This window comes from Aquila chrysaetos, chromosome 15 (genome assembly GCF_900496995.4).
Source record: "Aquila chrysaetos chrysaetos chromosome 15, bAquChr1.4, whole genome shotgun sequence".
NCBI classification, from domain to species: domain Eukaryota; kingdom Metazoa; phylum Chordata; class Aves; order Accipitriformes; family Accipitridae; genus Aquila; species Aquila chrysaetos.
The window spans coordinates 23,191,191-23,263,279 of NC_044018.1; positions in this window are offsets into that span (position 1 = coordinate 23,191,191).

The following is a 72,089-nucleotide window of genomic DNA, read 5'->3' on the forward strand; positions in this document are numbered from 1 at the left end:
AGTTTTGAGCAAAATTTGAATTACTTTTCATTTGTTCTTGACATCTAACACTTGGTTAGTTTAGGATTATGCACAGAAGTGAGATAAACCTCAGTTCTTTGCCCAGATAAATTCCTACAGAGTAGAATACAGATACCAACAACATCCAGGTACAGATATTAACTCCACAGACCAAACAAGGCTGTCAGTCTTCCTCTAAGAACGCTTTACCATCACAAAATATTCACATAAACAAACCTGTAGTCATCTCTCCAGTCCTTCAGCAACACCAGATTTGGGTACAGATATAGCAAGACTGGGATGAATGCAGAAGAAGTAATCTGAGGCAGGCTGTTTATTTGGGAAAAGGCATGGGCAGAGAAATGGTGGATCTGGAGACAAGAAGCATGGGAAAACAGAGAGAAAGTGGAATAAAAGGAGCCAGTCACATCTAACCAGGTAGCTGGTAAGTTCACTAGACATTTTTCTGTTTGAGTGTGCTCCATGTGTGTGTGTGCATTTGTGTATGAGAAGCTTACAAACTTCAAGGCAGGCAAACTGGCAAGTAGTTCAAGCAGTCTGGGAGATACTGGGGAGACCACAGGTTTATGGGCCAGTTACTGGAGAGATCTATGTGTGCCTGTGAGACAGTAGCAAATGTCAGGCTAGACTAGCCAGTAAGTATGATGTGAGACCTGGCGGCTGGCTACTGGGAAGTCTAGGCCAGCTACAGAGTCCCTGTGTAAGTATATGTGTGCGGAGGGTGTGAGATCGGCTAGCAATCTTTAAGTCTGGTTAGGTGGCAAATAAGAACAAGATGGGGCCATTTGATCCTCTTCCATTTAGTTCTGATCCTGATCAGGCTAGTTCAGATTTCTGAGTGCTGTGTGTGGTGTCAGCTCTAAAGGCACTATTTTCATGTTGGGGTTGATCTGTTGCTGTTTGGCTGGTTTTGTACAGTGTGTATATTGTGTACAGAGAGTGTGTGTGCTCAGTCTCACTGCAGGCTGGACCTGGACACCAGGAATCGTAGCGCCTTCACAGCTAGCAGACCAGGAGAGAGGAATCGCTTTGTGTCTTGAAGTCTGGTAAATTTGTTTGAGTGGACTAAGAGAAGAAATCATGCTGGTCTCACTAGGTGCATCCTGTTAGTGCACTGGGTTGGCCACTGTTTAGCATCCTACACAATCTAATTAAGAAGAAAATTCAGCTGGAAAAGAGGTAGCATGGAGAGTGTCAATGAAAATGTCATTCATTCTCCTGTAGATATTCCACTGTTAAAAAATAAAAAAATAAAGGTACTCCCCAGGTCATATGTAGCACTCATCATTTATGAAGAGGGTGATGAAAGCTTTAGAAACAGCTTTAAAGCATTTTGGTGTGGTAGGAAAATTTGTTTCCTATATTTCAGGTAAGGGACTGAGATTTAATTGTCAGACAGGAAATGTATTGTGGAAAAAGAACTGACCTAGTCTTTTAAGAAACTCATTCAGAAAAACTGATTCAAAAGAACTGATCTCCTGAACTGCAGTCTAACCTCTTAGGTGCAAAGCTATCTGTTTTCCTTCTGCCATTCTTTGTTACATTGACAAAGAGGTGTTGAATACCGTTATGGTAAATACACTGTTGCAACATCTCCATCCTCTTTAAACGTTCAGAGTCAAACATACCACTGTGTATATCATCAAAAGCTGATTTACACAGCTGAGTTTCTATCTCCTAAGGAGAAAAACAGTAGGAAGAATGTTCTAATTAGCATTCAAAAGCTGATCAAAATAGCAAATATGTTACTGGAACAGCGGATTTAAATAACTTTTATTTGAAGACACCTATTTCCAGAGCTTGAGGGGTTGTAATAAAAGCGAGAACAAATGAAAGAAAAAGGAAACAAAACAAGCCTTACCTAGGCAACTAACTGTTCAGGTTCAGAATATCGGTAAATTGTTCCTTCTTCTACACTGTCATTTATTGCTATCTTCCTGGAAAAGTCACTTTTCAGAAGGGATTTTTTACAGCAGTCACCTGCATAGAGTGAAGGTGATAAGGTAAGAGCTTACATTTTGCTCTTACACTGGTCTGATATGCAAGATTTCCTTCTCTCCTCTCTCCTCTTCCTTCTATTCGATGCTTTGACCATTTGCTGAGTATTTAACAGTCCTTAATCACAGGTTCTGGGGCTGTGTTTTTCCAAGCAAGACTCATTGCATGGAGAGTGAGAAAGCCTTGGAGCGGGTAAAATTGTCTGATAGTCCTCTTTTGCTTTTACTGTTTAATTCCTTCAACAGACTCTAAGTGTGGTGAAATAGTCTCCTCACTTTCCTGAGCAAGCAAGTCATATGAAGACTCACCTGGGTAGATTAGGGACATACATTTCAAATTCTAGGTATTTCAACTGTTAAAGTGGATTTCCACATACATGCTGCAACAGGAAATTGGAACTTTTTGTTATTCTATGTGGGGACAGAATAAGAACTGACCTGAACCTTCACTCCAGACTTGAAGATGGTGTAGGATGAGCATCACAGAAGGATTATCATGAATATTTGTTTTACTATGTGTGCCTCTTTTTAATGATGTCTTTCAAATGAACATTCAGGGCAGGATGCTTTTCTAGCATGAATCCACAAAGAGAGGCAATCTGAGACTTATTCGCAAAGAACAGAGGGACAATAATCTTACATTTACGTCAATGAACAAAAAGTAGGAAACATGGGAGATTGTGACAGCAGAGGGCAAGGTCCAGTTTCTCCTTGTAATACACTGGGTACAGAGGAAATTGAGCCAGACAAAGATCTAACATGTATGCTAGGACTTGTGCATATATGTGAGCTGCAAGTAAACTGATACAGTTCTACTGAAGTAATTTGCATGGGCTTACACTAAGGTCTGCAACTTCTACTCTGCAGCTGGCTGCTATATACTGTGGTAGCAAATTTATTTTAGGGATGATAACTTAAACAGTATTTACAGGATCCAAACCTAATATCTTAAACACATTTAAAATACTGCCTTTCTGCTAAGCCTCCCAGAGATAGTCAAACTCCAACTCTCTTCTCTAACTATCCTTTTAAGAACCGTTACGCTGAGAAAATAAACAATGTATATTTGTAATGTAAATAATACCATGATACGTAAGTGCATAATACAAAAGGAGACTTCATTAATCACATAATTTGTTTACTATGAATTATTAATTTAGACACCATTTAAATTAAGATTTTATATGTGAGAAAAATTAGACAGTCTCTCTCTGCTTTCTTTTTTCTTTTCGTTTCAGAATGTCTCTATTGCCTCAGAAGGATGCAGGAAATATTTGTAAAACCAACCTAAAAGGAATAGCCATAAACCAGAAGTTTAAGGAAAGTTTCACAGGGAAACTTCTTATGAAATGTCTTGTTGAGCTTGTAGGCCAAGTAGCTTTAGAAATACGTGCTTCAAATAGGCATCCAGGTGTTACAGTGCTGATGAGAAAAGAAGAGATTATTCATTTCTTTTGCTGGTGACAATTCACTGTGGTCACACATCTCTTTGAATCTGTTGTTCTCATTGAACATAGCACACACATTTTGCTGTCACCTCTTTTATATCCCACCATTGCCACTGAAGACTTTACAAAGGAAAACTCTGGAACTGGAACCGTGCTCAGGCACTGCTTGGAAAACTGACAATTGCCTGGCCCAGAGCTGTGCGAGGAACTCTTCTGGCAATCTAACCCAATACATAATAGAGTGCTGTGCCTGGGAACATTCCCTAGCACTCTCTAATCTACTAGCAAAGATACAACTAAGGGAGCCTGTAGAAAAGACTAACAACTGCTGCCTTCCTTGTGACCTGTAAAATCCCCCCAAGAATTTCAGATACGCAAAAGAACAGAGGTGTGATAGACTCAAATATACATCAGCAAGTGAAGAATGTGAAGGGTGGGACAACAGACAAGTGAGGCTTCTGTGACCTGAGATGTCAGGCAACAGCCATGGTTTTTTTAATTATAATCAGTCTGAGATCCTTGTGATGACCTGGGCAGAACCAATGCTCCATTGCTGCTAAACTCTATATGTTCAAAGAAATCAATACATGCCTAATCTGGAAGAGTTTATAACCTAAACAGGCAGAGTTGAATAAAAGGGAGTAGAAAGAAATTACTTTCTGCGTTTTACAGGTGGAGAACTTAAGTCACAATGAAGTTCAGATTTAGACTCAGTCTAAATGAAAATCAAAAACCTAACAACAACATCCTACATTCTACTCCAGGAACTTAATCAGACGATCACATTTTTCTTGAATAAGCAGAGGAAAATCTTGCTACATTCATTGAATAAATTCATTGCTATAAAATGAATTACAGCTATAACACAGTAATAAAGCCACAAATCTTTTAACAGGACATGTACACCCCCCCCCCCCCCCTTCTGATGCAAATCATACAAACCCTGATGTGTCGCCCATAATGTTAGAATTTATTGAAAGCTGTCTTCCTGATCAAGCCTACCAACAGCATTCAAGAGCATTTCACAAGTAGGACTCAGATTAGGCTGCAGTTTTGGTAATATGAAAAACAGTATTTCTCAGGAACCTGCACACATCCTCAGAGAAACGGCCAGCATATTAACACACCTAGCTAGCAGCCCATCATGTTTTCCACATAAAGCAATTTCTTTGTTATTTATATTATAGGAAAGCTCATAGCACTTCTCAAGTCTGGCTCCCAAGGATAAGCTCATGAAGGGCAGAGTATATTTTATCTGTCTCGATTTAAGCCAGGTATTTTCTTAGGTCTTGCTATTGTAATGTAGTATGGCATGTAAATAAATATAACCTATATTAGATGTGGCTTTTCAGTACCACTTAGCAGTAAAGTGAAGGACTGTATCAGATTTGCTTTCTCTGTTCAGCTCGAGGTCAGTGACCGTGACAATGTTTAAATTCCACTGCACTGTTTTCTCTAGAGGTTTGTAATTAGACCTTTGAAAGAAGAAATGCCTTTTTTTTAGTAGTGGTACAGAAATAGATTCAGAAGCAGAAAAATATGCAGTAGAATATCATTACGTCTTCATAGAAATGAACATAAAAAAGGTTTTGATTCATATCTATGCAGGCTTTTGTCAATCAACAATATTCATGTATTTGTAAGGAGAGCACAGGGCAGAATATTTCAGGGAACAATGAAAGCATTACTGCCTATTTAAGGAATGTGGTTTCTGAAAAGCTATCTTTTCCTCTCTGCTTGTTTATGGATAACCATTTTTATCAGATTTTGCATTTGTTATTTTGAAGTAAATATTAAGAAAGGGAACATGACAATGATATTAATTTTTAAATTAAACCATACATTAGAAAACATTTATGTCAGGAACAGCTTTAAAAAAGAACAGATGCTAATTTATTTTAATTATGCCTGGGAATTTTCTTTCAATACATTCGTCTGCACACAGGTGTTAGTTCCATTTGCTGTTCCTCCACAAATCCATCTCTCAGCCTTTTTCAAAGCTCTCCAGTAATATTGGAATACCCCTCTTTAGCCAAAGTCCCCAAACATTTTCTTCTCTTTTTAAGATGTCTTCCTCTAAGAATGCCTCAAAGAAATGAGGCAGCTAATCAAAGCAGATCTGGGGGGGGGGTCAATGGATTATAAATATGGCTGTTTACCAAATCAAAAAGAAGTTAATTCCAAGAAGTATATACACATGCTGCTGCACATCAGCATTCTGCGGCTGAATGTCAGACTCGAGGAATATAAATTGAACAAAGTTAAGGACATCTCTCCTTTACCTTATATTTATAGACTCTCTCCTTAAATTACAGGCTGAGTCAGGGACTACGTGGGGATGAAGAACGCCGATTTTAGCAGTGTGAAAAGTAGTATCAATGATAAGACCGACAAAACACGTACGTGGGTGTGTACATCTATGACTGTACATTTGCAAATGAAGAAGAGAACCCGAAAGCTCCCTGATGGAAAGCCTGTGAGACCACTAGGTGTCAATCTTGTTCCATGTTTCCCGTTGGCCGTATTTCAACCAGCTAGTCAATAGGGACTTTCTGCAAAATTTAAGTTTTTATACCCCTAACATTTTATGTCTGGTAGTTTTATTATGTGCACTACTGTCCACTAGGGATCATACTGCAATACGCATTTTCTTTCAGCCCACAGGTTATTGTTGTTCTGAGTTCTGCGGTCAAAAGTCACCACCTTGCTTGGCATTGTTGCTTTCATGAGTTCCCTAAAACCAAAAATGTGATAATAAACAGTCGTCATGCCTTGCCTGCGGCATTAGTGTTATGATTTGTGCATGAAATGTTAACTGCCTGTGGGTTTAACATTTTATTTTTAAAAAAGAACAGTTAACATGATTTACTTCAAGATAGTGTTTGGGTAATTTGATAAAAAATAATTAATCGGTATTTCAAGAGGTTTAATCAGATCTTCTACATGTTATTTGCTAAGTAAATAGTTACAGATTTTTTAGAGATTTTAGCATGTTATACCATAATATTTAAACCTTTATCAAGGTATTTTAAAAACAAGGTTTTGCCCCTTCATTTTCTTTAATTTTAGGATTTTCTGCTCTTCCATTCAGCTTATTTTAAACCAGTCTCTAGGTATTTAAGGGTTTCACTACTGCTTTAATTTCCATTACCTTTGCTTGGTTTACATCAAAGGTTCAGTAACATCCCCTGTTTAAGCAAGGACAGAATAATAGACTGGATTACTAATGGCTGCAGTGGAATTAGACAAATATGATGGGGCACTAAAATAGCATTACAAGTATAACAAACATATTCTGGATTATATTGATAAAAGCTGCACACTGTTTAGGGTGGCCTCTCTCCCTATATATCCAAGCACAGCTGACAAAAAGACTTAAGATGCATTTTAGGCCTTTAGAAGTTTTGGTTTTGTTTTTTTTTAATGTATTTCTGACACATCAATGACTTTTTTCTAAGCAAAATCACATCAATATTTTACCTGGGTGAAACAATCCACTTACATATGTTCTGTTTACAGACTGTCATGACATCCTTTGAGGTTTAAATTATCTACCTGACATTCTTAAATAATAGCATAAACATACATTTCATAACATCCAGCAAATTGAAGATCATACAGTTTAGCTCAATAGTTCCCTCATAATTTTTGGAGCTTTGGATGTGTGAAGGATAAGTTATTACAAGTATTCACACTGCAATATGTTTTTGTGTATACTCTGTGCTCTTCACGACTCCAGAAAAGGAAAGCTATTAGCCCTGGAATATCAAGAAGTAGCTTTAGCAGGGAGCAGAGAAAGGTAAGAGAGTAGGCAAAGCTCAAAACCTGCTCCTTCAAAGTTATTATTGTCATTTAGAGCTACTGTCTGTTTTTCAGCTGCAGTAATATGAAGTTAGTTGGAAAACAAAATGCTGTATAATACGAGAAGGTGAAGGTATTAGGCAGCCTGGATTGCAATTCTATTGGTTTATTAGAAATAATTACCACAGAGAAAGAAATTAAGTTTTCTTTTGTTATTATTAGGAAAATGAACGATGTCATTAGAGTAAGCAAGAAAAGAATGAGTTCTACGCTACCACTGGCCTTTGTTATCAGGATTAAAGCAATTCATTAGTACAGTGAAGGGAAATTCAAACTGCGGTCACTTAGCTTTGCCTATTCTCTGTCATGTTTATGTTATTGTTAGTTTATTTTTATTGCAATCTACACAACTCCACAAGAAAACAAACCCATTTATATTCTAAGTGAATTTTGACATGCATTTTAAAGCACTGTTTTAAAGTGTGTTATAAAAGGGGTCCAGAATAGAGCTTTGGTCCCTCCTTATGAACAGCTATCAGGTCATGAGATTTCCTCATGAACAAAATAGTTCCCTTTAGAGAACCATTGACAGGGTTCCATTTTGTGAGTGTACTTTTACATACATGGTGTACTTCAGACATAAAAGATACAATTTTAATAATTTGCTATCCTTTCTTAATAACAGAGACATCATTTCAAAACAAGCAACCCAAAACTGAAACACAGGCCCTTTTTGATTGTGCCACACATGTATGCACACTTGACACAGATCATACATCCATGATGGTATCTTATTTGTACCTCTTCTTACTTGGGTCATGTTACATTGTCATTTGCCTTCAGGGCACCCATATCAAGTAAAGGCTTTTTGTGGGAGGGATATACTTCATAAGTATGGGTGGCCTTCTGCTTGATGCAAATGTTTCTAGAGCTGCAACTCTACGCCTGTCATATGTTCTAACACAAGATACACCAACCTTCCTGTTCACCCCACTAAGTTTAGAGCAGATTTTATTTACTCATGGTGATGCAATGTGCTTCCAAGAAAGCAATGCATGACAAAGCGAGTGCCATGTTTTTGTTGATTTCTCTTGCCACTTGGCTGTAGTATTTTAAGTTGGAGCATGAAGCACCGCATGAAGTAATCTACTTGCTTTTTGTACCTATGAAGTGTCCTGATTCTATATACCTCCATGTTCTCCCATTGTGGGTGAGGAACCTGCAATGCAGATCTCTAAATATGTGCTAAAATCTTTGCAAGCACAAGCATTATATGCTCATTAATTTATAAAACTGGATTACTGTAAGATCATTTTTACAGAATTAGTCAAGGGAAGCAGGGATCCAGGTATCATCTCATGTCTGAGCTGGTGGAGAAAGTTACCTCAACTACTGAACTGTCTGAATCAGTCTGGGATTTTTATGTAACGGCTACATTAAACTTGTTGGTTTGTGATGGTATGTTTAAAGGTATGCAGTCAGCTCACATTTGCTCTTTTAAAGACATATATATTCAGAACCTTTTCCCAGAGGTACTTATCTGTATAAACCACATTCCTCTCTGATACTTGAAATGTTCTCGGCATTAAATAATTAAAGATATTTTTGTGCTACATTTAGTCTGGCCAAGCACAGCATATTGTGGGCAGCTGTTTGGCTGAAATGTTTGCTTCATACTGTCCAAGATAGTTACCTATAACTTGCAAACAAGTGGAAGGTAGTGAACTTGCTATTTGCTGTACACATTTAATTTTGACTCCAAAAGGAATTAAGTTAAAATTAAATTTTAATAAGATACGGACCTATTGTCTGTCTTAAATAGGTTGGACAGACTTGAGTGTAAATCTGCATGTATAAGCTGTGTAACATTAGCAAAAATTAATTATTGGCACTTTTTGTGAACCTTTTTGGTGAGCCAGAATGTTATGTGTGTTTAGAAGAGATTTCTTGGAGACAGGTGTAGAAAAGATAACAAAAGTTACAGAAGTGTTGATGGTATGCCATGGATGGAGACAGAAGGCAATTGTCCGTTAGGAAGAGACTCAAGCTTGTCTAATTGTGTCTTTACAGCACTCCTAAAAGTTGAAACATTGCTGGAAACCAGACCGCTCTGGATACATATCCTTATATTGACTACATTTCACATTAGATAATGAAGGAATACTTTATATGCTCCAAACTTTATGTACTCTAAACACTACATGTTGTCATCTACAGGGCAATATATAAACTTAGGAGTAAAAGAAAGGAGCCACCTGATAAATTTCAGATGTTTGTGTCCTTTAAGTAACATAAAGTAATAGTTTAATAACATTTGGTAATATCCCTAGAAAATAGATTTTCATATGTGAAGATGCAAAAAGGAATGCTTTGTTTCTGATATTTAGAGATGTAACTGATAAATGTATGCTCTCCTAAATTTTCTCTTTTTTTACCTTCCTCTTGCAGCTTTTGTTTGACTTCAAGCTCCATCTCTTCAAATTCCTCTGTCGACTCCCTGCCTTCGCTGTGTCTAGAATTTAATTGCTGTAGTCTGGTCTCCATTTCTCATTCAGAGTGAGATGGTAGTTGAGAAAGGCCAACTACTGGCAATCCCTGCCAGAGTTTTTCTGCCTCCAGTTGCTCTTGCTATATGGCTTTGCATTAGGCTGTGGATAGCAGTTCAGCAACTGTCATATCAGTGCAATCATGTTCAATTCCCTGGATCTGCAGCAAAGTAGAAAGAGCTGTGGGAAAATGTAGACTGCTTGTATGATCTCTGCCTAAACGAAAATGCATTTTACGTCGTAGTACTTGCATGAAGCCAGAGGTGGAAAAGAGGAAAAATATCCAGTTCACTTCTGTTTTGAATGCAAAAAAGTAGTAGCTCGTTGGGGTTGTATGAGGAAATGTAATGCAAAATAAAGGAAAAACATAAACAGCATACAATTTCTGTTAATAGTGAAGATATCTACATTAGTCCTATAGTCTTTAATTAGCAAACACTGTACTGACACACAAAATAATCAATTAAAAACGTTTAGCTATTGAGCTACTTGCATTGAATTCTCAACTGCTAGCAGAAACTATAACACAGTCTCAAAAGAAGTCCTTACCTTTGATCTCCATTGAAATGAGAGTGAGAAACTGTGGGCTGCTGAAGCACATATTAAGTAAGGCAATAAAGCCTAAATTACTGAACTAGCTGCTGCCAACCCCTGTCAAGACTAGTAATGTGGTCATTGATGTAATAGACTTATACAACACCTTCCATAATCACACCAGAACTTGAATGACTAGGTCTTTAGTCCAGGGGCAGCTTTAGTCCAGTCTTGGGTCTGATGTATCTCTCCTATGAGGACAAGCTGATAGACCTGGGACTGTTCAGCCTAGGGAAGAGAAGGCTCAGTGAGATCTTATCAACATATATAAACACTTAAAGGGACGATGCTAATAAAATGAAGCCAGGCTGTTTTCAGTGGTGCCCAGTGTCAGGACAAGAGGCCATGGGCACAAACAGAAACACAGGAGGGTCCATCTGAACATCAGGAAATACTTTTTCACTGTGAGGGTGACCAAGCACTGGCACAGGTTGCCCAGAGAGATTGTGGACTCTCCCTCCTTGGAGATATTCAAAAGCCATCTGGACATGGTCTTGGGCAACTGGCTCTAGGTGGCCCTGCTTGAGCAGGGGGGTTGGACCAGATGACCTCCAGAGGTCTCTTCCAACTTCAGCCATTCTGTGATTCTCTAGTTTACCCGTCAAATTATACCTCATCGATAATTTCTTGTAGTGGTGGAACAGAAACAAAGGGGAGTTTAAGACGAAAGCTTAAAAAACCCACCTCACTGATTATGATACAATTTTAGAGATATTCATATTGACATGCAAGAGTGATCAATTCTAGTTTGAGTTTTGATGAGTGACCTGTCTGGCTAAGTGGCCAACTTTATTCTTATTTGAAAGCTCTGTCTTGCTTTATGCAAAATATAAGTGTTGGCTAGTTACAAAGTGATCAGCCCTGTCCTGTCTCTAATCTGCTCCTACACTTTCTAAAAACCACTGTCTCTGTGGGTAGTGAAAATATTGCTGTCAGGGCCAGCAGGTGCACTACAAGTGATGTGGTGATGAAAACAGCTTTGTTTCCTTTATAAAGAATTGGTTTTCTTTGGGTTGAGGCATGGCCAGAATGCTGGCCACACTCTGTATAGCCTATGAATAGATGGACCATGAAGGGCAACTCACTACCTTCTGTGTGCATTACGTTATTGGCAAATATATACTTATTTGTATATCAAAAATTACCAGACAAATTATGGCCTACTTGTCACGTTAAAGAAAATGCGTATCCAGAAAGTATAGTTACCTGCAATTTAGAAGACATGCTAAGTTTGTGGTTTATTATGTTTATAATTAATGGATGGAGATGAAGTAAGACAGAAATACTGCTTTCTTTCACCCTACTGATGGAAACTACTGCACTGGCTCATTCTTAGATACATAAGTTACTTAAGCTGAATTGTAGCATAACTCGCACCACTGGGTATGCAGTAGTTAATTCTAAGAAAGAACAAAATCCATGAGGAAGAGACATCTTCCGGCATAACTGACAAGTTTCTCCTGTAGCAACTCCATGCTCTAGACCTTGTGTTTACTGCCTGTTTTAACCACATGAATCATTCAAATTTGTTTGATTCAAGGAAAATTAGAAGAAAAATTTAGTTCCTCCTGTATATTTATATTTTATACAGCTTTTTCATTGCCTTGGAAATATTTTTTGCTATTGTGTTAGAACTGAAGGCTAATAATGAAAAATTTACAGTTTCGCCAGCAAGTCACTGCTGCAGAAAATTCTGGATCACTGTACTGTATGATGGCAGCATCTCTCCATTGCTCATTTTGGATGAGTAAAAGACATTTTGGAATCTTAGCTAATTAACATGTCTACACAATTCAGTATACTTAATCTAATAGTTACTGCATTTAGCTGAATGCTCATGAAAAATTTACAATTTAATCCTTTCTTTCCCTCTTTAAAGAAACACTGGTGTTGAGATGGTACATAATTTTGACCATCTTTATTATGTATATTCTGCAAAACTTCTAACAAACAAAAATATTCATGAGATGGATTTTTACAGGCTTTATAACATATTTGAGGCTCACTTTTCTTGTCAGCCTGGACAAAAATAATCTTTTCTTTTACAACATTTCAGTCATATTTTGAAAAACCTGAAAAATAAAAGCTACTCAGGTGTGATTTTATGTTAACATATTCTCTTATACAGCATATCTCTAGGCCACATTTAGCAGGCACGAAAACCTGGCAAGAAAATAAAGAATGACAATATATTTTAAATACCAAAAGGCTTTGTGGTAAAGTGGGAAACACAGTAAGCCTGTAATTTTAACTGACTACTCCACACAGATCCTAAACAAGTCCAATGACACAGACCCTATGTGGTGGTGCATTTTCCCCCCGTGACACCCTAAAAGTGTGCAATTGTAGGCACTGAATAGTTTCAGCATTTAGTGTTACTAAGTTACTGGTTGCTTAATTCTCTCAAACTACAGAATCACAGAATGTTTGAGGTTGGAAGGGACCTCTGGAGATCATCTAGTCCAATGTCCCTGCTCAAAACAGAGCAGGTTGCTCAGGGCTGTGTCCCATCAGGTTTTTAATATCTCCAAGAATGGAGATTCCAAAACCTCTCTGGGCAACCTGTTCTTGTGTTCAACCACTCTCACATTAAAAAAAGTGTTCTCTTATGTTCAGACGACATCTCCTGTGTTTCTGTTTATGCCCACTGCCCACCTCCGCCACCCCCATCATCAGGTATTTATCTTGATAAGATCTCTCTGATCCTTCTCTTCTCCAGGCTGAACAGTCCCAGCTCTGTCAGCCTCTCCTTGTATGTAAGATACTCCAAAACCTTTATTATCCTAGTGGTCCTTCGCTGGACTTGCTCCAATATGTCCATGTTTCTTTTATACTGGGGAACCCTGCGATAAGCACAGCACTCCAGGATGTTAAGTACAAGTCACAAAATTGATTAATATCATGTACTTCTACATTGTAACTGCACAAGGCCTTTTTAATCAACTTTCCTATAAATAACCTTTTGTTGCTGTTTGGAAAAAACATAGGAAAAGAAGTGCCAAAGAACTCCTGAACTCTTGTTGGTCCAAAGTATCCTGAGGGGTTTTTTTTTGTTTGGTTTGGTTTGGTGGTGTGGTTTTTTTTTTTTTTTTTTTTTTTTTTCAAAATTTCAGAGGAAACAAATGTATGACCCAATAGGAACTATTTAGCATTGGATTTCCCAGCACATCATGAATCACATATATGGCATAAAAATAAAGCAAGGAGACTTACTGGCAAGCAATTTCTTAGCAAAGTGTCAGCTAGGAGCAATCTATCATCCCCCATGGAGCACTGAGGTTACGTCTCCATGACTCCAATGAATAAGTATGGATGTGCAGAGCAAAACAACTGGTGGGCTTGGGCACCACATTTTCAGGGTTTTTCCACTTTGAGTCAGTTCTAGGCTGGCCCTCATTAACTGAATGATGATTTGCTTCAGGAAAGCACTAAGCTTGTTACTGAAGTGCATTTCAAGTTTAATTTCCTCCAAAAAGAATCCATTTCATGTGTCCCAAGACAGTTTGCAATGTGAACCAAAGCAAAGTAAGTGGAGATGACTGGAATACTCACTTCAAAGTTGGACTCTGATCCAATCTAAAACACTTAATATGAACACACTCCAAGGCCCATACTTAATTCAATTGCAAAGGCCCAAGGAAAAGAAGACTAGGTCTCTTAATGATCTCTTCTTTTGAAATCTAGCTTGTAACACAGTCTGAGAGGAAATTAATTTCTGATGCATCATCCACTGTTTGTTGGACCAATGATAATGGTAAGATGGCTTAGTGGGAAATGCAGAACTTCTATTTTGCTGGTATTCATTCTTTCTGGCATAATGTTGAATGATTGGTGTTTCAGACAGAAAGTTTATTTGAAATAAATGAACAACCACATCAACTGCCATTAGCAGCTAACTGACCAGAAATTCACATAAAAGAAGTGCATATTCAGTGACTTTTCCAAGCCAGTAATGTAACTTCTATTCTCTAAGTATTTTTTTCAAATCTGTGTCCTTATTGAAAACACACTTGAGTAATGGGTGACTCTCTACTAACTTCAGTACAGTTTGCATCAAACTTAACTTTCCACTCTTGTTCTGCAGATGCATTATACAAGAGCAGAAATATAGCAAATATCAATAAGAATTTATAGATGCAGGGAATAAGTGAGGTTGCAGAACTACATATAAATCAGCACAATAAAGTAGACTTTTTTTTGTTTTTAAACTTGTGAATAGTTTGGTATGCTAGGACACACAGCTACATACTAAGAGCAGTAATAAAGTCAGGACTGTACATAGCAGAACTGGTATTTATTTACTGCCTTGCTCTTGATACCATGAGACTCACTTCTAAAAAAAGGCGTTAACTTTATTAGTTAGCTTTTTAGTTAGAAGATTTTCAGTAAGCTGTACTTCTATAGTCAATGTGCAGCAGCAGTATTATAATAAAAGGATTGGTCTTCAGTGATGAAGTGCCATATAAATCTGCCATTTATATTTCCATTTAATCTGGGAACTCTGGATTATGAGATAAGTCAGGATACAATTTTTTTTTTAAAATGCAGATATTCAGATATTTAGTATTTTAAGCCTAACGTAAATTCTCAGTCAATTTCTGTCATTGAATATTATTTGAAATTTGATACCTTTAATACTTGACTTCAATAGTTACTTTATAGTATCTATATTTAGCATTTTATTCAGCAATTCCTCACAGACCACAGTCTGGAAAGGATGAGCTCACTGTTAGAGGTAAAAGTGAATGGCCACAGGAAAGGCAGGTCATTGTTCAGGTTGTTATGGTATTACTTAAAGTCATATAATTATATAGCATTTCAATATCTCGTAAAAATATATAACACAAAGAACAAAATGGAGAGAAAAGCAGAAAGGTAACAAAGAACATGCCTGTGATCAGCCAACACAACCTCTACGTGAATGTGAATTTTGGAAGGTCATATGTCCTTCCTGCTATATTATTCTTAGGGCCTGACCAGAATGGGACAACTATGAATGTAAACAATACTGCAGATAAAACATAAACAATACTGCAGATAAAATCCCCTCTGCCTATAGAAACTGCTGAAATAGTTCCCATCTCTCAAGGAAATTGAGTTTTTTCAGGAGGATGATTTTATAGATGTATGTGCATTAACACACCTATCTGGAGTCATGTTGCATTTTATTAACATATCAACACATGCACTATAAACATCAAAGCCTGAAATTCTTTTTCTTGTCACTTCATGAAGCCAATTGAGCTCCTGTGCTTATCTACCGTGTGAAAGAGATTTCTCAAAATTTTTTCTTCTCCAACTCTCATGACTCCTGGCATCAACATCAGATACTAATTTTGACTTTATCAAAGAATGTTTTCTTCTTTTCTTTCTTTTAAGTCAGTTCTGTCCTGCATTCAGCTGGGATGGAGTTAATTTCCACAAGAACCTGGGAGGGGACACAGCCAGGACAGCTGACCTGAACTAGCCAAGAAGATATTTGATACCATATGACATCACGGTCAGTATATAACTGGGGGAATCAGCTGGGGGGAGGAGGAATCACGGCTCAGGAATGGGCTGAGCGTTGGGTTCCAGGTGGTGAGCAGTTGCATTGTGTATCACTCACCTTATATATTCTTGTACTAGTGTTATTGTTATTATTGTTTCTTCTCTCCTTGTGTTGTCCTATTAAACTGTCCTTATCTCAGCCCACGAAGTTCTACCTTTTTCTTCTGATTGTCCTCCCCATCCCTCTGAGGGGGAGGAGCGAGGGAGCGGCTGCGTGATGCTTTGCTGCCGGCTGGGCTTAGAGTGCCTCTTGGTTTCTAGTAGCTGGGTTGGAGGCTGTTGAATCTATAACTCCCCGACCTTGTTGGCAACAATAAATTACATTTTTTTTCTGCCTCCCTTCAAGCCTTTTGCTTCCTATCCCACCCCTCTGACACTTCTTGTACAGAATTTTCTGTGAGAGTGAGTTAACTGACCCTTCAACTCATCTCAATTTCTGCGTCTGGAAAATGTTGCTGATATCACCAACCTGTTGCATAATGATACTGTGAGAATTAAAGTACTATAAAAATGAAAAATATATTCTTATTACCTTCTATTTTCATTTAGTTTTGGAATAGTGGTTTAATTCTGGATATACCAGTTTTAAAATCACAACTTTAAAAAACATACACCGGTTCTTTCACAGCACTAACTTTTACTAGAATACCTAGACTTGAAATGTGCTTACCTATGAAGGCAGTTATTTTATATGTTTACTCTTTTATTACGAAGGCTTAATTGGAAGTTTGCTCATCAGGCTATGGAGAGTTTAATTAAACTCAATGAAGAAAACACCGAGAGAAAAAAAAAAAGCAAGCTCTTAAATGTGCTATTTTTGTTCTGATTTTACAATGACATTTTTCTCCCTGATTATCCTATCTCATATTAATAAACAAAACAATAAAAACCCACCTCTGGATTCTGCTAATTTAAATATTGGCAGCTTTCAGGCTTATTTTGTATTCTCAGCCCGGCTTGAGTTTTTTAACATCTCCAAGAGAGCCTGGAGGGGCTTTTTTCATTGGAGTTCATATCTCAGGCACAAGAAAAATATCATTTATTTGCTGCTTTTATTTTGTGACTGGGGAGGGGGACTGCTTGCTCACTGCAGCATTTGGATCTCCTTCAAAGTTAATGGGAACATGCTTGTGCATCAACACGAAGACAGGGGAATGTGGCCACCTTTTTAAGGAGAAGATATGAGAAGAGACATTCTAAGATGATGTTACACTTATTAACTAGAATGCTGTCTTACAAATGGAATCTGGAAATGAAAGAAATAAGCTAATGGTGCAAGACGTAGGCACTTACCTGGTGGCACTCTGCCCTGTGTAAGCCCTCTCCTCTTCAGGAGTGTTTCTCCACTCAGTGAGTTAATCTTCCACTCACAGAAGGTACATGCAGAGCTTGGATGCTGAAATTTTGCTTCATCACCATGCTGAGAGAACTGTTTAACCTTTTCTAGTGTTAATAACATTTCTGTATCAGTGCTTTTCCACCAATAGTAACAACGGCTTAACCACACACTTTCTCCATCTTTTAACTTGGGGTGCACTTTACCACTTCTGTGGCATCCATAGACATCTCCCTTGCAAAAATACTTGGACCAGGGTTAGGCATACAAAGTATCTTTTCAATCTATGGATTGAATGGAGAGGATTTTCTTTTCCAAGTAGAGGATTTCTCCCATTATTTTTCTGGAATACAGAATTTTTTCTTTGTCAGTTGAATACTTAAATCTAGCCTAAAAACCAAAGTGACTGTAGAATACCCATGCTAAGAAGAAATAATGGAAAAGATTCTGATCTCAGTTTAGGCCAGTAATAGAGTTGGATTTACACTGTCATGAGACTAGAACTTGAGTCATCATTTACAAAAAAAAGAGGACACTATCCTAAATTTTCTGTTAGCAGACTACAGATAATTCTCAGACAGCTACAGCCTGCAGACTATATGCTCCCACCTCCCCTTGCCTTGCAGCAGCATGTAAAAACCTGGAGAGAAGTTAGGGATTAATTTAAAAGCCTGAGCTGCAGGGAGGATGGCACGCACCATGGGATAGATAAAAACTATGTCACACTGGTTCTTTAAGCCTGGCTGTCTAGAAGGTAAAGAATAAACCCTCCTGAGAAGTGGAGAAATCAAAAGGAGAAAAAACTAGAATAGAAATGGCTTCAGAACACAGGGATCCATCAGCAGAGAATGAAAAAAACAAGGAGCTGATTGTTCAGAAAACGGTATATATACATTAATTTTGCCATTCATTCTCTTAACATTTGACTACATTGAAGCAGTAGAAAATACAGTGAACAGTAGAGACTCTAGAGGTGAAATTTTACTTTATTTATACTTGTGTAAATTGATTTCAGTGAAAAAAATTGAGTTTTATGATGATGTAATAAGAGAACTGTCAGTCATATTTTTCAAAAATATATATCTCTTATCTAACATTTTCAAAGAGGTAATTTTTTATACAAGCAGAAAGCAAGAAAATGCTGCTGTCACATCCAGTATGAGACGTAGCAAAGACTTCCAAAGTGTGAGAAGCAGCGCAGGAAAAAAATGACATACTAAAAAGGTGCCAGAATTTGCAAGAACCTTCCAGTGAGAATCATGAGGAAGAAAAACAGTGAATGTTTAAAAAAGACAAAAAGATTTTATAAGCTGACTTTAGCATGGAACTGGATCTGAGTATCCTTTAGTCTTTGGAACTGGAAAAAGAAGGTAAAAAAGGAAAAGGTCCCTGGAGAAGTCATGGGAATATGTGAGGGAGGAACTGGGAGGCCAAGGGTGCTCACTCTGGACACACGGTTTGCTTACAAAAAGGTACTGCAGATCTCTGTGCCACACTGGGGACTGGAGACCATATGTTTGCCAAAAAGGCCAAAAAAAGCTTGAAAGGAATTTGCTTCACTTATTTTCAGTCTATCTTGCTGACGAGTTCAAGATCAAGAAGAAATGGAAATGCAGCTTCTCAGATCAGCATAGATCTTTGTTCCAAAGAAAAATAAAATAAATTTTAAAAGCTTTTAGTTACCTCAGTGTTTCTTGAACTTCCATGGTTTGATCATTCAAAGTAGCCAAGAAACACATGTATAGGAGAAAACCAACTTAGTCTGGACTGCAAAACTCTCTGTTTTGTAAGTAGGGGCAAGAAACGTGAAGAAGTTACAGGCTTTCCTACAGTGTCTAAGCAGAGAAACGCTCACGTTAGTCCTGCTTTGGGTTCAGAGGAGAGATAAATACACTCCTGTGTCGAGAGTCTAAGAGAAACATTTTTTCAATGGCACCCAAATTAAATTTAAAGCAGCTTTCTAATGGTGGCATCATAGTGCCACACAGGATCATAAATTAATCTAAGCCTTGAAGTCAATCTCCCTAAGCATTCTCCCCCTGGTGCACTCTCCATAAGACCACAAGAGGTTTTACACTCAAAAAAGGCATCTTTTAGTAAAATGTAAATGAGAGGAATTCCCTTTTCACAAAAACAAAAAAACCAACCAACCAACCAAAAAAACCCAAAAACAAACAAAAAGAAAGAGTGGGTAAGACAGAATAGACATGACACAGATTTACACAAAAATCTGGTTTTGACCACTGTGTTCCTGCAAGGAAGGTCCTCATTTTAGTACTTTCAGTGACTTCCAGGAATCTCTGCTCTTATCCCTAGGAAATATTTCTTTCTGTCACCATGAAGGCCTGGCCCCATCTGTCTGTCCTCTGCTCCTCTCACTGAACTTTCCCAAACTGTCAGCTTTGCTGACCTCTTTCTTGCTCCTTTCTTCTGTGTTGCACCTTGCAGTCTCAAAGCGTCTCTGGCCTTGGGCAGAGCAATTACACTGCAGCAGCGATGTGATTGGGAAAGAAAAAGCTTCTGTTTTCTTCATGGATATTGGTGGGCAACCCCTCATCTCTTCCCAGTGACTTTAATTTTAAAAGGAACATACCAAAAAACCTGAGAACAAACTAATAAAAAAAAATTCAATCTGGCATAGCGATATTCTAGATTCTTTCCTCTGGATGTGAAATGCAGAGTAGCCACTGTCTTGATAGTTCATCAGAACTGTAAATTACTGCCAACAGTTTTGTTGTAGTGCTTCCTAAGAGCGTCAGTCATCCATCAGGACCCATTGCCCTCTGTTGTGTGAAGAATGAGCTCAGAGCTGGTCCCTGTCTCAAAGAATTTAAAACCTATGCTTAAGAAAAGTGCTGTCAGTGGAGACAGACAAACAGGTGAAAAAATCCCCCCAAAAGTAGCAAAACCAACCAGTAGATTAGGTAGTTATTTCAGCTCACAAAATATTGTCAGGTATGGAAAAGTCTCTTCTTGTGGAAGATTTTGTCTGTCTTATTCTTCTATTTTTCACACTTCCAATAAAGAGATTTATTTTACAATCCTGCAATCTGGATCAATCAAATAAATGTGAGGTAATGTAGTTCTCACACAGCTGAGAAAGCTGTATATAATGCTATTAAACAGTTGCAAAAATAGTCACATAATTGCCTTATTTAAAGTCATCACGTACATGGTATAAAGACGCATTTATGTACACAAAAAAGCAGCTGATCAGCAAAGGGGAACACGAGTTTCCATAGCTAGAAAAAGAAACTAAAAGAGGGCACCTCTTAAGCCACGATAACTGTTTCTGCTTTCACCTCTGCTTATGGATTTGTTGTTGGGAGCACAGGGTCAGGAGAAGGAACGTGCAGGAGACTCAGGATTCATGCGGTCAGCACGTTGCAGTCGGAAAACAAAAACTCAAAGCAGGAGTAATTGCCCATAAGGCAACCGAGATCTGATTTAACTAACACCTGGAGAGTGTCAGTGACCAGCAGTGCTAGCAAGCAGGGTATGCAAGCAGGGCCTTGGCGCTTACCACAGCAGTTGGCATGCAAGGCTTTCAGTGCAATGAGCATGGTGATGCAGTACAGGACCTAGTCCTCAGCACCGCCTGGAACAACTGGCTCTGTCATGTCAGAGGCCTTGACCCAAAAAGGAGGGAGAACAAAGCTGTCCATGTTTTAGGCTTTAGGAAATGCTGAGTGTTCCTCTCTAACGCTTGGGGGAGATACCTTGGGAAGGTATGCTCTAGCCGAGTTGCTGAACTACCAGGATAAGGGATTGGAGAAGGATGTAAGCAAGTCATATGGCATCAGGGATGTCAACTGAGAGATGGAAAAGCTCTTATGGACATGCTTTTATCCCTCTGGTTATCTCCTTGAGGAACAAGGCCTTCTGGGAAGGAGCAGGAATCAGATGACAAAGTAGACCGAGAGCACATATGCCAACAGCTTTGCTAATCTGGCAAGTAGGACCTTAAACTAGTCTTTTGGGGGATTGGACATCAAAGCAAAAAGAGAAAGGGAGAAACAGGGAACTGCAGCTTGAACAGGAGTCAGCAATGTAGCCTTGCAGCAGTGAAGGCTAACTGCATACTGGGCCATATTAGCAAAGTGCAGCCATTTGGTCAAAGGAAATTATTATCCCTATCTAGTTGGCTTTTCTGAGACTGCATGTGGAGAACTGTGTCCAGTTTTGTATTTCCCTGTACAAGGAAGTCCTTCAGCAGAGGAACACCAGTATGTGAGAGGAGGCCAAGGAAGTTGACTTTGTTCAACTAGAAGAAGAGAAGGCTAAGGGATGATCTCATGCTCTATTCAACTACCTAAGAGGTGGTGAAGGAAAGGACGGAGCCAATTTCTTCTTGAACATTGAGAAAGAACAGGTGGTCATGGACATTGCAGCAAGGTAAATTCCAGGTAGTTATATGGAAAACTTTTTCACCACAAAGGTGATCAAACACTGGAACAGGTTGCCTGGAAAAGTTGCCAAACTACCCTTGGTGGTATCTGAAGTCTGGTCTGAATTCAAAGTCAGTCCTGTTTTGAGCACACATTTCACCCCCAGTGTCTGTTCCAGCATTTTATTTTGCATTAAGCCATCATTGAATTAAAATCAGAAAGGCTGTTGTGTGAAAGAAGAGAATTTCCTTCTTTCTACTCTGTGCATCATACCTGTTTGCAATTTTCTGTTGCCTGATGCTCAAACTTGAAATAAATTATTTTGAAAATGGAACAGCGTCATTCAATCCTAATTAAAAGTACCGTGGAGGGGAGAAGGGAACAGGAAAAAGGTAGAAGGTGAAGTAGTATCCTGATGCTTTTGTGCTTTCATACTTGAACAGAGATAAAACTGTCCTCAAAGTAGCTTTAATTCATTATGAATTTCATGGTAGACTTTTGAAATAATCTGTATCTATTTCCTTCTAGGCTACAGCAATGAAGGACCTGATTTCATAGTTGCCATGACCACACCTCATATTAAATAGAGATAGTCATGATACTTTTTTAAATATGCTCATAACACCACATCACTTTAAGTCTTCCTTTTATTATTTTCCATATTACTTTCCTCATCCAGGGTTCATTCTAAGTTCTTCTAAGTTCTTGCTGGATATTTTATATCTTTGATAGGCTATTTTCCTGCTTCAATTATTTTTAGACTTCCTTCTACATCCCTACTGACCTTTTTTATTCTTTCAGTATTTATTGCTACATGACGTGCATAACCTTTGGATATACGTTAATTTAGCTTTAAATACTTTCAGTCCCTTCCCTGCCTTTTCATCGTGTTATTATTCCTCTCAACTTGCCCTGAGAATTTCAGCTTTTTTGGGGTGGGAATTCAGTTACATACTTCATGCAAATTCTTCAGATTCAGTGTGCTATACTTAACCTAATTCTGCTCATTTCACTAATGCTTAGAAACATATATATTCAAATAATCAGTCTTTTTAAAAAAAACCATTTTTTAAACTGTAGGCAAGGGTTGCTCCTTTAGTTTTCGTAGATGTTAATCCACTTGAACATGAAACAAGCTTTTACACTGTAAGGTACAAATGATGGTGTCCCTATCTCAGCTGCAAGCCAAAGTTCTATCATAAGACAATTAATTGTATCAATAATACTTGTTATATTTTTTGACTTATAATCATGTAGCCCTGCAATACAGTATTGCCATTGTTAGTAAGAGGCCATAATTTTTGTACTGCATTTGCAGGGTTTCAGGACTGAGACAACTGGTCTGTCTCAACTTTTCCTGACTTACCCGCAGCTTTGTTTCACTTTGTTGAGCAGTGACAGCGATTTCTCTAAAAGAGCGGGTGTAGTGATCCTGACAGGAAGACCATCATACATTGAGGAGTTAGTGATCCACATAACAGTTAACCTGACCGGGCACAGGCGTGTGCTGTGCTATCATGCATGTTGCTGTGCTGCATGTCTCCCCTGGCCGCAGGATGAACGTAGCCGGCTAATTGTAACAGAGGAGCATGTGGGCAGCTCCCACTCTGCTAATACACCACCTGGGTGTCCTTGCCTTTATCTAGAAGGGCAGCAAGAAGTTCTCATGTGAACATCCTTTTTATCTGACAGTAAAAATAGCTAATAGAATTGCTTTCCTTTAAGAAAGTCCTATAAGAGTTCAAATGACCAAAACGAGGTAACATTTCTATGGACAGGACCTTAACATCATGCTGTGCCTTGGTTGGAGTCTGTTTGATACCACACAACTTGGAGTTCCCAGCATCTGAAGGGATGTAGAATTATCTATACTATCCTCTTTTTCTTTATACTGTTAGCTCTGGTAAAGAGTATTTTAAGAGATACTTTGAAAATTTTGAGTGTCTTTCTTATTCGGATCAAATGAAACAACACCCCCTTGAGGCAACACATCAGAAGCCTATGGCTAATTTATTTTTCTTTTGTTTATCTTTGTGTATTACAACCACAGTTTTATATAGATAGCTGTAACAAGCAGTTTCTCAATGTAGAATGAGGTATTTATGTCTTTAACGTAATGACATAAAGCAGAGAAATACAGACCTGGTACAACTGCAGAGGCCTTTGGAAGAGGAGACACAGGATGCAGAATAGGGAAGTACATGCTTGGGCTGATGAGAGATAAGGCACAAGCTTGGCACTGGAAGCCTCATGGGTATAAACAACTTACCCATGGTCAGTAAAAGAAACGGAGATTTGGAGCTGGTAAAAAGTGTTTTTAGGGGTAACAGAGAGAACAAAGAAGTAATACCTAACATACATAAAAGACATCATATACAGTGAGTTTGGATATAACATGGAGGTGCAAACCAATGAAGAAAGAGAAAGGTGTAAAAGTGCATTACCAAAGGTACAAAACTGTCCCCAAGTGGATCCTAGACTTAGGAAGAAGCCCTCGAGATCATACTCCTGGCAAAGTACTCCACATGGTGGACAAATCCCATAAAACTCCAGCCAAGATGAAACCACCAATCTTAGGAGTCCAAAGAGCAGGGGAAGGGAGAGCAACTGAGAATCGTTCTACACACACTGAATTGTTATTCCTTCTTTTTCTGTAACAATTAGATCTGGGCTAATAATGATTAGACTCATAAGATTTCAATTATACTAACAATTAATTCTTGACTTTACTTACATATGAGGTATACGTCCTCTTTGTCTGTGAACAAGATTTTGAGTGTAACAGATGTATGCATTTTACCTGTCTGACTTTCAGTATAGCTTGTTTTCCAAAACTGGCTATGCATCAGTAAATGTGCACACCTTTTCATCGTAGGCACATGTTTTAGGCAGCACCCCTAATGTTTAAGCTGTGTGTAATATAAGTCAACAGGCAACCTTTCAGGCTTTGCTGTTGTTGTTGTTGTGCTTTATCTTAAGTATGTACTTAAGTGCTTCTGCTGCCACTGAGCTATATCACCTCCCCTCTCTCTAGGCATGCAAACAGTATCAAAACATACTTCCAAAACTGCAACAGTCTATTTAAAAAAAAAAACAAACCCAAACCAACCTGCAACAGTCTAGTACAAAAACCTGCAACATTCTAGTACAGAGAGTAGTTACGCAGCACCAGTGTTAAGTTACACTTGTAAAAAGGGAGTGAATAATATGTGAAATAAGAAAAATCTATTCAAATGTATTTACCTTTCAGATGTACACAAAATATTTTAAAAAAATTCCTCTAACGCTGTAGGTCACATCCTGGACTGGTGTAGCAGAATGTTACATACATTTCTAATGGTGCAAAACTGCCTCTCAGCGTAACTGGCCACTGGATGTAAAGAAAGGCTCACAGCCCAACAGACAGCGTTCCTTTCCTGCTCCCCTCTCTACGGCCAACAAATAAAGTATTTTGACAATATCCTCAGTGACTGCCCTTGCAGTCCTTGGCCACCAGGACACAGAGAAACCCATAGCTACTCTGACTGATGAGAGGAGATACAGCAACATAGACTGACAAGTGGTCAATAGACTTAAGTTCATATTTTGTTTTCCCAGGCCCCTATGGCTGAGCAATACTTGGCATGCAGCTTTGGCTCCAGTCCTACTTGTTCTTCTCAAACTTTTTTGATTTTTATTATATACTGAAAGGTTTGGTCCTCTGCATCAACCTTGTGTTATCACTTAGCTTGTTTTCAGAGAATAAGTATGAAATTATTTCCCTTGCCTTCATTACCCATTTGGGTATATATAAAGTGCAAACATGGCATATGTGTGTTCAAATGTATGTTTGTACATATAAGTATATACTTAGATATAGTAAAAGCAGGGAAGAAATAGTCACAAGTTAAATGTATATAAACATATATGTATTTAGAATGTATATGTGTGTATTTATATATAAAAATATATGCAAGTGTCCATATACAAACAAATGTTCACATATTAAAATCCAGTGCCACAGAATAACATTTTTTAATTTAACATGCAGTGCAAAAATTAGGAAATCTTATGTTTGTGATATGACCTTATGAACAGCCAATACTTACAACATAAATTCTCAGCCAGTTACTCTGTTTCCAAATATCTCCCAGCCTCCCACAGTCTCATGTGCTCCTTTTTATATGCTACCCATATATCTACTAACTCATTCAACTTCAATTAAATCAATTACAAATCCCCACAGCGCCCTAATTAGTGAAATATACTTAACCAAATCTATCAATAATTATTTTGAACATCTCATAATATCACAGCTAGAAAAACACTCAAGTGAAAACTAATTAATTGCTATCAACAAAATAAAGAGATCCTTACATCTCAAATACCATCACACACACATAATTAGCTAATACATTTTAAATGGGTAAATTACATGGTGGGAAAAAAAAATCTCAAGAAAAAGCTAAGTGTTAAATCTCTTTCTCCTATAGTTAAATAAAGAACCATTATGACAAAGCACGTAGTAATATAGAAAAAACAATAGACATAACAATAGTAGCCGCAATTGGTGCAATTGTGCAGGCATTGCGTGTGATGTCTTTGCAGCAAAGATTTGGGCATGTGAGCCAGAAGTTCTCTGTCACTGGCAATGTGAGAGAGGGTTTGGCCACTAGGAAGACTTGTCACTTGTGATTTTTGTCACAGATAGTGTGAAAGCAACTGATTGTATCAGTTGAGGACACTGAAGAGGTTGAAATATGTCCTGGTCTTATGTGAAGTAGAGTTTTATGGTGATTATGATGCAAACAAAGGCTAGCAAATTAAATTGCATATTTTTGTAGGATTGTGATTGATGAGAAATAGAATTTATCGCTATTAGAAACATTCACCATAAGAATAGGTAGGTTAACAAACTTTCAGGTTTCTTCGTGAGAGTCAGAGGCATTTCACTCAAGTGAATACAGTTCTTAACAGATTTGAACACTATTAAACCAGAATGTTCCTGAAATTATTAGTTTTGTGTCCACATCTCTTAAAATTCCTTACTAGTCTTCCTGGTTCCATTCCTATTACCCACTGAAGGTGTAAAAATCTTTTGCCCAAAGATAAATCATGGGTCAATACTCTCTGGCCCCAGTGATTTAACTGGGAAGGAAAGGGGAGGGAGCAGGGAGACAACATTTCTTTCAGAAACAGAATGAAGCAACCTTCATTTAAAGAAATGTTTCTATTGCAAATCCAGGAAAATTCCAGTGCCTTCCAGTTCCAGTGTATCCTTCCTTGTCTACTGCCACATCTGCCTGATGGAAAATCCCTTTTTCCATCAAGCCTATTTCCACCAAGAGATAACAGGCTACAGCCAGATTGTGTTAATGCAGATGCTGTATATTTCAGGGAGATTCTGAAATATTGGTCAAAGGAAACTGTAGTCCAATAACGACATTGTCTAGCTTAACTCAAACTTCTCCTCCTCCACCCTTATATCCTGTTTTTCTAATTTAATTTTGCTAATTACTATTCTTTTTTAAACTCAATTAAACTTGCAACCTTTTCTCACCTGAACACCTAGCAGATGAAATATGCCATTGAACACCAACTTAGTTACTTATCTGGGAATGAATTCTGTCACTGAGTTGTGCAAAAGAACCATACAATGTGACATTTGTATGCAAATTTAATAAAAAATTGACCATAACTCACTCAGGAGCAGGGTACTTGGACAGTGATAATTGCCTAATTAACAAGACTGGTGGAGGAAGATAACATTAAAGATGTACAGTATTGTATATGAAAATAGACTGATTGGTCCTAGGCTCAGACATATTTCAGATTTCTTTTAATAGCTTCCTGTTTGTCAGTAGTATTTATCCAATCTGGCATTAACATTAGAACTAAATATAAGAGCACAAAGTTGAGTCTGAATATGTTGCTCATTAGAACTTTTCACCCTTAATTTGAAGGACTGTGTGATAATTTGATTTTATATTTGACAATCCGTGACAACTGAGTTGTCTGATTATTTTAAAATGAGAATACATAGTAGAGCTGATTTTGTTTCTACTTGCAATAATTTTGCACTGGAGTGATACAGCAGATGATAAACATTGTATAGAATGTCATTTGCTCTTTACAGTTTACAACACTGTCCTCATCCATCTTCAGATGAATGAAATAACACCATGTCATAGACTTGGTCTTATCAGAAACAATGAAATAAAATTATGATCATGAGATATACATTTAATTGATAAAACCCAATTTACAATTTTCATAGTTTAAGCAAATCCCAGAAAAAGTGGCAGTTTTCCTTTCAAACTTTCTTTGAGCACTGACAGGCTGAGGCAAAACTCGAGATGAAATGTGAAACAGAGACAACAGCTCACTAAAAGGAAATCAGATGAGACAAGAAACACATTTGATGAGATAAGCGTTGATTCACCATGAATTTTTTACACAGGGAAACCATTAAACAAAAGAAAAAAAAAAGAAAAAAGAAAAAGGAAAATAAAAATAAAAGGAAAAGAAAAAGTAAAAGGAAAAAGAAGAAAGAAAAAATGAAAAGAAAAATCAGTTGGTACTTCAGAAAATCTCTGGTGAAAAAAGTCATTAAAGGCACTAGAATATACACACAAAAAAGTATCTGTAAGTAGCAGAATGTATATAAGTCTAGGATGAAGGTTAATTGACACAGATTTACTCCTGGTAAAGTTGTGCTATTCTCATTGACTTGATCACCAACAGGAATCAGGAATTCATAGCATGGCTGTTTCAAGTTGACTATGAAATTATGGATAATAGAGAAAACAGTAGAAATACTGACTTTGCTTTTTAAAAGGAAATAATTTGATAAAAAAGGGAAAGGCTACTAAAGAAACTAAGGAGGCATGGGAAAGAGTTGTAACATCACTGAGAAAAAAAAAGTAATTGATTTCTCCAGTTAAGCAGCATAAAAACTTGTTTATGAATATAATCAATAAGGGGTTGTATAAAACCTGGAGTAAGGAAGAAAAATTTGTAAATGTCACAATTTTTAAGAAAATCAAGACCTAAAAGGAGTGTGAGGAATTCTAAGGAACTGTAAAAAAGGGGAAGAAAAGATATAAACATGATGTCAACATATGTAGGATGCACGACGATGTGAAAAATCTGAACTACTCATGCAGATTATGTAAGAACACTTTTAGATTAAAGAGAGGGGCAAATGGTTCTCAAGTAATTAAAATATTTTTTTTGTTCTTAAACAGTTTGAATTCTGGTTGTTTCTAAAAGATCAAACACAGAGTGAATTTTTGTGGAGAACAGAGAGAAATCAAAAAGATGTAGCAAGCAGGCATTAACCATACACATTGTCAAGGCTAACATTACAAAAAAAAAAAAATAATCAAAGCAAACAAATAGCAAAGTCACGATTAAACTGTCCGGCTGAGTTAAAGGCAATATTATTTTAAATAAGTAATAGGTCAGATAATAAACTCCAACCAAGTAAACAGAGCACAGAATCAAAAGTCTGAAAATTTCAATATTTCACCCAGTCCACCCCTCTGTTCAAGGCCAGATTAACTATATCTTGTGTCACTCCTGATAGATGTTTTGTTAAACTGTTCGTAAAGGCATCCAGTACTGGAAATGCCAGGCAATCCATCCCAGTGCTTCACTATACTTCTTACTATAATATTTTCCTTCATATCTAACCTAAATCTTTCTTGCTGCAATATGCACCCATTAGTTTTTGTCCTATTCATCATGGTCATGAAGAAGAGATTATTCTTTCCTCTCTGCAGTAATCTTTTTTGTTTGTTTTTACATGCTTGAAATCTATTGCCTTATTTCCCATCCTCTTCCCTTCTTGATGCTAAACAACAGAAATTCATTCTGTTTTCTCTCATAGATCACATTTTCAAGACCTCTTGATTATTGTCATTGCTCACCACTGCAAGAAATCTACATCTTTCCTGGAATACTGTTTTTTCTTTGCCTTAGCAGTAGTAGTATTGCCTTGCATCATGTGCTTCATAGGCCAGACTTCTAGGCCATACAGCTAGAATGGTATTGAGGAAATTGTCCACTTTCTGTGCTTTTTTGCATAATGTGTGTAGTTCACAGCTAGGTTGTCATCCACTAGACCTAGAAATAATTTCCTGCAGAAGTCCTGCCAGTTCCTCTTTGTGTATTTGTTTAACTCAGTATTTCCGGCTAGGTTCATTGCATGTAACCCTACTGAATAGCACCATGGTTTTACACAGACCATCTTTCTAATTTGTTACAATGACATTGAATTCAGTGCATGTTTTCTAAATCATGTGTAGTCCACCATTACTGATATCATCAATAAATTAAATAAGGTGTGTCTCTACTACACTGTATATATGACTAGTCCCAAAACCAGAGGAGATCTTGTTAGCATCTCACACAGTAGATCTTACATGGTACAGTTCTCCAAACAGTTTGTATCCACCTTCTAATGCTTTCACTTAGTTATCGATAAGAATGTAATCTGAAAGAGTGTCAGAAAGCTTTCTGGTATTCAAGACATAACTTGTCTACTTTTCCCTTTATCCATAAGGCCTGGAAGCCTGTCACAGGAGGACATCTGACTGGGTTGACATATTTGGTTCATAACAAATCCCCATTGGCCATTACTCACCTCCTAAGTCTGTCCTAAGTATTTTGAAACAGTTTGATTGCTTTGCTCTCCTGCTGATATATAAAGAATCAGATTATTTAAGTGTACCAGGAAATTGAGAGAAGCATCTGGTTTACTTTAACACTACTGCTACCTAAAAATATCTCAGTCAAGACAGACAATGTCATCTGTGCAGCATCTTGGTTTTAGATCCTAACCAAAACATCTGGCTTGTTTTGTATTGCTCAGCTTTAAGGAAATTATTTGTTTTCTCTCATGGTTAAAACTGAACATCATTAAATCTCGCTTTTATTATTTTTTTTCTTCCTTTAATCTCTCTCATGCATAAGGCAAAACCATGCAAAATTATTTCATAGCAAAAGTAGTGACATCATGGTTACACATTATATGGTAGCAATCCTATTTTATTCTTTTCCTGAATTAAGAAAATGCTTAGAATTGCACCAGAGCTGTGTTAGATTTCAGGGTTACTTAATCAACTGCAGCCGTTTTCCAACAACAGACACTTGCATTCAGTCCTGACATTCACTCTCAAAGGGGCTTAGGAAAAATGAAAACATGGAGCGCCTCAACATGATACAGAAAAGGAAAGTTTGAAATACAGTTTAAAGTCTACCTGTTTCAGAGTCTGCTGTGGTCCTTCTCGTGGATTTCAGAGCTATGACCCTAATGGCTGGGCTTTTGTTGTGGAGCGGCTTGTCATAACTTGTGTCCAAGTAAGGTCTTCAGCACCAGATCTGCGTATCTATTGCCTTGAAAGGACTGAGATGAGGATAATTTGCCTCATACTTATCCATAGAAGTCCATCCATTTTGTATCACATTTATCCCATTCATTTATGGATCACACCTTTCCAGCTCTACTTGATTTTGTTCTGATATTAGTTTTGAAATATTTATAAATGCATGCTATACTGAAGAGATAGCTGCAAGGATTTGTTTGGGGTTTTTTATTTTAATTTACTGAAATCCTGTGTAAAAGGTCATCAGCCCTTTAGGAAGTCAGTATTTGCATGTATTTATTTCAGTAATACACCTTCACAAATCCATCAGTCACAGGCCAGACAGAATATACTCCTGCAAATGTTCAGTGCAGCCAGAAAGCTGCTGTTTAAAAAAAGCAATAGTATACAGTGAAAGTTGGTCTGAGTAAGTGGTCAGTTATAACATGTAGTTCAATGGGAGATTGCCAGGTTGTCTGCAATAAAAATTTATTTTCTAGTTGTAGGCCATTAGTTAGCAACCCCAAGATTAACATGACCCAGAATATGAATTTTGTTCCAGCAATCTACAAAATGCTAATGTCGCTGAAGTGTTATATTAAAGGATTTCTTGACCTTCACTTCTAAATTCTTTCCCTGTGATTCACAGTGTACATAATTCCATAAGCCATCAACAGAAGAAAACACTATATCTGTTAAATCTGTCACCACCACCTCATTGTGATTTTCTTGATTTTCCTATTTTTTTTCCTATTCATTGCCTAACAATTTTGAGAGAAAAAAATCAAGTAGATGATCAACTAACCTGGGTCCCAAGACAGCTCTGCTAAATTTTTGAACTAGTATAAACTCCCCAAAGTTTTTTCTATATGTAACTCCCACTTTGGAGTTTACTTCAGAATGGAGACAATGTTCCGATTTGCAACTGTGGTCTGAGGTTAAATACGTTAGAGATTATGAAGCACTTCACTACTGTAATAATGGAGAAACTGATACATCATATGAATGTGATGGACAAACAATATATAGAAAAACTTAAATTATTTGTACCTTTTAACTAGTTGGGAGTAAAGCAGAAAAATGAGAAATACAGCTCTTAAGATTGAGGATGAATCTCAGTCTTGCAAGTAGTATAGTATGTATCTTGATACTTTGGGGGAGGAGTGAACCACATTTGCAGGCAATTTCCAAATATATCCATTACAGCAATGTAGTGCAAACTGTGATTTGGCGCCGGGCTTTTAAGGCCACATGACCATAGTGTCAACTTGCAGCTCTGTTAAGATGGCTCGCGCAGTTAAAGTCATTCATGTCCACTCTGCTCTAGCTGCTCTTCAGTGCAGCAACATGCCACCTACGATTTAAACTGGCATTTTCATGGACCTAGTTTAATACAGATAGAAATGAACAATAAAAGAACAGTCATGTCAAACCTATCCCCAGGTATTGGGTACTGGTGCCCTTCTTCCTTTAAGGTTGAATCTACTGTCATTCATGCCGATCCTTTGTTTCTGGGTAGGTTAATCAGCACTTGGCCTATCATCTGCATCGTCAGGGTCAGTTCTAACATTTCCCTTCCAGGACAGCAAAAACCATGTCTGGCTAATTTTTCCAAATTACTGTGCAAACCTATACAAATACGCAGGGTATATAGCTTTGTAATGTTATTTTAAGGTCACGTATTTAATGCAGGGCAGGCCCATGTTTTTAAAATGTAGAGAACTGAAATTAGAAGAGGTTACTAATAGTCCTCTCTGTAATGTAAACTTGAAGTAACTGGGGCCACTTCAGAGCCCTTCCATGAGTGTTTTTCTCCCCATGTAATGTATTAATAATTACAGAGGATTCCAAAGTGCTTTGCAAGTTCCACCAAGAAGGACAACTGATTCATTGCTTAACGGAAGAAGTTATGATTTTTAAGGACAAGGCAAGGATGTCTTCCTACCCCAAAACAACTACCCAGGTCCATACCTATAATCCACACCTCCTTCCACGTGTCACTCTTTTAAACAAGGTAGGTCGGCTGCCGTTGTGCGGTACGTAACTGTTGGCTGCTGTGCCCCTCGCTCCCCTTGCCCTCACCCAGCTTCTTCTACAGGTTGCCACCCCTTTCCCTGAAGCAGCTCTAGCAGCCATCCCAACACGGACACTTTTTCACTAGGTTAGTGAACCGAAAAGCAGGATTCAGCAGGCACAGATGACAGTGCAGTGAATAGCCATTAGGTTGGCTGTATAGGACTTCAGCCTCAGATAAACTCCAAATCATTTCCCTGTTAACGAGAGTCTTCCATTCCAGCTGGTTTCCCTCTGCAACAAATAGCTGTTAAAAAAGACAGCAGATGGACTCAATAGTGATAATTTTGATTTTCTCCCAGGAAGGAGCTATCGTGGCCCAGTTTGGGTTAGGAAAGAGCTCTGCTTCAGCAGCACAGCACAGAAAGAAATGCTGTTGTTTCACACTCAAAGTTAGAAATAGGGGATGTGAGAGGAAATGATCTAATGTGCTGCACCATGCTAAGGTATCCTCTGTTTCACTGACATTTTCATGAGCTCCCTCTCACATACAAATTGGTCCATTAAATGTTCAAGCCACCATCATGCCATTCACAATTTGTTAAATGATGATTAATCCCCAAGACCAACTATGACTGTAATTCTCTAATTATTAAAATGGTAAAATACCACCTTTTCTATTATAGAGTGTAAGTTTATCTCTTATTATAAAAAACAGCATGTAAAAAATCTATTTTACTATAGCTAAGAAAAGTATAAGATACTCAGTAACACTCAAGAAGACACTAATCAGAATCAGTCACAAATTTGTAATTGATCACTAGAGTCTGAAGCTTGGCTAGTCAGGCATTACAAGTTAAATAACCTTTCTCCTTTGCTTTTAATTGATGCTGCTCACTTTCTTTACAGTTAATTAGATAATACACATGAAAATAAATTTTTGTTAAGGGTAAAAAGATTACAATACTTAGTATGTACTAATGAAGAGATCCTGACATGCATGATGAAATACTCTGCAGCAAAGACAACATAGTTTATGGCATAAATCTACACACACAGTGGTGGTGTAAAAACTGTAAAAGGAATTTAAGTTGTCTCAGCGTCTCTTTGTTTTGTCCTCTTCCCCTGAGGTAGGCTGTTAATGAGACGATTATAATTTCAGAGTCTGCAGTTGTGGCAGAGTATGTGAGCCATACAAGTGGTAGGGACAAAGACGCCTCTATCATTTGGACTTGCCACAAGGCATCCAATAGCAATCAGGCTGGGGCACATAGGAGAGGTTGTGACGTCTGGGTTTGCTCAGTCTTGAGAAAAAAAGATCTTACTATTGCCTGGAACTACCTAATGGGGGGAGGGATATAGTGAAGACAGAGACAACTCTTCTCAGTGTTGCATAGTGACAGGATGAGAAGCCCCAAATAAAGCTTAGACAATTAGAGGCTAGGAAAGGCTTTTTCATCATGAGGTTGGCCAAACCCTTTCACAGGTTGCCTGGAGAGGCTGTGGATTCTCCATCCTTGCAGATATTCAAAATGGGGCTGGATGTGGCCCTGAGCTGAGCAACCCGATCTCACTTGGCTGTGCTATGAGCAGGTGGTTGGGCTACAGACCTCCAGAGATCCCGTCCAACATACCTATTTGTTCCGTTCAAGGAAAAGATGAGCCTGAGCGCAAAGCTGAAGGTAGCGTGATTTTACCCATTGTGACAGCTGAATTCTCCTGGTGCCTATGTCTGTACAAGCAAAAGGTAAGGTAATGCTCTGCCTTAAGCTCTTGCTGGGTGCTTCAGGAAAGGGAGCAGGTACCAGCAGCCTATGGGGAAGTCCAGGAGTCCCGCAGCAAAGCACGACCTTTAGCAGCTATTGAGTTGCCCTAGTAGAACAGCATTTCTGCGCTTCTACTAAGCTGATGCTTTTCTTTGAACACTGTACTGCAGAGACACCTGCTCAATTAATCGTGCAGAGAGGAGATGGGTTTTCTAATTCCTTTAATCTATAGCAGTAGCTCTCACCCCAGGCAAATATGCTATTTATCCTGCTCTCTTTTCCCTTCTAATTTAGGACTTTAAATAATGCCACACTTGCAGAGATTTTTTTTAAAGCCTTGACAGACAATGAACTATGACTAGTATTGGGCAAAAAAATACATACATACAACTGAATTCAGTTTCTTTTCCTTGTAGTGGTAGTAGAAAATAAGACTCTACAATAAGGAAGAACTTAATTCATTGCCTATCATATAGTCTGATGAGAAGTGTAAATTTGAAGGGTGAAGTCAGGAAGGGAGGACTGAAATTGTAGGAATTCACATATTGACATTGTTTATTTGTATGAATGCGTGTATATTATTTACAGGGATAAAAATGTTTCCCCTCTAGAAACTGCACTTCGAAAAGGTAGATATAGAAGAAAATGTAGATGCATAATAATGAAAGGCAAAGCAGGGTGGGTAAAGAAGGGAAAACATGAAAACTAAAAAGACTGTTACAAACAACAATGACAAGCCCTAATTCCCAATTTAATATAGTTTCCTTTATCTGTTTCTTCTACAAAAAAAAAAAAAACCCAACCCAAAACTATGTAAGAATTTTTGTAAGGCTAAGTTACTGGCTAAAATTAATGAGATGATAATCAGATTTTAAATTAGAAACTGTCCTCTCAAGAGGAGAGGAGAATCTTGTTTGCAATGAATTTAGACGGTAAGTGGGGAAAAAATTATCTTACTAGTGTTTGTGCCCAGTCCTCAGAGGGCCCAGGAGCCTCAATTTTGATTTGATTTAATGGCAGTGGGAGATGTTAAGTGCTTTGCAGGACTGGATTCTTACAGTATGATATGTATAAAACAGAGCAGCTTTGATATAAACAAATTAATTCTCAACCACCTAAATAATGAGAAAGTCCTAATACACTTAAAGAAACCTGACAATATCTTATGTTAAGTGATAATACCTAGGGTTACACACAGCACTGATGTATAGTAATTTATTTAGGCTCTGGATAGGCAGTGGCTTTTTGCCAGAAGAATAGCTTACAAAATTCTTTGAGTCATTGACTTCTGAGAACGATGCTTGGTTCTAGTTAATTATGTACCCTGAGGGTTAAGTTTATCAAACAACTTCTCTCCACCCTGTGGTAGTTATTTCCCATTTAGTAATGTCTCCTCTAATGCTAAGAATTTAGAACAGAATTAATTGCTTTGGGACACCATTGATATAAACACTTTAAAATTGGGAGGATTTTTTTTGCTTTTATAAATATATATATACACAATCTTTTTTTCTACTACAAGTTTAAGGGTTCAAAGTCTGGCCTCATAATTTCTATGCATTTTAGTTTTAAGAGATTCTTTAAGTAGGATGAGCTGGAGAATGTCTCCTATAATCTTTGAGGAGAAGATAGTACCAGAAATCACTATCAAGAGTTCTATCTATCTATTCATGTCCCCATGTATACAAATAGTGTCATGGAAAGGGAACAACTGAGTCAATTAACTATCACCCAGACTGCTCCACCTGCCCTGCTTCCTCCAGTTTAGATAAGAGTAGCTCCTGCTCCTTCTAATGCTCATGTAGCAACACTGCTCCCTGTGTGTGTCTCCGGGCCTTGAATTTGGTCTCAAAACTAATTATTTCTACCAGGTTCTGTAGTTCATGCTGTCTTTCCTCTGGGCATATTTCTATTATCAAGGAGGAGAAAGATGCCACACTAATAAAAAACTAATGTAAGGTTTTTCTGTGTGCTCCCTGATTTTATTGTATTTATCTAGATGTGTTCTAGCTAGCCAAGGCTTCATAAGGGGAGATGAATTCAGAATTTGGCTGTCTTCTCTTTGCAAAGCTTTACCCAGTCTGGAGATTGCACAAGCTTTCATAGCAATGCTGTTACACAGGCAATGGTGACAGTGGTATCCACACAGTCAGTAACTATAGGGATGATATTCAGAAAGATCAAAACCTTGATGTTGAAATGCCACAGCGATACTGCTCAAAGGTATTGCAGAAGATGTGTTCTTTAATTGTCCCAAACACGGCACTACCACAGGAACTATTATAAAAACTGACTAAAATGAGGTACTTAGAACAGTCTAAGAAATCATGCCATAGGATACTGTAGTATGAGGAGAGGAGAACGTGTTTTATTAGCAGTGAGATGATTATCAACACCTCATTGTATGCTCTTAAATTGTGCTAGAGTGATGCTTGAGAAGAAACGTAGGAGTAACAGTGTTTGAAAAATGCATTAAGGAGTATTATGTACATACAAACAGCAACTTTAGATCTATAAGGAATTTAAGAACTGTGAATACTGTAGCTCCATTACTGCTGTTCTCTCCACTGGTAGTCCATCACAAAGTTGAATCTTGTTTCAGAACATGATGGAATAACTTTTACAAAAAATTAAAAAAAAAACCAAACCAAAACAAAAAGGCTTTCATAAGTAGGAAAAAGGTTGATGTTGATTGTGCACTTCAGACAGGAGCTGAACATGAATAATTAAATACAGGTACTTTGTCATCAGCATCTACTTATGAAACCTGGGGACATTTTAAATAAGTCCATGTTTTTAGAAAGATTGAATAGAATTAATGTTTTAAGTTATATCCTTTCTTTAAAATTTGATAAGACAGTAAAGAATCCTACAACAAGATAAAACTCACCACTGAATACTCTGAGTTTTATCCTGATGAAAACCAGCAGTCCACATCTGTGCCACAGTATTGACTTACATTAGCTAAAGCAATAACTGCATGAATGTATTCCAGTGCCTTTAAAAGAAGTCAATTCATATAAATCAGGCAAGTTTTGACTCTCTAAGACTCTATATCTAAGCCTCTAAAAGGCTCTTCAAGGGGGATGCAACCTACATTTATAAACAAGCATTTATAAAACGTAACAAACATTTATAAAAGGATATGTTAAACTAAATCACTTGAGGGTTGACAGTGATAATGCTTTTTCTTTGTTTGCCTGTGCTGCAGGGCCATATAGAGATGAACAACACATTGGTATAAATTTATTCCCATGGAATTTGTAAGTGTCATGATTGAAATATTTCTACTATGCAGGCACTTTCACTGTTTCTCTACTTTTGAGAACTATATTGAACATAGCACACAGTGACCTGCAGAGAAACAGGGTTTGTAGCGAGATTACTGTTCGAAGAACCTGGTCCTTGTGGGAGTCAAACACCCGTTTCCAGATAAAATAACCTTCTTCATTATTATAGAATAGTAGGATTGTAGGATATTCCTGGATTCTGTGGTGGCAAACCGTAGCAATTAACATGTGTGGGGCTAAGCAACCAGATGTTAACAATTTTTCTGACTTTAAGATCTCATTTGTAAACAAGCAAACTCAGGAAAGACTGAAAAACAGCACAGTGTTATTTGGGGATATTCACAGACTGATAGAAAGATTTAAGTGGGAAGAAAAGGAAGACGCATCTGGAAGTGATATAGGCCAGCCTTGTGGGCAAACCAGGGCTAATTTCAAAGCTGAATCAGGTTGTTCAGAGCCTTCTCTAGCCCACTTCTGAAATTTCCCAGAATGGTGAGTCCATAATTTCTGTGGGTAAACTGTTCCTGTGAGAGCGTGTTGAACCACTTGCACTTTGACAAATTTCTTCCTTATGCCCAATTAAAGTTTCCCTTTTTGCTAACAGTGACCATTTTGTCCTGTCCTTTTGCTGTGCAGCTCTGAGAAGAATCTCTCATCTTCTCTGTAACCCCTGTTTCGGTGTTGCTACACTCAACACCCCCCCACACACCTCCTTCTCTTCTCAAGGCTAAAAAAGTCCAGGTTCACTAGTTTCCCCTCCTACGAAATTTTTTTTTCTTATTTATTATTCCTTTATTTCTTTATTCATGTTCTAGTAATGATGAGCTTCAAAAATACAAGACCCTTAGATTTACAAAGGATAATAAAGTGAAATGTAATAAAAGTTGATTGCTACATTTAAAGATGTACAACAAAAGCACAGATATTAAAAAAATATATATAGATTCATTCTTTTATTTTGAACTCTGGGTACCTGTTACACAGTTGTATTTTTCTATGGCTTGTGGAATCAGGAGTTTTTAGAAATGAAATGACATCCGCCCATTCATTCTGTCAAATGTATACAGGAGTAATTACTTTTAATTTTTGTTGTACACTTTTCTTTCTTCCATTAGTTCCCTTCAGAAAACCCCACAAATTCATAAGACAGGTAATCACTGCAATATTTTGTTCCTTTTTTCCTGTAGTCGACAATAAGCTACTCCCTGGTTGACATTGCTATCCTAATGAGGAAAGCTTTTTAGAATTTAGCTGTTGCTCTCCTTGCTACTTTGGTAATGCTGGCAGAAAACCCTGCACTAGTGTGCAAGCCATACTAATACAGTTATGAAACAGAAGCTCTGTAGCATGGACAATTTCTGTTGAAGCTATTACGTTTTCTTGCTGAATAACCTACTTTTTTTTTTTTTTTGATTGACTTTCTTTCGTTCCAGGACAATACACTAACACACTTCAGCCTTGACCTTGAGACATCAAATATTTGTAGATTTTTGTTTATCATCTCCGACTTTGTTGTCAGTTAACCATATTTTAAAAAAACCCCCAACATTTCAACCTTTCCTTACGTTCACTCCTTTCATACTCCTGGTAATTCTGGTGCTCTGCCCCAGTTTTCCTCTGGATTGCAAAACAGAAAGGGGAAGATTTGCATGGTAAGCAATGGCGTTACCTGGTTGTGTCTACCACCTGGCTGCTAAGACCGTGATTACCACTGTCTCAGTGAAGCACATGTGCTTGAGTCCTACTCTGAACACGGCAAAAGCTGGTCTTTAGGCTTGCTAGACAGTTGCTGGGCTTCACTCACTTCACACAAACAAATAATTCATGCTAATGGCTGTGTCAGAGAAGATTCAGACTCTCTTAAGGACTTTATACTGAGTGTCTTTCTGGTTGTAAGGTTTTATACATCCAAAGGAGTGTAGGGTCAAAACTATAGCTTAATCACTTTGTTACTATGCATTTCACAATATTCATTTTTATTGTTTCAAAGTGAAGCTAATTTTATGCTGCACTTGTACTTTTAAAGTTAGAGTTCCACTGAATTATAGTGCTTCTTTTTCCAAAATGATTTTGTTAAGGGTGTTTTCACATGACAAGGAATCCAGCGACCATTCACCTTTTGATTTCTATACTTTATTCTCTTAAAAGACTAGTTAGAAGATAGAATCATGCAAAAAAAAGCAATTTCTGAAGTGTGCCCCCTGCTTTATCATCATGAGGGATATTCTCTATTTGAACTGGTAAACACTAATAATACTCACATATCTCGAAACAGAATAATATACAACTGCTGTGTGATTATTGGTAAACTAATTTTTAAGCTATTACAACAATTAGCAAGGAAAACTGTGAAGCACACATCTTCTACTGTAGGGCTCACTATCTACTGCAGAGGTCAAGATCCAATTGGGCACCATGAAGATTTATCCACATGAAGCTCATTACAGTCAAAGTAACTATCTTTCAAGTAACTTGTTAAATATGAATGCAGTGTACTATTTATTAGAGCTGTAAGCATACTCTCCTCAGAGACACAGCACTCACAATGTCTTCCCAGACTGAGTTTAATTTTTATAAGCTGGAAACCACTTGTTAGCTGTAGTAGGAATATCAACGAAAAGGCAAAAAACTAAAAACCAAAACCAGTTTAAGAAAAAAATTACCTTCTCCTTGAGAAATTCAATTCATCTGAGTCATCTTTTGCAGAAATGGGCTTTTGGTACTTATAACCCTCTTGGGTCATGGATCATGCCTGTAACTGACAGCTTAATTCTCCCAGGTGAGAAAGTTCCTTTAAGACTCTGAGTTCCTTGGTGACTCTGTGCCTGTTCAGTGGTACTGCAAATGGAATCTTTACTGCTTTTAGTCCCTCCGCCATCCAGCAACCACTGATGAGGACTGTAAACTGTACTTGCTGCCTTTTATAGACCACTGTTCCTCAAAATGAGGCTGACTCAGGAAATCAATGCTTTAAGAGTATTTTATACAAGTTACCAAGTTCTCCCCAAAAAATTTTTTTTATATTTGGTAGATAATCCTGTTACTACTTTTTATTTATATAATCATAGCATTTATGAGCTGGAGTGATGGAGCAGCATCCAACTGTGTGATGCTGTGGGAAAACAGAATAAAAGGCAGTGTCCTGGTTTTGGCTGGGATAGAGTTAATTTTCTTCCTAGTAGCTGGGATAGTGTTATGTTTTGGATTTAGTATGAGAAGAATGTTGATAACACACTAATGTTTTCAGTTGTTGCTAAGTAGCATTTAGTCTAAAGTCAAGGATTTTTCAGCTTCTCATGCCCAGCCAGCGAGAAGGCTGGAGGGGCACAAGAAGTTGGGAGGGGACACAGCCAGGGCAGCTGACCCCAACTGGCCAAAGGGCTATTCCATACCATGTGATATCATGTCCAGTATATAAACTGGGGGGAGTTGGCCAGGGGGCAGATCGCTGCTCGTGAGCTGGCTGGGCATCTGTCAGCAAGTGGTGAGCAATTGCATTGTGCATCACTTGTTTTGTAACATTCCAATCCTTTTATTATTACTGTCATTTTAATATTATTATTATTATTATTATCATTATTAGTTTCTTCCTTTCTGTCCTATTAAACTGTCTTTATCTCAACCCATGAGTTTTACCTTCTTCCTTCCGATTCTCTCCCCCATCCCACTGGGTGGGGGAAGTGAGCGAGCGGGTGCGTAGTGCTTAGTTGCTGGTTGGGGTTAAACCATGACAGCAATCTCTCTGTCAAATACCAGAAAGAGTTACTTTGAACTGGCACTGCGGCATGTGTAACACTTGTGAAATAAAAAAAAATTCTGTTCATGGAGTACTTCTGCTTTTGAGACAGATAATGTGACCGTCTTCAGCATGTTCATGCTATTTTTATTTCACTGAAATGTATCACGTAGTTGTAATAACATATTTAAGACAACTGGTGAAAAGAATGATCATCTGAGCCTTAGTGCTCTTGCTTTGGGTATAACATGCATGTTCCTTTTTCTGCTTTCTTACATGCCCCTTAGAAATATGGAGTGGAAGAGCCTAAATGCTACTTTAGAAGCCAATGGGAAAATTTAGAATTTAGGGGCTTAAATCCAGATGAGCAAACCAGAAACTACGTTTGATTAGTTACAAAATACTGTGCCTAAATTTTGGAAGTAATACTCTAAATTTAGGTGCTTTTATCTAGGGCAAATGATACCAAATTCTCTTTCCCGATGTAAGGCAGAAAAGGACCTCAGCTGCACTTAAGCCCTTGAGGCACCCCAGTTTAGCAGGCACTCCCAAATTCCACAGAATCAGGCAGGACTAGTTGTCTCATTTGAAATCATAGCTAGTGGTGAATAGCTCCTGTATAACTGTTTTAAATAAATATTTTAAATTTCCTACTGTTGCCCTTAGTCAATATGCTATTACACAGAGGGGCTAACGTATTGCCTATAGTACTTAGGTTTTACAGTCAAGAGAAAAGAGTTAATTGGTGAGAGAGAGAAACCAAGCACAAATCATGCAGTGAGCAGGTTTTCAGAGGGAGGTAAAAATACAGGTTCTAGTGCTTAGTATATTTCTACTGTTTTTATCCAGATTGCAGATTACTAAAAGAGGATACACACACAAAAGGAACATAAACATCAGCAAAGTATGTTAGATTGCGTCACTGAATATCAGTGAAAATTTGTGAAAGCCTTAGTTGTGATATTTTACTGTCTGTAACAGGAATTTGCCCTAATGTTAGCCTGAGTGTCACTGGGACTCCAATGAGATGTAAAGTCACGTTTATTTGAGTGAGGTTGTGGTGAATGAAGCTTAGTTAGTTCATGGCAAATAGTCACTGCTGAAAGTCTTTAAAACTTTTAAGAAGGAGACTAAAGAGTTGAAAATGTGAACCACAAAGTAAAGTATTCATTCTAACATTTGAAATTCCTTCTTTGCTTTTCCTTTAGGAGAGAATAAAGTAAATCCCAGTGTTTCACAAACTTTTTGTGTCATAGTAAAGATGGTCAAAGTTTCCTTTATCTTAGGAAAAAGAAGAAAAACTAGTTGAACTGGAGTAGTATTCCATAAAATTTAATTTGACACGGGAATACTATTGTGCTTCCTGAAAGACTGAGCAAAAGGAACATGCAATGGGAAGACGAAAGAACAGATAGCAAACAGGGGACAGAAGGCACATCTTTTAATCTCACTGCTAAGGACAAGCAGGCAAACCACATAGTATTAGGGGCCAATCAAAGATCTAGAAAAATTGTTCCAGTATCGGGCTGTTTCTAATAGCTGCTTTTTTAGTCACAAATTCACAGTCACATTGTATGAGGCACTTTTGCCTGGTGAAGGCAGACTTTTTAAACAGAAGGCAGAAGAGTGAGCTAAAGAAAAAATCAGTTGACTAGAGAAAGAGATATTGGACAAAGGACAGAAAAAGAATACTAAATCTCACATTATCAGGTACCAGGCAGTACTGTCTGAACATTTCATCAGAAACTCCCTAATTCTGGTATTGTGAAAAATAGAAAACAGGATACAAATCTCTCTAGGACACTTAGATAGCCTCTTTCTCCTCATTCTTTTCTTTCTCAAGGACATCTCTTGGTATACAGTCATGAAGGCTTAATTGTGCTACAGTGTCTCAGAGAATCCCAGGAAATGTTTGCTCTATTGCACCCATCTGTTCTCCCAGAGTTATTGCCAGAGAAAAAATTCTTCCCCACCCTCCCAAGATGGTTATAATGGCTCGTTGTCCTACTATTTTGTTCATCAGTTAAACCTAATTTCAGATGCTAACATAATTTCTGGCCTTTATCACAGTTAACAGGCTTCATTTTGACATGCTTCTTTGGCGGTGTTAACAGATCGTTTCCTTTTGATCAATGTCATTTCTCAGTGTAAGGTGTTTGTCGACGTCTAAGGAGCTCTGCATAGTGGCACGGGCAAGCCTTTTGCTCCCTCGCACAAACCAGGGTTCAGATTTCCACAGAGCAGCCCTGCGCAATCGCTGCTTGTCAGCAGGGCAACAAAAAGAAACGCTGTGAATCGTGGGGATGAGCACTTAGAAGAGACTGGAGAACAGTGAGGGAAATTTGAAGATTTCTGTGAGTGTGTAGGAACTACAGGCAAGCGGATTTAGGGGAGGTGGTTGTGCAAAACTGTGATGCAGTCCAGCAACCTGTGACTGAATGAAATGCTGGGATCCAGAAAGAGAGAAAGAGCATTTAAAAAGTAGTGGAGAAGGGAGAAAAAGAAAAAGAGAAGAAGCAGATAGAGCAAATGTGAAAAATATGGGCAAGGGTATTCAAAATGTTATCCTTTGTTCTTGGAGTTTCCTTAAAAAAAAAAAAAAAAGTGGCATCCACAGAGTAGGATGTAGGATCTTTTAATATATGGTTTTAGTTAAGCACTTTTTCTGTAATGCTATGTCTCCCTGATGTCGTTTTTTTTGGGGGGGAGGGATTGTTTGCTTTTGTTTTGTTTTTACTCTTTGACATTTTTCAATAACACGTAGAGAAGGTTGCAAAGGGAGAAAAAATAAAGAGGAACCTCTTTGTTTTGGAAAAGTAGCAAAGAACTGTTTGGAACAAAGAGAATCATTTACACGTGGGTGGTTGTCTTTTCGCTTCTTTGCCATGTTCTTTCACTGCTCTGCCCCGTCCTTCCACTTCTTTGCCATGTTCCTTCTTCTACTTTGCAGGTTGGGAGAAAAAGGAATGTAACAACAAAGCTGTGCCCTGCTTGCATTCGCTTCAGCAGTGTGACAGTTTGTTTCGAACTAAGTACTGTTCTTAGAAGTCTGTTATTTTGTTCTTTTATTGCCTCAGCACTGTTCAAGTTGTTTTTTTTCCCCCAGTTTGCTCACTTTTCCCCTTTGTTTGTATCACCTTTAATGACTTTTTTAAATGCTTGGCATCCTCTAGGAGCCACTATCATCTAAGCTTTGCCTTTTCTCCCTTCTTTAAATACATGTTTAGAAGTTTATTTTTACATTCTTTTGGTTTTCATTCATCCCCTTATTAAGGCTATTTAAATTCAAAGTTCTTCAGTACATTTCAGATTTTCTTTGTTATGGGATATAAACTGTATTCCCTGCTGCATTTCCCCTAAGAGTTTTTTGACCTTTGAAGCTGCAGTTCAGAATAAGATTATCAGGCATCTCCTGCTTTGGGAGGCAGAAGTTATATTCCATCCATACTTATGACATCTAGGTAGTCTGCTGCTCCATGTCCACTGAATCAGGTGGTGCTGTTGCTGAATATTAATAGTTTAATTTAATTATTTAGAGTTGTTGGTCCTTGGCACTTTGTGCTGGGTACAGCCAAGAGGACGAACTTTGTGATGGTAATTAGGGTACCTGCTCTGCCCGAATGACTCAAAGGCAGATCAAAGCATCTTAACAGCTGCCCCAATTTAGCTAACTGATAAATACTTTCTGAGGGAGCATATCTGAATCCACTTAAGACTGTTCATCCTCTCATCTACCCCTCCCTACCTCCATAGCTACTTCTGCTAAGCAGCAGAGGGCACGCTGGAAACTGGCTGTGTCAGCATTACAGCTATGTCAGGACTGTCTTCTTTCGGGGTATGGAGACAGAATGGAAGAGTTTAAGGACATTATTGACAGTTCCTGTTTGCTTTGCCCTGCTAACTGTTCCAATGGACAGTATTTGGCATGTGTGCAGGTGATAAGGGAAAAAATGGGTTAATTTGTAATACATTTTGAGATGTTTCTATGTTCTTTCTCTAAGGTGCTGCTTTCATAGAGATAGAGTAAGTGCACAAATAATCCAGTTCAGACATAATTCTTTTCAGATGACTTGACTGCCCAAGTAAGCAAGGACTGAAACGGATATTTTATTTTTGCCTCTGCCAAAATTTTTCTGTGGGACTATGGAAAACTCAACTAATCTCTGTCACTTTTGTCTTTCTGGAAGTAGTACCGCAGAATAATATTAGAGAATCAAATGCAGAACAGAAATTATTCTATTGTCATTACTTATTTATTAGCTGCATACATAGAAACCCTGCTGTGAATATCAGTACAGTAGTGACAGTCTTTTAATCTGCTTGTTTGTATATTGAGCACTAAGAGCCTCTGGCCAGGCTTTTAAAAGTGATTTTGACACTTGAACAAGCAAATAGCCACCAAAGTGCACCAGGTAGGCAACAGGAACATATTCAGAGCTGCCACTAATCTCCCTGTGTGCATAAGCTCCCTAAGGCGTCTACGTTTCTAGAGCTGGCATTTTCAAAGAAGCCTAACTGTTGCTGCCAACAAATGAGCTGATGAGAGCCCTAGCACAAGTGGAAACCCTGGGGGCCAGGGGAACAAGATTTGTAACGTAGGCAGGAGAATTTCTATCTTGCTCTTAATGTCTGATTTCCTAAGTGTCCTCTGAGGGTGCTGAAGGTGTGTTACTTGTCGTGAGTGGAACAGACAAATAAGATAAACCGGCCAGAAACCTCCTACTGTCTTGGCATATAAAATGCATGCCTGAAATCTTACATCTCCTCACAAAACACGTGCTGCATGTACATGAGGAGGAGCAGATTATGGGATGGATCATGTGCCAGGGCTAAGGTGCTGCCGTGGAAAACGTTAGTGATCCAACATCTTTCCGTGTCCCGCCAGCTCCTCTCTCCTGCTCGGGCAGCGCGTGCCCCCGTGAGCCCGCCACGGCACGGCTGCCGGATTCGGGCGCTGTGCAAGAGCTGCCTGCTCGGGCAAGGGAGGGCCAGCCTGGAGTGAGGACTGCGCCTACTGTACGTGCTGTGCTCGGCTTCTGGTGGTCAACGAAGGCCGTGATTTTTAGAATAAGTAGCAGAAATCTTATGTTGTCTTTTCTCTTCCACAAATACATTATTTGAATTGTGGGAAGCAGTCCTATGCTCAAAGCAGTGTTGGGAGTATGTCGTCTTGCTACTTTTTTTCCCTTGGTTGCTGTTATAGCAGCCTTTAGCTACTGCCCCATGGAAGTGACTATTTTGGGACAGCGTGAGAGCATCTGCGCTGTAGCACCACAGGAACTGGAAGCAGCACCCATGTGGTGATGCAGTGGCTCCTCTCTAGTACTTGGGAATCACTGCCTTGCAGATAGCAATATGTCTATTTGCTGCCCGTACCATACTGTGTCCAGCTTCCCCTCCTTTTTCTTTTTGGGGAAGTCCCCTGTAATTTTCAAGGATTATTTTTATACTATTCAATAGGTTCTAGCAGCCAACCAGACCTAACAAGTGCTGTTGATAATCTTATTTTCTCTATGTGAAGATCAGTTTTCCATCTATCTGAATTTTTTCAGAGACTTGTTAGACTTCAAAGCTGTCACTGGGCAGCATTTTAGCTGATGGCCATGCAGCAGCAGTGGAATGAATATTGGCGGTATGGGATCTTCTATCGAAGGTATAAAATGTACATTCAGTGAGTCTGCAAACATAATTCTTAATGTTGTTTAAATGGTGTTTTCAGTCCATGAATAAAATATTATGGCTCATCATGCAAATATAAATATTTTAGTATTTTTTAAAAAGTAGATATTGACCCAAGAGCAACAATTCCTACAAAGACATACATTTTTTTATTCTTAAATTATTGACTTAAAGTTTCATTTTAAGAGATACTGTGGATGTAAAAAGAAAAAAAAAAAAAAGAAAAAAGCTTAAGTGAATATGTTCACCATTACTCAACTGATTTGAAAACAAGAAAAATTTTCTCATGTTTGTGTTTAAAATAATCAATCAAACAAACCAACCCTGATTCAAATCTAGGAACTGTAATTCCAAACTGCAGCCTGTGGCACATTTTTATAATTGATTTATGAAACTCTGAATTTCACCTGTAAAAGGACTTTGTGGTCTGAAATATTCTTCCCCCTCCCCTTCTTTTTTTCCCCCATTTCCTCTGAATTATTTTGTATCCAATTTAGACTCTTTTTCAGCAGGGGATTTTGCATATAAATTTTGCACTGCTTTAAAACCTTCTTTCTCCAATGCATATTTCATGATTTTCATATTCTCAAAACCCCAAGCCTTCTTCACACAAAGTCCTGAGCACAAACTACAAACCCCTGTAGTATACCTATCAAACGTAAGATAGTGACTTTCCAAAAGAACTGCCCATGGTTTTAATGAATGATCTCATAAGCAAAAAGAAAATTTTAAACAATTTTCAAGACAAAAAAAGAGTATGTAATAAGACAATAATTCTCAGAAAATTACAAGCTATGGTCTTATGATAACTACAGTTGGGGAAAATTAAGACTTCCATAGTTTCTTGACAAGGTCACATCTATTCCTAAACTGTCATCTGGAGTCTCTCTAATGAATTCAGCAAGCACCTGATCTCACAACAAGGGTGACTATTGATAATTTTTAATGGCGGAAGCTTTAATATTAGGTTGCTGACCTTGGATTTGAAAAAGCCCAGTTCCATCCCAATCTTCCCAGTGAACATGGACAAGTCCTTATGGGGTTTTAGGTGTCTAAGTTCTACTAAAATTAGGTATGAGTATCTCTGCATCAACAGATAATCAGTAACTGGGAATTACTGCATTTATTTTCCTCAAAAAAGTGTTTGTTAGAGGATTAAAGAGTTAAAATTGTGATAACAGTAATGATCAAATTCTTAAAACTGAACAATTTTTTTTTTTTTTCATTAGAATAAATGGGAGGCTTGTAGTTGATTTTAAAATAGATCAGCATCTAACTCTGGAAATTTAATAATACTAGGCCAGTAAATGAATGCATATCTGATTTACGTACAAAAGATGATGAGTTCACAGGTCTAAGCCTTAGGTCCTGGTAGCTAGTCATTGTCTACTGATTTCAGAAAATTGCTTCAGAGTTTGAAAGTCTTTACTCAGAAACATCGCAGAGTTAAAAAGGCTGGTTGACTTGTCAGCTTGATTTAGGTCAAAACTAAACCAAAGGAGTTCAATCCCTCTCCCTTACACGCTGTCCTACCTCGCAGTTTCATGACCTTTCATATGGCAGAATTTGTAATTAGAGAAGGGAGTAAAAAGGCTGTTGTGAGTCAAACCTTAAGGCATTCCTAATTTGAACAATGACACTGTTCCATATTCATTGTGTCACAACAACTTCCATATCAAATTTACACAGTTTGCACATAGAAGCTGGGTGACCCCAACAGCAGGTCCTGCAAAGTTAGTCAAGGATGTGGAATTCAATCTGTTCTTTCTTTTTTGGCTATTGCCAAGAATATATAATATAGCAAAATATGGGTGACAAATGTTGCCTCCCTTCACACTAATTTGTTGTCCTGAGTGATATTGCTCAGATATCACTGAAGGAGGAACTTAGACATAGTGGAGATTAATTTTGGTTTGTGTTTAGTCCAGATATGGGATCAGGACCTTGGGCTGGTTAATCTTCTGGTCTTTTGCTTTTCAGTCTAAACTGTGTTAAGTAACAAATCAGATGTCAGAAAAAAAGCGGAGGAATAAATAGTTGAGCAACAATTTCTGTTCCCTGGCAGCTAGTTACATAGTTATGAAGTTGCATAGGCTTCAACCATGAGTTTATCTCTCTACACTAGGCAGTGAGAGCATTATACAGAAAATGAGGATGCAGCTGACACTGCCAACAGATAAATTAATCTGTTGAGCTTCACCCTGGATAAGAAGAACCCTCTGAGTCAGGTATCGCCATTTCCACCATGAGCTGCTATTTGTCACCTTGTCACTGATGAGACTTCCCGAGTGGTCATCTCCTCTGCTAGTGTACAAAATCAAACAGGCTTGCTTAAACCACTGTGGGTTAATGTGACCAGTCTGGCTGTACCACTGCTGGCTAGAAGCATTCACAGAAGTGAATGGCTGAGAAGTACAACCAGTAAACAGTAGGTCCTTAAACTGTCTCAGTTTATATATTGACTATAGTCTATATTGACTAGGTGACTCCAACTGCAAAATCAAACAGATTAAACAGCTGCTGAAAGTGGTCTAAGCCACTTGCTTGGCTTTGAACCAAAACGAACGAGAAGGGCTCACAGGGTCAGATGTGCACTCAGGAGTTTTCGAGCTGCACGTAACTTTGTTTCCTCTCCTGAATCCGAGCCATGTGCACCTTCTTCCAGAGTATCTGATTTTCATCTAGGTTGACATGCACCCTTTTGGAAATCCCTAATATTGTACAGAAAGATGGATTCAATCCCAGTTTCGCCCTGATTATACAGAAGGCCTGATCCTAAACACAAGAGGGCATGAGAGGGCCTATGCCTCAGAGCACAGTGTCTAGGTAAGGCAGAAATCTTAGTCAAGTTGCCAAAACAGAAAATCCTGTCTGCCCAGCAAGCTTTGTGCTTTCCAGACAGAACTTTCTCCTCTCTTTGTAGCTCTACCTGCCCCTCCCGATTCAGGGGCTTGCACAAAAGCTTTTTTGCCTTTTACATTTCATCAAGTCATTTCCCACAGCGAATAGAGTATCTGCCACAACAGGGCTCAGTTTTCTGCATAACTTCCATTTTTGTGTTGATGTACCTTGAAAGGGTAGGTTTTCTCTCTTTTATGTTGATGTAAATTGTGAAGAGAATCAGGCCCAATAGGTTAAAATCTGTAGTAGTATAAATTGGGGTCAGCAGTGGACTGATAAGAGCACTTAAGTTCATAACAAATTTGTGGAACGGCTATGACAAGGAATATTCAAAGATACCAACGTCACTTGTCAGCGATTTTGTTTGCATTAGGAATTAGTTTATGATGTAAAGGGAAGGACTAGCACTCTCCTAAAGCCCAGGACCATTCCTTAGTGACTGTTCTTCAATGTGGTTCTTCCTTTGGTTGTTTTAAAAGTCCTTTGGAAACGACCTCTCTCCACACTATTCTTACCATCTTTACAGGGTGTTCGGAAGTTTTTTCATACAGGAAGAAAGTTTTCTCCTCATTCCTTGTATTATGGATGAAGACATAGTAATTTCCTACTCTTTTGTACCGGGGAGGTGTCAGCTCTTTTGGGCACTCTGTAAGAAAGACACCAGCACTCAAAGCTGTTAACTAACGTATTGGGTAAAAGATGGAAAATACAGAAAAGGTAATAGCAATCTTATATCCTTCCTGATGCTGGGAATCCCAACTGTTGCAGCATTGGACAAGTACCTCCTCGTGGATCATGGCACGCTGCGCTGAGTTCCCATCTGTGGTGAGGTTCACCAGCTTTAAGTTCATCAGTACTTTTATAGGGTCTTGCTCACAATACAGGTTCATCAGTCACTGATAACAGTCAAGTTTGGAGTGCGGACCTAGCCTTGAAATGTCCCCTGGACAATATGCTCCAACACCCTTGTCTCAATAAAGTTATATTTCCCAAACAGGTGCAAATAATATTTCAGGTCAATGAGACAATGCACTATACCTATGTTTGAATACACATTGAATACCTCTGCATTGATTAACTATGCATTTATTATGCATACATTGAGTAATTATACTATTTTATAGAGCATTTGCATGGTATCCATGATACAGAGACACACACCTGAGAACTGATGGATGTTCTGCCATAGATGGTTGGTAATTGGTCACAGGCTGTTCAAAGTGCACCTGTATACATGAGAAGGAAGCAAGCACGTGGATCACTCACTCCTTGTACAATATTCTTCTGGCTGCGTCTCTACACCTATGAAATTTTTAGCAATGACAATATAAAAATGCAAATGCAAAATAGAGTTTTCAAAAAGAACAACTAAAATCATGGACATGGAATGGCTTGCACAAGAGTACCAACGAGGGGAGCTGCTTTATTCAGCTAGTATAAAACTCACTGAAACTATAAGAAGAGTCAGTGTGTTCTTCAGTGATACTCACTGAGGAATATATAGTCACCTGAGTTGACGAACCTTATAGATTTCTAGGAGGCATTAGCTTTAAGCATGTATATCCAGCCAGGAAGAAGGAAGAGAGAAATAGGTAGTGTTTGTTGAGCAATGAATTAATTTTTGATGAATTGATGACTTAAGAAAGAATATGAAGCTGTGTGGTCAAGAAGGAGGAAAGACGGTTACTGTCAAAATAAATAATGAAATCTCACGGTGTGAGGACAAGTAGAGGTCAGATGCAGACATTCAGAGGGGAGGCAGACTGATAGAAAGCCTCATTCTAAGTATTAATGATAAAAAAGAAAAAACGATAGTTCAGTTCAGACACATTGTTGGTTAATCACTAAAGTCATTCTGAAGATGACTGGGAAGTACAAGAACATTTTTCAACAATCTCTACTGTGTATGCATTCAAATACCCTGTTTTAGAAGATATACTGTGTTGAAACTGACTGATACTAGAATATATGACCACTGAGCCCCATGTCTAGTAAAAGTAAAAAGCAGAAACTTACACATTCGAAGAATACAGAATTAGATGAACCTGACTTCCTCAATGTAGTTTGCTAAATATTACTGTGAAGCTTCCTTTGAGGACTTAATGTAGAGCACAGGCTTCATTCCTACCTGTGATAAATACCCACATTCAAGAAAGAACATCGTGAACCTTTGTCTAAAATGAGAAGGTGCTACCTTGGGACCAGGCGCAGAAGTCTGTGTATATTCTGCTCTACTGTTTTTTTGGGCAACTAGTGCTACAAAGCCAATTTATCTCTGACGGTATCTGATCGTTTCAGAAATGGGTATTGTAAAAATGACAAGTTCTGTCCTCTTATTGTCGGAATAACCTTACTTACACCAAGTTTGTGCTTCAGTCAGTTGTTTTTCATCCAGATGCTACTTTCAGCTAGTTGTTGAGATAAGGAGATGTTGCTTTGTGCTTCTTATAAAATAAATATTGAGTTATCAGTGTCTTTCTGGCACTTAAGCTTGTGCTGCCTTAAAATACCTTTAAGCACTAATAGAGTCATGTTAAACAGGGTAAGAATAAATCCTGCAGGGCTCCATAGTTGAGGAGGTGGATGGGGGAACCATTGCTATAATCATACTTTGAGCTAAATTAGAGAAAAAGCTGTGATACAATCCTTTCCTTGCTTTCCTGCAGCTTTAGAAGTGGGGCCAAAATATCTGTCAATCAATATTACCAAACACAAGGGAAGGTCTAACTGAATGAGAGCCACAGTGTTTCACCACCAGTTCCTGCAATGGAAGGACTGCTCCGACCTACATCCTCATAAAACTTTAGGGATTTGTAATTGATGCAATTACCCTCCTCGTACAAATTTCATACCGTATGAAATCCCGTGTAAAGTTCTTAAATTCTTGTATGAAATCTAGGAGAATCATTAGACATTAACAGAGCTATGGAATTTTTAAAACACGTAGAGTAGTTATTTAGTCCACAGATTTGGAAAGTACACGTGAGGTAGAACATGCATGCCTATTTGTTTTTTTGTGAAAATAAGATATGTGTCTGCATTTGAATGAAGTGTGAAATGTTTATCTCTGCATTTATATAAGCTACGTAGGGTTATTTCTAGCTCAGGTATAGTACATGCATTCATTTTTTAAGCATTCTGCACCATATGGCACCCTTTATACTAAATATTCATCTATGAAAGAAATCCTGAATATTAACTTAAAATTATGGAAAATGAGAAAAGCTATTAGAATAATAATGTTTATTTGTTTTCTTTGTATTTTAATACAGGATCAAACCATTAATCTGCAAGAGAGGCACGTTAGTTACTCCCAGTATACCCCAGGTATATACCAGTAGATGGCACTGCGGGAATATTGATGGCTGTTTGGAGGCCGGTAGGTGTTAAGTACCTCATATTCCACCACACAAACTACAAAACAATTTTTGTCTCCCACTGGTTTCACCAGTTTAATCCTGTCATACTATGAGTCAGATTTTCCAGGCATACTTACTACTGCCAGTGAAGGATATACTGAAACTGCTGACACCAAGTACTTAATGTAGTTTATGTTATAGAAATAGTAATCTCCTATATTAAATTACTTGCTCGCAGAAGATACCTTTTCCTAGCAAGTTTTCTGTCATAATATTTACCTACATATCATCAGCTCACATGTTTGCTACTTGGATGAGCTGTCTAACTGACACAGCGATCACTAGGGCTGCAAATAGTATTCACTGTGAAATTCAAGTCATCCCTTCATCTGCCAGACTACGAGTGCAACCAGCCCATTTTCTGGAGGGAGGGTCTCCTCCTTCTCTCCAGGTATCACACTCATTTCCACAGCCCAGAAGCTCGCCGAAAAAGTGCAATGAGCTTTTCCCGAGCACCAGGCTTTGAAACTCATTCTGGGCTTTAAGAGGCATGCAGGCTCCTTTCCACATCACATATCATCACCAGTAACAAAGTTTCTGAGGGCTAAATTATGCCCTTAGTGGTACCCGAGTGATTGTTTTGCCTGCAAGGCTTTTGAACAGGTGTAGCTATTGGGATTTAGCGAGCAATTCTGCCGATGATGCTCAAGATGGAATAGTATCCAGCTGTCTCAAATAGTTATGTTACTTCTGCAGGGCTAAGAGAAATTAAAAAATGGTGTTTATTTTTGTCACTAAAGTAAGTAGATATGGGTCTAAAAACACATGAGATTTGATCTATTCAGGAAAATGGTGCCAATGTTACCCTAATACTTTTCTGCAGGAAAATTGTTCTTCACTTTCTTTTTTTCTGATAGCTGGACTTTACAATATACTATATGCATCCTCTGATGGCCTCTGACACACTTTGACCATCACATGTCTCCTTACAGAAGGTTTTAAAATTCAAAGACTGAAAATATATTACGTCTACTATCCACTTGAAAAGTAGTCCAGAAAGCTGGGAAGCCTGATGGGGAATTAATTACAAGCAACAACATATCAGAGGAATACAATGTTGAGGATCAGAAGTTTTCTGCAGCGAGTACATATGCTGGAAAATAAATATTTTCCTTTACCACACAACAAACATCGGCTACAAAGTACTTGTCCAGGGTTGTACTGAAAGAAGGGGGTTTGTGGGCTGAAATCTGTCAATTTGAAAAGTAAACTAGCCATGGTATCTGTACCGGCTTAGCAGTCTGAATGGCAGAGTAAAGCCTAATTGGGCCCTACAGCACTTCTACTGATGGATGGCAGGACTAACGTGCCTTCATAGGCAGAGGTCAAAGATCTGTCTAGAGCCCAAATGGTTCACTGGTTTAATTGGTTCAGGCATACCAGGTTTTCTAGCCAGCAAAACACAAGTGTGCGATAAGGACAGCATCATAATTGACTGCCTTTGGCTCCACAGAATAAGCAATCAGGCACCCATTTATGGCTGGGTCAAATGATGACAGATTTCAGGAAGGATTCAGACGGATTTTCAGTTGACAAGATTGTATCTGCAGAGGGATGCTGTAATGACTGTTACGCAGCTGCCGTATCCCTTGTGGTATCGCAGTCCTAACTGCAGTCCTGCAGTCACAGCTTTTTCCCACCTACCATGGCCGAGTCACAGTATCATTTGTTGATCCCTGATTTGGGGACCAGATTTATACCAGGCTCCATCTGATAATAGATCCCAGAAGAGCAATAACACTCTGAGGAAGATTAGAAAGCAGCCAGCGCCAGCCACTGTCTCAGTGCTGTGGTATGTCTCATTTGCAACAGAGAGGGTGGATTTTGTCCTGTTCTGCCACTAAATACCCTTCCCATCTGAAAGATGGACAGTGAACTAGGGCATAAAAAGGAATTTACTTTTTTTGCCCTGGATCAAGAAAGGCAGCCAAATAAATATGCATAATATGTTTTGGTGTAAATTTAATTTTATAAATTTAATTTTATTTTGCGTGATAAAACCCCAGAAATGAATCTCTCATTGACAGAATTACAAAAACATTTGAATGTTTGTGTCTCCTTAGTTGTTTTAGAAACTCTTTACCTACTACACTACACAGTGTTTTATTAAATACTCAAAAATTAATCAGGAGAGTTTTCCTATTGTTCATTGAATATAATTGGAACATATTGAAATTTCTGGATAAAACACACATAGAAAATTACAAAATAGGAGATGCAGTATTTCAAAAGCAACAACAAGAACTCTTACTTTGTACTCTGTATATCTATGTAAAATATCCTCATAAAATGCTATTTTCTTTGTGATTTTTCTCCAATCATTAAAGACAAGTTCTTTTCTTTTCTTTGCAGTTAGGTCTACAATGTCCTGAGTTATAATTTCTTTACAATAGATATAGTATTTAAAACCAGGTGGAGCACAGTTCCTGTAGCCTGGTACGAGCTGTATGTTAAGAATGCAGTCGTGCTCCTGGTGATCACTGAGCAGTGATGTACTGGCCGACATAGTGCAACCTGGAGAGGCCCTTCACTTCTCTCTGCTTTAACAACTTCCTTTTTTTTTAAGGATGTTGCTTCTTTCTAGCTAGAATTTGCCCCTTCTGTTTTGAATCCCTAATTATGTGCAGTGTTTTGCATGAAATGACTAGTACAATAGTAATGCTTTTCCCATTGTGCTTTCAAGCCATTATTTTGACTCAGTTAATGCTGCAGAACGTCTGGTCTCACTCCTCCAGCTTAAGGGCGCAACCCCCCAAAGCACCCAGGTGTACCTTATTTCAAAGGGTATCAACAGCCTTAGAACCGATATTTCCATCTCTTGAATTAATTTTAAGTCTCCTTACTTTTCTTTTTGTAAAGTTATTCACAACTAAGCTAAAGAATCATCAAGCTAAAGCAAATCTTATTCATAGTAAGGAATGAAATGCACAGCATTTTGAATTTCCTTACTAGATAATTCTTGGACTCACTCCTTGAGAATCCTTGTCTACTTGAAACATGACTTCATGGTATGGATTCAGATCCAAGGTTTATCTAGCTCAGTATCCATAGCGATCACCCAATCCTCAGGCATTCCTAACATTTTTCTTTTTCTAACTGCAGCTATACATCGAGCATCTCCTAACATTTGACTTTTTATGGTAGTGGTTAGATATTTTTCTAAGTTGTCTTGATGATCTGATAATTAATTTTGAATCTTGCTGAGCCTTTGTGCGTTCTTTTTTTTCCTCCCTTCAAAGATAGTTTCCATTTATCAATATTTGATGAAAAAACTGTCTTCATATTGCCCATCTTCTTGGCTTCTCTAGGCCCCTGTGAACAAGCTAACAGTACAGCATGGGCTTGACCATCCTAAGCATCTTTGTGGCATCTGCAAAAGTTGCTTCTCACTACTCATCCACTTTCCAGATCATTAAGCATCATGACACCTACTCTTGAGCCTCAAGGCCCCCACCATTAACCTTTTGCTAGGATTGAAAATTGGACATTTAATCCCACTGTCTACTTTCTGTCTCCAAGCTAAGTTTTGATCCATGTTACAAATCTGGGCTATGACACATCCTGGTGAAGTCAATGGAGGTACTATAAAGCTTAAAGCTAGATACGTGCTCAAGCTTCCTGTTGGAACTCCAGCAGACAGAAAAAGTCCTAACTTCTAAACAATAAAAATAGTCTCATGTTATAGGAAGAAATATGTCTGAAGTAGAATTTCCAAAGCAGTCTGAAAAACTTCTGGGGATATCTTCAGTATTTGCATGATACAACTGTCTGCATGTAACTCTGGCAGTAAACTGTCTACTGCTTCTATGTGCTAGTATTCAGATACTGAGAAAATAATTGTTTTCACAATAAAAAGAATTTTCCTAAAGATTCACTTATATAAAACTAAGTCTTACAGTTTTTATTACTTGAGAAAAGAAAATGAAGAAGAAAATGTGCTCAATTTTTGATAGTTCATATGGCAATTTCAGTATTTCAGTGGCAAATGGCTTGTCAGTAACTTCAAACTCAACAGCTACTCTACCCAACCATTCTTCTCCTAAACTATCCTGCCTCCACCCTCATCCCTCATCTTTCCCATAATAACTCCAGAGACATCTTCCACATTCCTGCAGAAAGTAGTATTTTTCCTTTGTGCAGTTCATTTCTTATGTTGGCAAAACATTTGAGAGTTGTCTACATTATATGGGACTTGAAAACAAGCTTTGTTGGGAATTTTTTGTTAGAGAACATTTTCCTTCTGGAAAAGTAAATACATCCGTGATGGCCTAACATTTCTGAACTGTAGAGTCAGTCTTGTACCAAGGAAGGGTCTTCATTCCAGTATTAACAGGACTGACTGCTAAGTTGAATAGCCTTATCGTGCTAGCTCGGAACCTCTCTCTTAAAGTCCAATTACAGTGAATCAGTGGATGCAAGATCCTCTTCTGTGTCTGAATTTTCAGTACCAGCACACAAATAGAGGCATTGTCTCTGTCTCCTGTCCAATTTCTTTATGCAAAACTTGTGTTGTTTCATTTTCTAGTATTATTCTCATTGTCATCTGGAGAAGTGTATTTGCTTTCTATTTCCTTTCTGTTTCCCCTTTACTTCCCCATATCTAAGCACCTCCATTGCGTACAGTAGGACAACTTGTACAACTCAGTACAATAATGTCTTTCTGTAGAAAAATGTTAAATAAGTTCTTTTTATAGCTAGGTTGCTGTATTTCATATGTGTCTTTTGACTGAATTGTATGTTCTGAGAACCCAGCAGACCAGGCATTCTTCACTCATGCCACTTATGCCTTGGAAACTAGCAAAGTTTAACAGCTTCAGTAAATTTTAAAAATCTGGTAGCTTGAAGTGTAACCTCTGCTCTCCTATAATTGTCAGCTCAGTTAGTTTGATGTTTGATAAACTGGAAAAGTCCCTTCTCTTATAACTTATATTTTCACTATACTTATTGATATGATCATGTATTTTGAGACTGTATTTAAGATCATATGTTTTTGCCTAGAGAAGAGGTAGCAGTGAAGGACTTTGCACAGGACCAATAAATGACAATGATTTTAACCTTCTAATTGACAGCAGCTACCAAACCCTCAGAAGTGCTATGACAGCTCATGAGAAGGATCTTATAGGTGTAGCTTTCCAAGCCAGTGAGCAAGTATTATGTGATGTTCTCCTGGATAAAATTCTGCTGTATGGATTTTTTATCAGTCCAAGAAAAAAAAAAATACAATTTCAAGCCCCAGAGACTTCACACTTGGGGGCCAAAGCAAAGAAACTGTTGATCTTTATGATAACTATGCTCAGAAACTCTTGGCAAATACAGAGGGGTTCCTAGAAGCAGATGTATGCAACTTAAGGAAGGCAGAGGCCACTAGGACAAGCAGTCATGGATGTGATTTGACTTCGTTGCATTTCCATAACTCAAGAGGAATGCTTATCTTATTGTGCTTGAAGGAAAGCATAAGGTGACACAGGATATGTTTGTGGGCTGATTGTTTTAAAAGTCCTTTGCCTGCTGTTTTGTTCCAACTGCTGAACAAACAAGCAAACAAACCCTCAAACAACTTTGTTTTAATAGCTGCTGATCAGCACTGTGGCACCGGGATTTGAGAACGTATCAGAGGCAGTCACAGGGGTAAGGATTTACATGGATGAAAAAAAAATTTAAAAGCCCTCTATCTGTTTTGAGACATGGCCACAGCATTCGAGATGCAGCCTCTCATTCAGAGAGGCTGTTAAAGCTGGGGGACTGCTAAAGCCAGAGAAGGACTGTGTCACTCACTGCATGCCCAATTTCTTGTAATCCTTCCCTCTCTTGAACGCTGCTGGGCAGGGGATACTAGGTGAAACACCTTGCTATGACTAGATGTGGCAGTGCTTTATGCTCATTCTGAGTGAAGAACATTTAAGTTATATCCAAAGACAGTTAAAGACACCTAACATTTCAAGAATGTAGTCAGAGATACTGAAAAGACAAAGATGCAGCTAGGTCTGTAACAGTGGTAAAAAGGCAAAATACTGTTTTGACATTTTCTGTTGAGGCATGCTGGTATAGAGTTTTCTACTCCACAACACTCTGCCTCTGCTGGTTGAGTTACAAAGCTGAAACTGCCTCATCAACCATAGCTGTTCCCTTAATAATCTTATAATTCCATATTTCACACATATTTTTTCTGTGTGCTCTGCATTATATTTTAGTAAAACCTCATCTCTTTGGCCCATTGTTCCTCAAAATAGAAATGGAAGAAGAATAGTATAATCTAGTATTAACACCAGTTCAAGAAAAAGTCATACTATTGGGAAATGGAAATGAAAAACTGCCCTTTTTCCTCCCCACCAGTGAGCCAGTTCTTCAAACAGGTATCTAGAGCAGAATATCTGGCAATATCATGAAGCTAACGACAGGGAGATTAAAAAATGTAGCTTTATCACATCTCCAGCCATGTGCACTCAGAACCTGCATCCTACTCATAATTTATAACCTATTTTTGACTTTTATCCTTTTCATCTAGAGCTAGTGTACTTTAAAGCTGATGGTGGAGAAAAAGTGTATTACTGAAATTCCTAAAAATGGAAACATAAGTAAATATGGATTCAACTGATGTTTTTCTCAAAGTCAATATCTCCTTTTAGATTACTCAAATAAATGTGAAGAAAACTGCTTTCTATGTTCACAGTAAAGGAGTAAGGCATCCATTTTAACTTAGCTGGATTCAGCTATAATATAAAACCACTTCCTCTATGTTGAAAGCTTTTTATTCACAGAAAATCTGTAGCAATTTGAGAAGATGATAGTATGTGCATCTTCTGAAGAGGCAGAACTGACCAAAATGATGAATAACGAACAAGGAAAGACAAAACAACAGGACAGCAGAAAGGACTGTAACACGGCTAAAAAAGGCAGCATTTCTAAGGCAAGGAAATATTTTTGCAAATTTGAACATGGTCAGTTCACTGGAATGAAAAAATTTGGGGAAGTTTGAATCAGAAAAAAATGCAATTTTGGTGCTATTCTTTTGCATAGTTCACCATTGCCCTGCAGTGATATTGCTTACCCAGTGTTGCTGTCTAGTCATAATGAATTCTCTTGCACACACCTCACTGTGTTAAACAAATAAGCAATTTGTGGTAAATGAAAAAGAAACCCTTTACGTGTGCAAATTAAAGGTGAGATCCAAAAGATTTTTTGTATTGGATTTGCGTGGCAAGGTTTTGGTAGTGGCGGGGGTTACAGGGGTGGCTTCTGTGAGAAGCTGCTAGAAGCTTCCCCCATGCCCCACAGGGCCAATACCAGCCGGCTCCAAGACGGACCCGCCGCCGGCCAAGGCCGAGCCCATCAGCGACGGTGGTAGTGCCTCTGGGAGAACAGATTTAAGAAGGGGGAAAAAACCTGTGCAACAGCAGCTGGAGAGAGGAGTGAGAATATGTGAGAGGAAGAGCCCTGCAGCCCCCCAGGTCAGTGCAGAAGGAGGGGAGGAGATGCTCCAGGCGCCGGAGCAGAGATTCCCCTGCAGCCCGTGGGGAAGACCACGGTGAGGCAGGCTGTCCCCCTGCAGCCCAGGGAGGTCCACGGGGGAGCAGATCTCCACCTGCAGCCCGGGGAGGACCCCACGCCGGAGCAGGGGGATGCCTGAAGGAGGCTGTGACCCTGTGGGAAGCCCACGCTGGAGCAGGCTCCTGGCAGGACCTGTGGCCCCGTGGAGAGAGGAGCCCACGCTGGAGCAGATTTGCGGGGAACCCACGCTGGAGCAGTCTGTGCCTGAAGGACTGCAGCCCATGGAAGGGACTCACACTGGAGCAGTTTGTGAAGAACTGTAGCCCATGGGAAGGAGAAGGACCCACTTTGGAGAAGTTCATGAAGGACTGTCTCCCATGGGTGGGACCCCACAGTGGTGCAAGGGAAGAGGGTGAGGAGGAAGGAGCAGAAGGGACAACGTGTGATGAACTGACTGCAAGGAGGAGGTAGAGAAAATCAGGAGTGAAGTTAAGCCTGGGAAGAAGGGAGGGGTGGGGAGAAGGTGTTTTAAGATTTCGTTTTATTTCTCATTACCCTATTCTGATTTGATTGGCAATAAATTAAAGTAATGTCTCTGAGTCGAGCATGTTTTACCTATGGTGGTAACTGCTAAGTGATCTCTCTGTACTTATCTCGACTCATGAGCTTTTCGTATTTTTCTTCTCCTGCCCAGCTGAGGAGGGGGAGTGACAGAATGGCTTGGTGGGCACCTGGCACCCAGTCAAGGTTAACACGCCACATGATTATATGTTTAAATCCAAGAACGCAACAAAAAGGAATTTCTTCTAAGCACTTAATTTTGAGTGCCCACTCAATAAAAATTTCAGAGGTTAAAGTTCTGCCATTGGGATCACCAACTTAGTTCAGCGGAGTAGCTCAGCCTCCACCATTCTCCCTTTAGCTGCTTTGGAGTCACCAACAATCTGGGTGCCCAAACCTTGTGAGGGAATGATTAGGAAGCCATGTTCACATAAAGTCTAAAATAAACTAACAACCTTGTATTTAACACAGAGTGCAGCAATCGGATTCTTACTCCTTCAGTGATGACAGTGGTTCTGGTGGCCATCCGGGATAATGTGCATCCCCATAATACCCTGGGGACCAAAATATTCAACCAGAACATCAGAGGCCTGGACTGCAGTTGTAGGTGCCCTTGTCTCAGGCAGCAAGCTATGGTGGAAGTGGCTGAGCCATCTCCAGGCCTCTTTTCGTAACATCTCAGCTGTGCAGTGAGGGACTCACGGAGCTGACAAAAAAGGGAGGAGAAAACAAGATGAATATGTTTTTGTAGTCCAATGATTTTTATCCATTTTAAGTAGTAATGCTGTAATACAAAGTATGCATACAAACCCTGGAGCTAGGACCATATCCGACCTGCTTACCAGTTCCCCCAGAATTCTTACCACAGAATTATCTTCTTAAGTACTTCCATACTACAACGGAAACACAGGCATCCACAGTATTTCTTAAGGATCTTCCTTGAACTAGATCCACAACAGGTTTCAGTCCCCTTACATCTGTTAGTTAAGTGCTTACTCTACTCTCCAGAGGTGTGCAGATTGAGTTTCTTCCTTGGGCTCCACATTCCTCTCTGTAAGTCCTTGGGGAAGACTGATCAGAGATATATGCTCCAAATGGACCTGTGGCATCTGCAGTATCAGCCTCTTCCCAAAAGATACAAAGGAGAACTGATGCTTTCTGAATGGAGGTGGTAGTGCTCCGATATCCCTACTTTGGTGTTTCAGCCTTACACTGATTAATGCATTTTCTTATCCACAAAACTGGTGGGGTTAAGTACAAAAATAGCTGATAATATCTTTGGGTTTCTGTATTCCACTATTACTCCAGTGAATTTCAGTTTTTGCTGCAAAGCCTCAGTTTCAGTAGGAGGGGATGATACTTTCCTTGTCACATGCAGAGAAGTGTCTGCAGTCTAATATTTAGGACACTCACATAGGAGGTAGAAGATGTGAGGTTAAATCCGCTCATGCTGAGCAGAAAAATGACCTTGGGTCTTTGGTTTGCAGAGCGAGTGCTCTGATCAGGGAACTACGATACCAAAGGTCAGCAGGAGAACCACATTTTCTTCATTTTGAAGAAGGTGGATGCTGCAGCTGCATTTTTTGTACAGCCTGTGTGTGCTACACAAGCACTGTGTATGTATAACAAGATTTGGGGCTTCGTGGGATATGGGCACGGAATCAGTCTGCCTCCCGTATCCTGACATGATTAGCTGAGTCGCACAGCCTGGGGTGTCATACATGTGCGCTGATGCAGAATTTGGGGTGCTTTCGGGAACTTTCAAGTCAAACAGGTACATGCCTGTGGCCCTAAAGTGCTTCCAGGACACAGCCCAGCAGCTGAGCACTGTCTTGTCTTGAATTTTCAACATTTTTTTTTTTCTCTACAATGTACAAATCCATTTTTTTCTGACCTGAAAAGTTGAGTTCCTGCCTCTCACTGTTTACAGATCTCTTCTCCAAGCTTCTGAAATGGAGGATGGAGAGGAACTGGGGCCAAGTCCTTGTCACGCATAAAGAAACCAGACTAGAGAGTTCTTTATTTCTCCTTTTTCTTCTCTTTTGCCCAACTTCCCACTTTTGGCTATTTAGGTAGTACTGATATGAACAGACTTTTAAGGTCATTTACAGCAGGATCCTAGAAACAAGGACAAAGATAGCAGTAATCGCTGATTTTTTATTCAGTTAGCTGAATTGTTTTTTTTTTCCACTTTGTTTTGTAGAGCACAAGTTTTCAGTGAAGCATCTCTTAGTATGATTATGATCTTTTCATCTGCAGAATAACCTCTGCAATCAAAAATCAATACTCATGCAATGGGCAAATCAGACTGTTCCTGCCCACAAGTATCTGCAGCATTATGTTTTAAGCAGCTGTTGATTTGCTTTGATTTGGAAAAATGGCTTGTCTGCAGAACTGTGTATGTATTTATGCACATGGTAGTTTAAGCTGTAGTGAAAAATGTCAGAGCTTTAAAACCATAATCTAAAAACAAGGATGGGAGAGATTTCTAGTTTCCAAATGACAAATGACATTTCCACTTTTAGTCTCAGGAAAGAGTACTTCTATCTTGTCTCACAGTGGAGACATTTTAATAGAGGCTGCTTTCAGGGCTTTTATGAAACTGTCTGTGTCCTAGCTAGTAGAATTCCTGGCAAACATTGCACCTGGTTTTACAGACAAATGGCTATTAAGGACAGTATTACCACCACCATCAGTAAAAATAAATAAATAAATATATCCCTAACTCATATTTCTGTAACACTACAGAATGAATAAGCACATAAATATTATGTTTCCCATAAAGTTTATACTGTCATTTGGGACAGCCAGGATAGAACTTCCATTAATACATGTAATGATAATTTCAAATGTGTGTAGCGTTCAGCACAAAACCATCATCCAGATTTGCCCTCTCTTCACGTCTTAAATCAGAAACAAATCCAGTAATGTGGATAAATGCATGCATTCATGATTCACACCTGAAAAAGAAAGCCCTGTGCAGACTTGGATCAGCATCATATTAACATTAAGAGAGTACATAAATAGCTGCACATATGGAAACAATCTGCAGTACAGAAGAAGGAAAACAAGAGTTTATTAATCTTTAAAAATCCAGGAGCTATTTCTGCATGTCATCAATTGCAACTTTATTTATTAGATGATATACACATATACATACACATATACGTGTGTACAACAGGCAGTGTAAGGCAGTGGGCAACATGTGCACTTCAGACATGCATTTTGACTCTTTTTAGACTCTCAGAGGTTTCATACAATGATCTTTGAATTCCCAGAGAGAATTTTTGCATATCCTTTTCACCTCTGGGTATGCATGCAAGCAAATGCACATAAACCCCATAATAATTATTTAAAAATTACAAAGGTTTACATACAATAATACCTCGAAACAGACTTAGTGTAACTGACACTGGTTCTGTGTGCATCAGGCAAGCTGCTCATTCTGATGTTACTCAGAGTTATTGAGTTCATATGTTGGATTTCTATATCCCAGCACTGCTACTGGACTCTCTTTAGGTGCCAGTGTCTGGCTGCCATCAGTGCTGGAACCACTGAGTAACATTTGGTATAATGAGCATTTTTTTTTTTCCTATTGTTGTTGGGTTCCTCTGCAAATAGTGTGAACTGGTGAGAGACAATCTTCCAGCAATGATGTCCAGTCACCAGCACAGCTGGCATCAGCGGGACCGGGGGAAGGCAAAGACAGATGGTGGTTTAAAGGACAAGCCAGAGTCACTGCCAGTCGATAGCAGAGTATCACCAATTGTAGTAAAGTATGTCTAGCATCTAAGGGAACGAAATGAAAAATGACAGATACACCTAAATGTAAGAGAGACTGAAATCCCAGTCTGGAAGGCAGTGGGCAGAGCAATATACTGCTGTAGAAATCTGTGTCAGATCTCCTGCTATAAATCACAGGAATAACAATATAGCTGGAGGCTGAATTCAGACTGAGGTGCTGCCGGGTACAGGACAAAATGTTCGGAAAGAAAAATCAGCATCGCTAACAGGAATGGTTGACATTGCGTAATTTTAGCGTGCTTTTAATCAGCCATGCAGGGGCTTTGGAAGACACAAAGAAGCTGGACGTCAGAAGATGGTTTACTGCCTGCCTTTTGTTCACAGTTCAAGATACACTTGATCTTGCCGATTCTGGGAATTTTCGGGGGGGGCTGAGTGTGACCAAGTGTCTCTGCTTTCTGTGTCAGTTAAGAGCACTCAGTACTTTGTGAGAGAGTTCTGCACCTTGGCGGATCAAGCCCCTGGGGCCTCATTTTTGTGAAGCAAAATGTGTTCAGCTGGGAGCATGAGTGGCACGAGTAAGCTCTATCTGCAACAGTTCAAAATGTCATTAATATTATCACACAGTCCCAATTGCTGTCACTTTATACCAGTCCTTAATTAAAAGCGTACTCACATTTTTCTACCCCTGCAAGAGTAGGTCTTTTACTACAGGCCTCTTAATGGGGATTAGTTGCCTGAAATGATGCATTTTACAGCCCGGAGGCAAATAGCTGCCGCTGTTTCTGTTTTCTTTAGCGGTGGAAGCTGGCAGTGATGTACCCCGCTGTGCAAGGGACGAGGTCTGCCAGGCTCTGCAGCCAGGAATTCTCTGGTAGGAGCAGAAGTTCATCCTTTCTCCAGGGGCAGCTACTTCATAGCCTGTCAGGCAGTGATGAAGCTTTTGATCCTGCAGCCTGCTTGAATACCAGAGTCTATGTTTTGCTTTCAATATACAAGAAACAAGCATATATCATCAGTGTAAATGGCTTAAATTTTAGATTAAAGGTAACAGCCAAACAAGGAAGAATAAAAAAGCCATCTCCTGCGGAGAGGATTCCTTTATGCCTGCAAATGACCTAGGAACAATACAAAATGAAATACGCTTTTACGACATACTGCTGTTGCGGTACAGTGAAGTAAGTCAACAGGCAACAGTGTTAGCCTTTTCTACCTGCAAGTATTTAAAGCTTTGCTCAGCTGCTGCTTTACATAACTCTATCTGCAACGGTCGTGCTAAATGAAACTTTTTCTTGTCAGTTTAGTCTATTTAATCCAACTCAATTAATAGCACATAAAATACATACAGTAATCAGAATTCAGGAAAGAATCAGTTTCCAGTTACTTTAAACTCCCCATATGAAAGAAAACTTTCTCTGTAGATATTATCAGAAAATCATAAGCTTTGATACATATTTTGAATCATGTAACAATTTCATAAGACGTATATCCCAAATGTGGATCTGAGGAATGCATTGACATGTACAGGAAACATCTTTCTGTAAAAAATACACAGTTACATTGAGGAAAAAAATTTAAAGGGTTCAACAGGGGTGATTTCTGTTGCATAGGTTTTGTTGCTATACACAGGCATGAATTTTACCTTCGGATAGATTTATAAACTTTGCAGACCTGACGCTACAATATTGCATATGATTCATAAGGACTGCTGCAAATTCCTACCATTTGACAGAATTTATTAGAAGAATTTGGAACAGTTTATTTAAATTTAAGGGTAGACGGATTTTGAACTCTATTTACCATGATCTTTTCCCCTGCATTTTCTCTGTAACTACCCATGCCTTTACATACCATTATTTACAAATGCTTTTGACTGTGTATTAGATCTGGACAACTGAGAATTATACAGTCAGTTTTATTTTCACTTGTGTATCCTTGCCTATGCCCTTACCCATATTCCTATAACCTTTAAGTCTGTGTATAAAGATGAAACTGGATGGCACAGTTCTGTGGTGGCAGCTGGTGTGAGACAGGTAAATGCTTTCTGCCATTTAAAATGCAGTTCATGTAATTTTATATTTGGAACTTTTCATTATTCTGTAGTTAATCATGTACCAACTTACTGCATGCATTTCTGCCCAAATTTTGTGACACTTTCACAGCAGAATTCCACATTTTATAATAAATCTCTTTGATTCTTCCCATTAATATGCTGAAATCAAGGTACTTATTTTCATTCTTAAATTTTAATGTTCAAATATAGTCTCAGGAAAGTAAGATCATAACTGCCTCCCTGACTTTGCCTGTGCATTCCATTTTCTTCAGAATGGCTACAAGCTTGATACTATAGTTTGATATAATGCTGTATTTCATTAATTCAGGAATATTCCCTCCTCTGCCTTTTTCTTGCTCTTTATTTTAAACATGTTTTTAATATGCAGCACTATTCACTTGCTCTGTGAAGGGGTCAGTTCTGTTAAAAACTCTGCATTTTTCTTGGGTTTTCCTTTTTTTTTTTTTTTAATAAAAAAAGCATAATAAAATGGAAGGGTTTTTTTTAATTTAGTTTTTGCTGATGGTCAATGATATCCAGCTAATAGGATAATCTGATCTTTGTTCCCATCAGTTACTATTACTTTAGTGGGTTCTAATTTGTATTTCTTACTATTTTTAACTTTGTCTGGAAAAGTAAGTACTCTTAATTGAAAAATTGATTTTTATTCCATAAATGTTGTTAGAGCAAACTCATGTTTAGTTACTCCCTGTTAGTCTTTCTTCTGTGTATCAACCATGAAATGTTATTTTAACTGAGTCCTAGTTTTCAGTTTAGTTTCATTAGAAGTTTATATGGCCACTATATGTTCTTAGATGCTATACGGACACTGTACACTGGTATGCATGTCAGGATCTGCTGAATTGTTCTATATTATTCAAAGAGTAATCAATGTAATCTTCAGAAACACTATTTCTATTGATGAGTGATGATTTCTTCCTGTTAGAGCTGGCTTTATTTGAATTATTTCCAAGCCATATTCTTTCCCAAGTGAGTAGTATTAGAACATGCATGTTTTTTGGTTGTTTTTTTTGACACTTTGACAGTCTTTGCTGAATAATGTTGAAGAATTGATTAGGTCAATAAATGAATACCAAAAAGAGGGGGTTATTTGATCATCACCAACATAGACCTCTGAATAAAATAACTATACTGAAATTTCACATAAAATCTAACAAAGCACACAAGTAGTTTTATTCATTTATGTGTTTTAAGTTCAGAGAATTCATATGCCCTTTGGTGTGTTAGCAGCTAAGTCATTAAAATAAAGCTTTCCTGACATTTAAGTAGGCTATAAACTTTCTGCAAGTTATTTATGCTGGGTGATTTTCACTGAATAAGCACAAACAAGCCTCAGTCCTTAAACAAGTGTCCCTATGCCTCATATTAATAAGTCGAACAAACAGGACATGGTTTCAAGTTTAGCCTTTATTATTAGCTTGAAAAGTATAGCACAAAAATCTAATGATCAAAAGGTGATGCTTTTATTGTGAGCCTCATAATATAAAAATACACAATCATAAAAATCTTGTGATAAGAGACATCAGAGAAGAAGAGTTTTATTAGAAGAGTGGATACCTACTGTATATTGCATTAACTCAGGAAACAATACTCCAGGGATTTTATCCAGCTGTGATATGGAATTTTCTGGTCTTAAAGTAAATGTAACTAAAAACTGTAAGGAATGTTGAATAATTTGGAAAAAGTTTTGTTGTTGTTGCTGTCGTTAAGTTATTCTGGCCTCACTAGGACTTCAATCCGTTCAGCAGAGCTGAAGAGGGTTTGAACATAAGCATAATGCGAAAGTGAGAAGCAGAGTATGTGTTGCCCATGTCCTGGCAAGAACTGTGTGGTTGTGCTAACAGGTGACACCCAAGGAAGGCATACAGAGCGATGACTAACAGAACAGGACATCTGCATATTGAGGGTCAGGCTCTAACATTTGCCATTGATTATATAAGAAAACAGTAGGAATTAATTATCAGGAAGCTCTGGCCACCAAGGATTTACCCTCCTTCTTCTTTTGAAGACAGTCTTACAACACTGCTCTGTTAAAAAAGAAGGAATGAAGCAAGAAAAATCCAATTTTTTGAGGTTTTTTTTATTGCCTATTGTTTTAAATAATTCCCCACCAGTGAGAGCAAGAGCCTGGGGCATCAAAGTCCTTCTCAGCCTTAGCAGGTTGAAACCACAGCACACAGGCTAAATGTATCTTTCACTCTTCTGTTTGAAGCAGAGCCGTTCTGCAGCTAGCAGCGCTAGGGTTGCATGGCCAGAGAGGAGCCAACGAGACGCCTGACTCACCGAGACGGAACAAAGTGGTGCTGCATTTTGCACTAGCTACCATTGGCCACTGACCAGCAGTGATTACTGAAGGGGAATGTTGATCCTGAGCCTTTTTTCTTGCCCTGATTATGACTGCAGGATAAGGCTTGCTCCTTGTCATGGTTTAACCCACAGGCAGCAGCTAAGCACCACGCAGCTGCTCGCTCACTTTACCCCCACCCGGTGGGATGGGGGAGGGAATCAGGAAAAAGAAGTAAAACTCATGGGTTGAGATACAGACAGTTTAATAGGACAGAAAGGAAGGAAATAATAATGATAATAATAATAATAAAAGAACTGGAATATACAAAACAAGATGAACAATGCAATTGCTCACCACTCGCTGACTAATGCCCAGCCAGTTCCCGAGCAGCGATCTGCCTCACCCCAGCCAACTCCCCCCAGTTCATACACTGGACATGACGTCACATGGTATGGAATATCCCTTTGGCCAGTTTGGGTCAGCTGCCCTGGCTGTGTCCCCTCCCAGCTTCTTGTGCCCCTCCAGCCTTCTCGCTGGCTGGGCTTGAGAAGCTGAAAAATCCTTGACTCAGTCTAAACACTACTTAGCAATAACTGAAAACCTCAGTGCGCTATCAACATTCTTCTCATACTGAATCCAAAACATAACACTATACCAACTACTAGGAAGAAAATTAACTCTATCCCAGCCAAAGCCAGGACACTCCTGCATGCTTGCTTCTGCTCTGTGTTCTCCTGTTCCCTTCAGCAGGGAAAGTGTTTTCACTCAGAATACCTCCAGGTATGGTAGTTCAGGCTCGTAGGATGTAGGAAGGATGGGATAAGTATGCTTAGAGGTTCACCATTCCCCTTCTTGTTTGGTGTCTCCTTAGAACATAACTGGCTTAAGATAAGGAATGGCATCTCTTTCTCACAGCAGAAAGTTTTGAACATTTTTTCATAGTGAAAGGTGCCCATGCAATAAGGACATAGGTGATTTTAGGGACTTACAATGCTAGACAGTGCTACAAAGCAAACAGACTGGATTTCTGCATGGAAGTTAGGCAGTCTCTTCTGGGCAGGCAGAATGACATGTCAGATAAACTGATGCAGAATTCTGTGGCACACAGCCAAATACCCTTGCTAAAACTTTAGACTTTCAAATATCCTGTCATTTTCTTAGTTTGGTTTTTGTTGTTGTGGTTTTTGGGTTTTTTTTTTACCCTTCACTCTTTGAAAATAAGATTACAGGAAGACAAAAGCACTGAAATTCCCAATCTTTTGGGCATTTTTTACATGTTTGCCAAATATCTGTTAGGTTTATTGCTTGATTAGAGTTGGGCTGAAATGCAAAAGTCTCACACTTCGTGCTGCATGTCATGCACGGTCTTGTTAAACTCAAAAGTCTCAATATTTTTTATGGTTCTGTGTCATTTGCTTCAACAGAAAATTTCACTTGGAGCTTAAAGGGCTTTTTGTTTCCAGTAGAATTCATAAGATTCATGTCAATATCAAACTGTGAAAATTCATTCCTCAGCAGCATAAGTATTTTCCATAGCTGAACTAAAAGAGTACTACCCTTTAGAAAAGTATTATAAGTCCTATTACATGTGTATTTGTAACTTAGACCGGAACAGACAGAATAATTTAGTCATCCAACTCCTGTCCGCAATGCGTGGAAGTAGAGTTATGGGATCCAAACCCAACCACTTTGTTACGGAATAGTACTCCATATTTTATCTTTTAATGCCCAAGTTTCTACTGCAATCTTTTTTCTTTTGTCTAGGTGTGACATCTAAAATCACAAATGGTTATATCCTGCTATAGTCAGTTAGGGTCTTCCAGTTGCTGGGGCAGAAATCTTTTGATGGTCACTAAACAATACATGATTGTGAGCATCTATCTACAACTTGTTAGGATAGCACCTCAAAACAGCCCCCACTGTCTTTACAGGCCCACAATTGTCATATACTACGGTTCTTGGTTTTTAACCTGTTTTTCTTACCAACCCTTCCTCCCATTATGTTTATATATTCCTGTTCCTCACACAAAAGCTGGGATTCATCTCACCTAGTTTTAGATGTCTACATCCAGAGCAGCCAAGCTAGACTCTTCTAGTTAACGA